General features: G+C 51.8%; 1 protein-coding gene across 1 annotated transcript; it reads right to left on the reverse strand.

Moving 5' to 3' along the window:
- Window positions 1–2,289: 2,289 nt before the first annotated feature.
- Window positions 2,290–52,287, reverse strand: PLXDC1 (plexin domain containing 1). Its single transcript, XM_084615645.1, has 14 exons — window positions 52,182–52,287; window positions 41,917–42,086; window positions 25,616–25,759; window positions 24,961–25,030; window positions 24,303–24,425; window positions 22,824–22,942; window positions 21,694–21,793; window positions 19,976–20,071; window positions 17,544–17,625; window positions 13,753–13,813; window positions 12,728–12,857; window positions 10,481–10,516; window positions 8,370–8,530; window positions 2,290–4,300 (listed from the first exon to the last, which is right to left on the reverse strand). Exons 1-14 carry the CDS (start codon window positions 52,255–52,257, stop codon window positions 4,181–4,183), a joined length of 1,488 nt encoding a protein of 495 aa, XP_084471771.1. The 5' UTR covers window positions 52,258–52,287; the 3' UTR covers window positions 2,290–4,180.
- Between the last annotated feature and the right edge of the window lie 4,553 nt (window positions 52,288–56,840).

A 56,840-nucleotide genomic window follows, 5' to 3' on the forward strand; every position in this document is an offset into this window, starting at 1 on the left:
AGAACTGTTCTATTGTGAAGCCACATGCAATGAAAACTAGAGACTATGCATGCTGAAAGGTTGATCCCTATTGATTCCACTGACCCAAAGTGGTCTTAGAGCTCCCAGAACCAGACCTCACTACCAAAGAATGCCTGGGATCACTTGTTTTCTTCTATCCCACACTCATGCTCCTATATTTTACCAATAAGCATTTAATTCTGGAATTAACGCTGCCAACTAACTCCTTTCTGTGTCTTATGGGCACATGAATCATGGGCAACGTAGGGGCTTTTACATGGACTTGGGCCAAATGGCCTCACCTGACATTAAGGGCTAGCCGATGCAGCTGTGCTGCTGTAACACATCTGGTGAAGACTCTCTATGCCGATGGGAGAGAGCAATCTCTCTGGCATAATAAAACTACCTCCACAAGAGGCGTTAGCTATGGTGGCTTCTCCCACAGACAACAGCGCTGTCCACACCAGTGCTTAGATCGGTGTAACTTATGTCCCTCACGGGGGTGGGTTTATTCACACTCCTGAGTGACATAAGTTATACCAACATAACATGTAGTGTAGAGAAGCCCAAGGTTCCAAAGAAATGCAGGGAAGCACATGCCCCTGGTAACTCACATTGTTTTAACACTTCAAGGGTTAATTCTGAGTTGTCCAGAAAAATCTTAGCTAGCTGAACTGCCTGGGTGATACCAAATATGTTGGAATAAATTGGAGTTCAGATAATTGGCAGTCAATAGACAAGGATTCAGCCTCAGGCAGACACAGAAAGGGAGGTTTGGATAACAGGAGTTCAAATCATCAGGATTCCACAGCACACTGTTTTCTCTGTGTTGGTGATTTCCTTCTTTAGCCCCTCTGCGGTCCACTCATGACTCTAGATCCAACCACAACAACTAGGTGATGTTGGCTTAGAAAGTAGAGTCTGCTCACATCTGTCTCTAGGGGATAAAGGAGAAGGCAGCTGGTACTGGAACATTGTACTGCATCTCTGCTCTCTCAGAACATTGACACAGGAGCCCACAATAGCGAGGTGAAGGGGTAAATAATGGAGAATTGCACTCCAGTCCAGTCTCCTTCTAGGAGAGAGAGCGGAAGAGGAGGTATCAGGTGCTAGCACACTGCACTACCTCTCAGCCAACCACAGAGAATGATCTCCATATGGTGAGACAGCAGATCCTCTTCTCCTCAAATGTGGGGTGAAGTATTGTACAGTCAGAGACAGGGACTGACAATTATAGGTTAAAACTTATCAAAACCTACCAAAGAAAAATTTAAAATTCAGTTTTGATAAATTCCTAGCATTTACAATTTTTGCAGTTTTGATAATTATTTATGGACACCCCAAGCATTCCAGTGTCGCTGAGAAGTCATGCTCAGCAAAGTGGAGCTCTGGAAGGGTCTGATTGTTTCCTATAGTTCAAGGAGAACCATATTTTTAACACCGAATAAAACTTTTTGCTCCTTGAAAATTAGCCATAAATTTACCTAAAAATAAACATAAAAATTGCAAATATTAAAAAGATGAAAACCAGAAAGCATGGTCATAGCATAATCAATAATGAATTTTTTCTGTTCACTGCTGGGAAATTAGGAACATTGCCTTAATAGATAATACTGATTGTTCATTTAATGATTAATCTGATATCCAGTCTATGACAGATCCCAGTATCAGATGCCTGCATGGAAGAAACCGCTTAGTGGGCTACTATGAAATAACTGCCCATAAGGAAAGTTTCTTCCTGACCACAGGCATTCAGACCACAGGCCTTTGGCTTATGCCCTGAAGCATGACAGTTTATTATATAACTTACACATTTTTATCCTACTTAACACAATTTTGCATGTTTTAATTCTCCATCTAAATGTCTAATCCTCTTTTGAACCCTACTAAGATCTTGGCTGCAATAATTTTTGTGGCAGTGAGTTACATGGGTTAATTATGCATTGTGTAAAATATATTTGCTTTACATTTGGACTCTTTCACAATCACTGGATGTCCTCTTGTATTATGAGACAAGTAAACAGAAGTACCCAACTGACCTTTTCTTTGCCAGTTAATATTCTGTATAAATCTAACAGGTAGAAAAAATGTGATTATTTTATAAAGAGATTGAAATCTCCTACCAGATTATAACCATTTTAATAAAGGCCAGATTTATGGTATACACTACATCAGTGGTTCTCAAAGCTGGTCCACCGCTTGTTCAGGGAAAGCTGGTGGGCCGGACCGGTTTGTTTACCTGCCGCGTCCGCAGGTTCGGCTGATCGCAGCTCCCACTGGCTGCGGTTCACCACTCCAGACCAATGGGGGCTGCGGGAAGTGGCGTGGGCCAAGGGACGTGCTGGCCGCCCTTCCCACAGCCCCCATTGGCCTGCAGCAGCGAACCGCAGCCAGTGGGAGCCGCAATCAGCCGAACCTGCAGACACGGCAGGTAAACAAACTGATCCGGCCTGCCAGGGGCTTTCCCTGAACAAGCAGCGGACTGGCTTTGAGAACCACTGCACTACATGACAGTGTTCCTTTAAACTTATTCGACTGAGGGCAAGAGGAGAGAAATCAACCTTCTAGCTCAAGATCCTGCTTGGAGCTAAAGTTTATCTTCTAAATATCCCTAGAGAGAGAATGTCTGGGCTGATGGCCCATAAAAACTTGGCATGGTTCTGCCTGACTTACCCTGTTTGAGCATTTTGGTGTCTTCATGACATAATCAGATGCACCAAAAGCTTCCCTAGTGGCTAAGTCTGAAGAAGTATAAGCCAGGGTCTAAATGCCACCCAGCATCCATATTTATCCTTAATGGCTATATAAATTCAGCCCATGAGACTGAAAACATTAATTAGACAGACCCTGCCTTTGGCAGTAATCACCGCCAGTGACAGCTGAACCAGCCAGTAGATAAAATATGCACCAAACATGACATCAGAATAAATAGACAAGGACCATGAAAAAACAACACAACAAACTCACCCTGTTTCTTCTGGGAATGCAAATAGCACTTCACACCAGCTTTTGGAGTTTGTTTGGGTGTCTGTCTTTCCTTAATTTTGGGCCCACTCCTGCTCCAGTTGGAGTCAATGGGAGTTATTCAACTGGGTTCAAAGGGAGCAGGATAGAGCCTTTATTTTCTGTAGATTAGTCTTTGGTTCTGACCGCAAAGGATAAGAAAAAGAAAACCTCTAGAGATCTAATGCTAAAGTCCTTACTCAGGGCCAGAATGTGATACCAGTGAAAATCCCCAGTAGAGGCCTCATCTAAAGCCAACTGAAGTAAACTGAAAGACTCCCATTGACTGCAATGGACTTTGGATCAGGCTTTAGATGCATTGATTCCAATAGAGTTACTCAGGATTTATGACAGTGCAACTGAGTTCAATCTCTAGATCTCTGTCCTCACTAAGATGAAACTTCCATTGACTTCAGTGAAAAATTTGCTTGAGTTTACTTCAGGTTTTAGCTCTGGGAGAACAACATTTTCCATAATGCTCTTTCCCCACCCTCTCCCATTGTAATCTGATCTGGTTTGGCGGCTGTGATGAGAGTAGAAGACAACCTGGGTTTGGAGGAAGGGATCTGAGGTCTCTCATCGACCATTACATCTCCCTCAGGGGCATCAGCAAAATAATGTGACTGACCAGAAAGGACAGGTGATTGGAGAAGTGCCACTGAAGGTGAATCCTTTACAGGGCATGAGCCTTAGAACGGCCAGATCTTCTTTGCTCCCTGGACAGAGGGGGAGAGCTATTAGCCTGAAGGAGAGACGGGTAGGGTTCGAAGCAGTGGGGTGGAATGATGAGTGGAGGAGGAAAGGATGCGGGCCCAGATTGGGAACTGCTCATCTTAGATGCCTGAGGGGGAAGGGAAGAAGTCAACACTACACAAAAAACCCCTAACTCAACTACAGCTTTCCCTACTGACACCCCCAGGGCTCTGGCACCAAACTGCAGGCAGACTGATGTCATAATGCACTGCCCCTGCTTCAGGCTCTGCTGTTCCCAGAGGAGTCCTGCAGAGTCGCATCTTTGCATTGCCCTGATTCGTTCTTTTTCAATGCTCCATTGGGTCTTTTGCCTCTGGTTCCTGTTCCTTTCCCGACAGAGGAGAGAGTTTGCAGTAGAATAACAGGAGACTCTAACCCTGAAGACAAGGGAGGTTGTGGGGGCGGGGAAGGAAAAGGAATGTGCTCAGCACTGTTCTGCTTCCACAAAGCCCTCCTTCTCATGGCCAGCAGGATCCACCTCAGAGTATGTTGTGTGGTTGGTGTGGTTTCGGAACTTCATGGCTGGCCAGTGGTGTGGTCTCCGCTGTGGACAAAGATACGAGTGCATTAAAAGCTAAGGAAGAGGCTTTAATTTGGGGCATGCTGGGAAGTTTGAAACCCAGACCTGAAACAACAACATTTAACCTATACAAGAACCCATCCTTATTAAAAGGCAACTTCCTGCCTTAAGAGACCACTCCATATGCCACGGAGTGCCCTCCTTCTCTAAGAGAAGTCCTATTTTCATTAACCAGCTGACTTGTGTAGATCTGCGATCACTTAGGACAGGTTTCATTGTATTCATATTCTCCAGTGCTGGAACACTATTGCAGGAAAAGCTGAGGACACGTCTATGCTACGGGAGCAATAGCAGCAGACCACAACGCTGCAGTGCTATAGCCCCGTTGCACAGATGCTTCCTACATCACAGAAAGGTTTTTCCCCATGGATGTAGGTCATCCACCTCCCTGAGAAGTGGTAGCTAGGTCAACAGAAGAACTCCTCCACTGACCTAGCCATACCTAAACTAGGGTTAGACCGGCTTAACTGCCGTGCTCAGGGGTGTGAAAACATAGCTAGGTCAACCTACTTTAAGTGTAGACCAGGCCTTAATCTAGTGTCACACCACTACAGTCCAGTAGGCTAATACTATTGCCTAAAAGGCTAACTCCAATGCATTAACCACTTAACAGGATTAAAGTGGGGAGAGAGAAGAAATGAGGACTTTGGTGAAATCAGGTCTCAGGTCCTCCAGAAAGAAAGGACTGTTCAGTGGTTAGAGAACTAGCTTGGACTTGGGAATACCCAGTTCAATTCCCTACTCTGCCATAGATTTCCTGTGTGACCTTGCACAAGTTACTTAGGCCCAGATCCAAAAAAGGTATTTAGGCTCCTATTTCCCATTGAAATCAATAGAAGTCAGAAGCCTAAATCCCTTTGAGGTTCTGGGTCTTAGCCTCTATGGCTCAGTTCCCTGTCTGTACAATGTGGATAATAGTACTGCCCTGCTTCATGGGGGGAGTTGTGAGGATAAATGCATTAAACAATTGTGAGGCACTCAGCTACTATGACAGGTTTCAGAGTAACAGCCGTGTTAGTCTGTATTCGCAAAAAGAAAAGGAGGACTTGTGGCACCTTAGAGACTAACCAATTTATTTGAGCATAAGCTTTCGTGAGCTACAGCTCACTTCATCGGATGCATACTGTGGAAACTGCAGAAGACAATATATACACAGAGACCATAAAACAATACCTCCTCCCACCCCACTCTCCTGCTGGTAATAGCTTATCTAAAGTGATCACTCTCCTTACAATGTGTATGATAATCAAGGTGGGCCATTTCCAGCACAAATCCAGGTTTTCTCACCCTCCGCCCCCCCCCCCAAACTCACTCTCCTGCTGGTAATAGCCCATCCAAAGTGACCACTCTCTTTACAAAATGTATGATAATCAAGGTGGGCCATTTCCAGCACAAATCCAGGTTTTTTCACCCCCCACTTTTTTTTCCAAAAATCACACACACAAACTCACTCTCCTGCTGGTAATAGCTTATCCAAAGTGACCACTCTCCTATTCAGGGGACACCATCACAGGGCCTAATAACATCAACCACACTAACAGAGGCTCGTTCACCTGCACATCCACCAATGTGATATATGCCATCATGTGCCAGCAATGTCCCTCTGCCATGTACATTGGTCAAACTGGACAGTCTCTACGTAAAAGAATAAATGGACACAAATCAGATGTCAAGAATTATAACATTCATAAACCAGTTGGAGAATACTTCAATCTCTCTGGTCACGCAATTACAGACATGAAGGTCCCTATCTTACAACAAAAAAACTTCAAATCCAGACTCCAGCGAGAAACTGCTGAATTGGAATTCATTTGCAAATTGGATACTATTAATTTAGGCTTAAATAGAGACTGGGAGTGGCTAAGTCATTATGCAAGGTAGCCTATTTCCCCTTGATTTTTCCTCCCTTCCCCCCCCCCCAGACGTTCTGGTTAAACTTGGATTTATGCTGGAAATGGCCCACCTTGATTATCATACACATTGTAAGGAGAAAAGGAGTACTTGTGGCACCTTAGAGACTAACCAATTTATTTGAGCATAAGCTTTCGTGAGCTACAGCTCACTTCATCAGCTGTAGCTCACGAAAGCTTATGCTCAAATAAATTGGTTAGTCTCTAAGGTGCCACAAGTACTCCTTTTCTTTTTGCGAATACAGACTAACACGGCTGTTACTCTGAAACCTGTCATTGTAAGGAGAGTGGTCAGCTATTACCAGCAGGAGAGTGAGTTTGTGTGTGTATGGGGGTGGGGGGGTGTGAGAAAACCTGGATTTGTGCTGGAAATGGCCCACCTTGATTATCATGCACATTGCAGGGAGAGTGGTCACTTTGGATAAGCTATTACCACCAGGAGAGTGAGTTTGTTTGTGTGTATTGGGGGGGGGGGTGAGAAAACCTGGATTTGTGCTAGAAATGACCAACCTTGATTTTCATACACATTGTAAGGAGAGTGGTCACTTTGGATAAGCTATTACCAGAAGGAGAGCGAGTTTGTGTGTGTGGTTTTTGAAAAAAAAAAGGGGGGGGGGTGAGGAAACCTGGATTTGTGCTGGAAATGGCCCACCTTGATTATCATACACATTGTAAGGAGAGTGATCACTTTAGATAAGCTATTACCAGCAAGAGAGTGGGGTGGGAGGAGGTATTGTTTCATGGTCTCTGTGTATATAATGTCTTCTGCAGTTTCCACAGTATGCATCCGATGAAGTGAGCTGTAGCTCACGAGAGCTTATGCTCAAATAAATTGGTTAGTCTCTAAGGTGCCACAAGTCCTCCTTTTCTTTCAGCTACTATGGTAAAAGGGTCCAGAAGACATCATAGGAAAGAGACAGACTGAGGAATAACAAGGGCTATCAGGAGAAAGGGTAGAAGCTTCCTGTTGCTCACCACCCCCAAAATAGATTCCATGCTGGAATTAACCCACTCCTGACTGCCCCAGGTGTCTGTGAAAGCCAAGGAGTCATTTGCAAACAGCAGAGAGAGAACATCAGCGCCCCTGATTATTTGGAAATGAAAAATCTGCATTTAAAACATTCACACCATCAGTTACATCTTGGAGGATGGAACAGCATCTATTATTAAAGCCCGTCAGTTTTAATTTCCCAAACCCAACTCAAAAGGTACCAATCTCACCTTTGTTACAGCTCCAGTCCAGCTGAGTGCTGGGTCTGGAATCTGCGTGTTTTGAGCATTTGTGTCAGAGAGAGTGCGAAAGAGAGAAATAAAGTGTGAGTAACTGTGGGTGAGCATGTGAAAGTCTGTGACTGTGTGTGAATGAGTGAAAGAGAAAGGTTGTGAGAGAGTGAAAGAGAAAAGCTGGGTGTGAGTGAAAGAGAAAAAACCTGGGTTTCAGACATCAACAACTGGAAGCTGAAGATTAGCTGTGACTGTAGGACCATGAAAAGAAACACATAGATTTGAACTATATCAAAGGCCCCCTGCTGCTCCTCTCTTCCTGCTTCCCTAGATGCAGTATAAGTGCAAGGCAGCAAGGTTAATTGAAACATATCTGAATCAACCCTGCTGAGAGGATTCAGACTGCAACAAAATGTAACTTTAAATGCATGGTCGGTTCCCAAGTCCTAGGTGAGAGAGACTCATACTCCCTCCCCTGCTCCAGAAGTTTAGGATTCCCTGAGGGCAGCTGTACCTGGAGGTAAACTGGCTCTTTCTTATTCATGGCTCAGTACATCCAACTGCATGGCTCAGCATGCGGTGGCTGCACAAATCAATGTGAATGCTGAGGTTAGGCACCCCCATAAGAGAAGGAAATAGATTTAGAGGTCAGATCCTCAGCTGTGTAGCACCACTGAAATCAATGGAGCCATGTTGATTTACTCCAGCTAAAGATCTGGCCCTCAGAGTCCATTTGAGTCAGTACTGAAGCCTGCTGGGGTCCCGCAAAGGACTTCATACAACAGGCCAGCAAAAGGCTGGGGGACTGGGACATGTCTCCCTCATTTCAGGTGGCTGCACCTCTGTTGACGATAGCAAAGGAAGAGAGAACCAGCCTGGGATGAGATCTGTCCACTCACCTCAATGAAGAACAAGGCAGCGTTGGAGGTGGGGTGGCTGCTGATGTAAATTACAGCAAGAATAATGGCTGCAATGAGCAGGATGGCCAGGACTATGCCCACGATGGTCCCGGTGTGAATCGGGGCTCCAGATGTCTTTGTGGGAAGGTCATTTCTCACTCCTGAAAAGGGGATTGTGACAGAAGGTGGGAATGCAGGGAGAATGGCTGGGATCAGAGAGGCAGAGAAAGCACACAGAACTGGGAACAAGGGGAGAGACTTAGGCTTTGTCCACACTACCGTTTTTGTCAGGATAATTTACGTCACTCAGGGTGTGAATAAGCCCTAAACACCGGTGTGTTGGTGGGAAAGCTTCTCCTGCTGACATAGCTACCGCCGCTCGCTGGGGGTGGATTATTTAAATGGATGGGAGAGCTCTCTCCTGTTGGCTTAGAGTGGCTATGCTAGAGAGCTTACAGCGGCGCAGCAGTGAGGAGAGAGGACTTTGCCCACACTAGTATTCATCCTCAACAATGATATGGTGATGTGCATACCAGTGCCCATTGGTGATTACATTTGTCAGGCCTACTGAATACCTTCAGTTACATGGGATACACCTCGACTGTCCTGTGCATAGTGGTGGCAGCAAGTTGGGAAGCTTGGTGGAAAGGAAAGTCAGAGACAGTTCCCCCAGTGCTGCTGTTCTTGTGAAGCCAAGCATGTGGCTGGTTCATAGAGAGCAGAAGTGAGCTACTGTGACTATCAAGGAGATCTCTGTTAGTTCAACTGGTAGAGACCCATGATTCGAGCTGAAGGATCTTCTACTACCGGCTTCCCAGTGCAGTGTGTGTGACTCACCTGCAGCCAATTAACTTATTACAGTGATGCTTGCAATACATTCCCCACATCCTGCTCTTGTGTTTTTTAACCCCAAAATAATTTAGATGAAGCAAACTGTCCCCCTGGGGAGTGGGGGAGTGGCTCCTGAATCCTACAATCCCTTTCAGAGGACGGCAGTATTTGGCTGGAGAGATGAATGAGCAAGAGCTCGCTCAGTCTATATTCCTCATGTACCAAGATGCTCATTCTGATGCAAACCCATTAGCCGTATGCTGCCTGGTGTTCTTAGCATATCGTGCCCACAGTCCCTTTCATTTCTTAGTCATGAATATTCAATTGCACAGAGGGGAGAAGCAAGCAGAGCCATGGAGGGTGATTCAGGTACAGATTAGTATTGACATTACCAGACGTTCAAGGAGCAATTTGGCTGAAATTGAGAAGGTCTCAGATTTCAAAGGCTTTTTGGTTACAGAGGGCCTAATCCTGCACCTACGATAGTCAGTGGGATTTTATTATTAACCTCTATGAGCAACTTTAGCATAAGTGGGATGGACTTATGGTTTACATATACACCTTCCACAAATGTCCAGGGATGCTGGTGCCACAGTACTGACTGTGAACTATACATCACAGCAAGAAACATTGTGACAGTCCTCAGACCCCAGTCGTAACAGCACTATGATAACCTAGACATCAGAGATGAACCATTGGCATAAAGGAAACAGAGAGAATCAGAGCTGGACTAATAGCAGTGCTGCTTTACAATATTAAGTTTTAAACATTCTCCTGAACTGTTGAGGAAACTCAAAGGCAACTCACCTGTGGGAATACATGGGGACCAGAGAGTGAAATGGATTATATAGAAAGTGAAAACTGATCAGCCTAGTTATCTGCCAGGGCTGAGAAATAGACAAATACAAACACACCGCTTCAGGGATAATCAGATTGTTCCAATTCTCTCAGTTTTTACCATCCCAAGGTAGTATTAGTAACCCAGGTGAGGATAACAGGATTCTGATCTTGCTTGCATCCCTTTAAATCTGGGGTTTTCTTGCCCTCTCCTTTGACTTACTATAACTAGCCAGAGAACAAGGTGAGTGAGGTAATATCTTTTGTTGGACCAACAGAAGCCGGTCCAATAAAAGATACTACCTCACCCACCTTTGTCTCTCTAATATCCTGGGACTGACACAACTGCAACACTTCACATAACTAACCAGTGCATTTGATTTCACATAACACATTCCCCTTAGGAAGAATCTGACTGGGTGATGAGAAGGTTAAAGACTTACCATCCCCTCCTGCAAACTGATTCAGCTTTGTGTCATCTGTAAGAGGGAAACAAAAGCAAGAAAAGGGTAGGAAAGTTAGTAGACCTTTAAGGGGCTCTTCATTTTGTACACCACTACACCCCATATATAGTTCCGCCCCTAAAACATGCCTCTTTGTATTGCCCTGTTACAGTTAAGAGTAGTTTTACCTCATTCAGTTTGGTGGGGGGAAAAACACTCAGAAAACAAGACAAGACAATAGTGAAATGTCAGGGGTTTTGTTTACAGTCCCATTCAGTGCATGTGGCAATTGAAGTTCTTAATGAATCTCTCCTTAAATAAGCACTCTCAGCATGGAAGCACTGTGCGTAGTAATGAATGTATAAAGGATCAGGCCCTATGTTTGCGTGTGATGTGCAATCACACTCTTCTGATAGGAGTGGATAGGAATGGCAAAGGTTAGTTGATTCATGAGTGTGTGTGCACATGCATAATTCCCCAAAAGTCTAGATCTGGAAAATTCAGACCCGAATGAGGTAATCACTTTTAAGATTCTCTTTATATTTAATCTATGCCATTTGCTGCAACATGTCAGTGTACATTGCTAGCTCTCTGCTGACTCATATAGGTAAGGCAAGGATGTTAACCCAGAGTCCACTCCATGGGGGGCCAGAAATCCATTTCCACTTATTCTCTGCCTGGAAGGTAACACCATACAGATTGTAGGAGGCTCCCTGTCTGACATGAGCACCTATGAGACAGTCCAGCAAAAATCCTGACCCAGATTTCTTTGCTGCTTAGCTTGGACTCTGTCTACCCCAGGCGCTGAAATAAATGACAGGACGCCAGCTAGTCAGCTGCATTCACATACGTCTCCACTGAGCAAAGCCAGGCTGGGTGGGGAAGATGCAAAGGGGTGCGTCCTGTTTTGCTTTGCTTCTCAGATAAAATTTGCTGCCTCACACAGCTGGCTGCTTGTTTCTGTCCAAGATTACAAATTAATTTCACGCTTGAATGTGTCACAAAAAGCCTCTTGTTCTTCCAAGACTCAACCGTGAGTTGGAAAATCAGCTCAGTAGTTTTGTTTTTTCCCCCTTCCCTTAATTGCTCTTTTCAAAGTTGATCCGTCAGCCACGCACTCTCTATGCCCCCCATTCTCCATTGCTCAAGGACAATTACTCATGTTCCTTTCTATTTATTCTAATTAGCGTTTTGCATGAGGAACTATTAAACAGTGAAATTGAAGTGATACCTGCCACGGATGGGAAGACACGGCCCATGTGTTAATAGGATTAATAGGGGTGTCCCAAAGGACTCTGGGCCTTTACTTGGGGCTTCTTAAACCATCCGATGAAGTGAGCTGTAGCTCACGAAAGCTTATGCTCAAATAAATTTGTTAGTCTCTAAGGTGCCACAAGTCCTCCTTTTCTTTATACCAGAGAGAATTCCATTCTTGGACCAGAAGGTAATGCACATGCCTATGGGTTTATTACCCACAATGTGATGACACCGCCAGCCATAGGTCGTCAGTGGGGATCAAACAGGGGATCTCTACTGATTGAGCTAAAGTCCAGCAGGGTCCTTAACCTTTCATGGAGCATCCATTAGAAGGAGACAAAGTTCCGCACTGTGGTCTGGTGGGTTACACCAAGGGGAGGTTTTGGAGAAGAGTTTAAATCAAAACCCCAGATCCAAACAGACCCCAAACTAGAATGCTTGGATCATGACGGTGAGGAACTCTGTGGCTCCATGTCGAGAGAAGCTGGACCATGTTCAGAGATGAGTCTAGCATAACTTGCACTTTTTTCCAACCCTATCAAACGATGTATGTTATACCAGCTTGCTGTGCCTGCATGCCCCTTCACACGGGGGTTATTCATGATAGGAGAGTTTTATGGCTGCTCTGTAGTCACGTTATGCCACCAGTGCAAGGCAGCTGCAATGCAGCTGTGAGTTCCCCTCCACGGGGAGGTCTCACCTATGCCACCTTCTAGATCATGCTGAATCTCTCCTCTCTCTATTCTCATCTTCCTTTTCTCTGCCCCACTCCTCCTCTCCTTGTGCCTACAGCTATAGGATTGGCTAGCCAGGAATGTTAACTACATTCTCTTGGATATGACTTCATCTCACTAGGCCTGGGAGGGAAAGATCTCTCCAGGGACAGACATTTGGGGCAATGTGCCTGGAGAGCACTGCTACTGCTTGCCCTTTAGCCCTCGGCTCGCTTCCCCTACCCCAGCTATTCACCCCATTCCCAGCTGCCGGTACCTTCCGTGGTGAGGCTGCCAATGAAAAGAGAGGAGGTAGTGACATCTTCATCAAATGACGTGAAGGGGCTGTTTGGGGACGGTGAGTAGTGGTCGCTCTCTGCCCAGTCCTCACAGGTCCTCTCGTCCGACTGAAAAGACAAATGGAGAAAGGCTACTATTCCCAGCAATCTTCCAGCAACAGGACCCCTTTGTGCCTAAATCAACCCAGCCAGTAAACTGGGCACAAAGCAGCGACTTTGAGGGTGTTGGGAGGGGGGAAACCAACAAGATGTATCACCAGAGCTGATCTTTCTTAGGCAAACCGATTCATTCAGGCAGTGTAGAGATAATTATACTAGCTAGGATTAAAATGGCAAGGGCTAAATATCTTCATGCTTCAGGGTGGATAATAATCATGCTCCAGAGGGTCAGGAAGAAATCTCCCCAATCGGATTGCACCTTCAGGTGCTTTATGGAGGCTTTTAGACCTTTCTCTGAAGCTCCCAGCATTGGCCAATGCCAGAGACAGGACACCAGATTAGAAGAACTACTGGTGTCTTCCAGTATAGCAAGAAGGTGGGATGCCAGATTACATGGGCCATCGATCATTCCTCTAAGGCAGGGAGGTGAGATACTTAACAAAATGGATCACTGTTTCTGGTGCAGCAGGGAGGGACGATACCAGACTAGATGGACCATTGGTCTGTTCCAGAATGGCAGTCCTTATGTTCTTATGGACCATGCAGAGCTCATAAGGAGTCTTCATCTCTGGAGGGCTGGGACATATGCCATTGTCTGAATCTCTTTTCCTTTGTTCTATGTCATAGGCAATTCAACCCTCTCTCTGTCTCAGGAGCTAAATGGCTACAAACAGGTCTGAGAACCAATTGTCTTAGTGGGAATTCCAGAGGCAGCCAAATCTCTCACCATGAGAGAGAGAGGTAGAGTAACCTGTGAGCAGAATCCACCTTTTCTGGGAAGCTGGGGGCCACTGACATCATCACACTGTCAGCCCAAGGGAAATAAGCCTTCCCTCGATCTCACCTCTTGGCCACAGCCATGTGACAGCCACTCCTCACGGTATCGGTCAAACCCACTGGAGCATCTACAGAGAGAAAGGATGTTACTCAGTGATGGGTGCATTCTCTTCTAGACACAGCTAGCAAAGGCAGCCAGGGTTTAGGCCACAATGGTCATATGACCATCTTATGTGGGTGGCATTGCTTATCTCACACGTATGGTGGTAATCAGTGTGAGAACCCCAGGTGCTACCACGACGGGCATTATGTATAGATAATTGGACAAATACATATCTGAAATTAGCCAATTGCAGAGGACTGAAAAGATCAGATAGAAGGGGGTCCCGATGGACATTGGGATTCCAACACAGCTGTGCTGGAAGGACCCAAACTTTCCTCTTTCTGGAAGACAGAGAGGGGCAGGAAAATAGGACTATATACGTATATATACAGTGACTTTGAATTTCCGTCCTCTGGACTCTGCCAGGGGAAGGCCATGAACTCCGCAGTGTTTTTTCCAGCAACATCTGCACAAGAAAAGCAACATAATAATAATATTATACAGCACCAAGAAAACACCAGCTAGAGAATTCTCTGCAAAAACAGAGGGAACTGAGCAGAACTCTGACCTTAGGAAGGTCTCAGGGGATCACTGAAGGGTGAATCAAGGACTCAGCAGTACAAGGCATCCACCCAAAGACAAGCAAGCTGAGCAGAAGGGGGCCTCTGGGGAATTCAGGTCCCACAGAGTTCCTAACCTCCACTGTGCTGAAATGTTGCTCCCATAGAAATTAGGAGCTCAGCAAGAGCAAAGATTCAATCCGTCCTAGCCAGGGAACAGACGAAGAAGAAGCATGGTCTTGTGGTTGAAGCACTACACTAGAACTTAGGGAACAGTTCAGTTCCTGGATGTGCTACCAGCTTCCTGTGTGATGGTGGACAAGTCATAGCAGGTGGGATTCTTCAAAGAGGATGAGCCCCTTTTGGAAGTCAATGAGACAGTGACTGACTAGCTTAGGTCCTCTCTACAGTCCCACCCTAAATCTCTCCATGCTGCAGCTTCCCCACATGTAAAACGGAGGAAATAATTCCCTTTCTCCCAGCCTTTGACTGTCTTGTCTATTTAGATTGTAAGCTCTTAGCGGGCCCTGGGGACAAATGCCTCTCAACCAGGGCTTCTAGGTGTTACTGTAATACAAATAATAATAGTACAACTGAGCTTCAGTGAATTGGGGGTTGGAAGACCAGAGTTGCCTGCAACAATAATTAGAGATGGACTGCAAAAGGATTGCCATGAGCATCGGGGTTTCAGACCAGCCAGGACCCAGACCTGATCTGCCTTATTTGGGATTTGTTTTTACAACCAGCTTCACCCATCTCTCTCACTGGTAATAACAGAAGATTTTCTCCTCTGAAGCCACTGACTGGGTGATGGTTATTTCAGAAGGAAACCCCATGGCTATGGGTTATGCTTCAGCCTCAGCCCAGTGGGAGGCAATGAATTGAGGATTGATGCCTGCCTAGTATGCTAGCTTGAGGAAGGGAGTCAGAGCCATTCGCTGCCCCAGCTGTGTCACACAGGTTCGCTTGAGACTGGAGATGGAGCTGTTGCACAAAGGGGAGAAAAGACACGAGCAAGAGCCCTGGAGGACTATGATAAAAGCAGAGACAGAAAGGAGGAACACAGCTTCCCCCGGAGCCCTATCCCAGTCATCCCCTCTCCGCCAGGGAGGCAGAATAGAGCCACCTCCTATCTAGAGTGCTGTTGGGAGTGGAGATGAAGAGGGCGCCAGAGGGAATGCTGTCCCTGAGCAGCCAGGCATTTCCTTGGCATGAACATCACTACACAGAAGCAGCAGATCTGTGTTACTGGGTCCCCTCCCCTGCCACCAGCTCAAAATACATCCTATTTCACTGAAACCTCATTAAACTGCTGCATACTCCTCATTGCCATGCTGGCAAAAGGAGACGGCCTATTTAAATCCTGGGGTGGCAGGCAGAGCCCAAAGACATCCCCCCATCCCCACCCCAGACGCTGACCACTCTGGAGACTGGAGACCGCTATTTACCCTCAGGACGGGCACAGCGGTGACAGGCAGGTTCCCCCATCAACATGCCTCACTCCTGACCCAAGGGGACCCTCAGCCCACAACTGTAGGGACCAGAGGGGAGTTCAGTCTCCATGACCCATTCACCCGCCACATGTCTCTCCATCTGAAACCTAAAGTCAGCCCTGGGCAGCTCCCCTCCTTCCCTCACCGGCCTCTCTCTGCTGCTTGGAATCAGAGAAATGTAGGTCTGGAAGGGAATCTGAGAGGTCATCTAGTCCAGCCCACCCCCCACGCTGAGGCAGGATCAAGCATAGCCCATCCCTGGCTGGAGTTTGTCTGGCCTGATCTTAAAAACAGGGGAGGGCCAGGAGGATGGCAGCCCCTGCCACAGAAGGCTGTCTGGGTTGCAGAGCAGCAGGACCAGCAGGCAGAACTGCCTCATGCGGTAGAGCTGGGAGCTCAGCATTTACTCCTGGTCATGCCTGCTGAAGCTGCCAGCAAGGGGCCCTGTTGGTGCCAGTTACAGTGGTGGGGTATTTTTTGTGATGGGCAGCCCCCACCCCTTCCTCCCCCAGGCTGAATTCCTTTCTCACACGTTGCTCTCAGCTAATCTGTACTGTAGATGGGCCAGAGCCACAAAGTCCCGATGGAGAGCTGGGTGGGGTTTGATCCAGGGGTCCAGTTTGGCTCTGGATCCAGGTTAGGATTCCAAGCCCATCCCAGTTGCTTCAGGGTATCAGATCCGTGGGGTTGCTTAGGCCCATGGCAGAGTTAGAGGCCAACAGTCCAGCACTGTGGAAGCCACTCTGGATTGGGATGCCACTGAAAGGAGAAGGCGCACAGCAGAAAGAGACAATATTTGACTCCAGGCTGGTATCCTCCTAATGAAGGGCAGACAGGAAAAAAAGTTGGGGCTGGCCTTTCAGTCAGCCCTCTCTGATTCCTCCACTGGCCTCCTCCCCAGTTGGTAAATGGCATGTATTTTTCCCCAACTGAGCACTACTAAGGCCAGATTTCCAGAAATGCCTAATACCCATAAATCCAACGGAAACCAATGAGAGTTGCAGGCTGTCAGGACCTCTGTACTTTGTGCTAGATTCGGTTGCTCCCATCCACACTAGCAGGACAATTGTTTGCAATACTAGTTTATGGAAGGGGGACAGAAAGAAGGGGGACTGCCCTAATTGACATCTCACATCAAATGGAGTAGTGTTTCCAGTACAGACACAGCACAAGATTAAGAGATATTCTGATCTGCTAGTCTGCCCTCCTGTATAAACCAGGCCAGAGAACCTCAACCAGGGGTTCCTGCATCCAGCTCATAACTTCTGGTTGAGCAAGAGCAGACCTTTCAGAAAGACATCCAGTCTTGATTTAAAGACTTCAAGTGATGGGGAATCAATCAGGGTCCTAGGTAAATCATCCCAATGGTTAATTACCCTCTCTGACAAAATACGCATCTTATTTCTAGTCTGAACTTGTCTAGCTTCAGCTTCTGGCCATTGGATCTCCTTTGTCTGCCAGATTAAAGAGCCTTCTACTATCCGAAACGTCAGGTACTTGTAGACTGTGATCAAGTCATCTCTTATCCTTAAGATTTGGACCACATTAGCACTTTCTTAACAAGAGCCATGTACAAACTCTAAAAAGAGGCTGACACTGTTACAGGTCTCAGTTTAGATTAGGCCCAAGGTTGCAACTTCCTCTGCCAGCTCTGGAAGCACTAGCATAACTAGGACCCAGAGAGGAAACCCATCTGAGTTACCTCTGCAGGACATGACACCAGCTACAGTTGAAAGTCAGCTCTGAGGTCACGCACACGTCACAGCTCTGATGCTGGAGACAGGCTGCAAGAAAAAGAAGAAATGCGCCAGCAACACACTATCATCAGGAGGATTGGTTACAAGGGAGCATATAGTCAAAGTTGGGAGGGGGCGTGGCCAAAGAAGACCATGGACAGATGAGCCTTTGCTCTGACTTCAGGCTGCCATGAGCTTGGAACTCAAGTCAGCAGCTTCTTAGCAGGAATGGGATGATAATATTTCAGCAAGGGACTCCCACCCAACTTAGCCTGAGATAAAACCCATCCCAGGCCTATGCTGTTTCCTATTTAGACACAGAGCTAAGGAGGGAGGGAACACAAACCGATTAAACTTCGATTGTTGACAGAGTCATTCATTTGTCATCCTCTCTGGGAAGGATCGTTTAACAGCATCCATCTTCTACCAGAAGCTAGCAAAGCATCCCAGCCTTCCCTTTGGCTGCAGAGTTTTAACAAAGCCTCCCCTGGGAGACCCACCCATCCAGCACATCATGGCACAGTCCAGAGTTTAACCTTGGTTTAATACTTTACAGCACCAAGCACACATTTGGCTCTGCATTCATCCACTTCTGAGCCCCACATACCTCTCCCAGCAAATCTCTGTCCTGACTGCCAACCCCACTGCTACTCCAGCCCTGGGCTCCCCACACTCACAGCTCTGCCAAAGTCCCTCAATTCTGACCCACAGCTCCCCTGCTATCCCAGCCCTAGGTTCCCTACCCTACATTCCTCTGATACCCCTCAATTTTGACCTCCAACCCCACCCCCACACTCTGCTATTCCAGTCCTGGTCTTCTTCTTAGCAGAGAACGTGAACTTACACTGCAGTGGGGACAAGTGTCCTCCAGGGCCTCCCAGAGGATTCAGGGGGCCTGGGGTCTTCTCACCAGGGCCTGGGGCAAATTGCTCCATTTGCCCCCCCCCTCCCCAGGAGGCCCTGGTGTCCTCTAGGGAGTAGACACAGCCCTGCCACGCTCATTCCACTTATGACCTGAATAGGGCTGAAACTCACATCTCCAGGAGGTACTTTCCCATCAGCTCTCAACTCCCCCAGCTGCCAGGGGAAAACAAAGCAGCTAGTCTTAGGATTTTTTTTTTTTTAAATCACAGAATCCTTATTTATGATCTGCTTTGCAGTAGCCATGCCTGCTGTTAAGATGGTTATAAAATACCCAGGCGATGCTGTTTAAATGCATAACCTTGGCATACTTGGGACAGGTTTATTCTCTGCCTGGTATTTATGTACTGCATGACATGTCTTCCTGTGTATGAGTGTCCTTGGTCCTTTGCCTGCCATTGTATCTATTTAACAGGATCGTTTGTGAATATCACAGGGGGAGGGCTGGTTATTTGTTCAAAGAGCACTCTCCACCTTGCTTTGAAAGGGTCTCGGGAACCAGGCTGCAATGCTTAGAATCGTTATCTGCAAGGGCGGGGGAACCATATGGCATGGAAGAGGAGTTGCTTCCCTTCTCTCCAGAGCTGGCGTTCAAATACAGATTCGCATCACAGGCACACTGAATCCATGTCTACACTACAGCATAGATGTGTTGGTCAGGGGTGAAGAGGTGGGATCCCTGACCAACAGAGCTATGCTTGCAAAGGCCCCTGATGTAGATGTAGTTATACTGGCAAAACTGAGCTTGTACCAGTTTAGCTTGCTAGGGAGGGAGCTGGAATAAGCTATACCAGCAAAAGCTGCATCCACACCAGGAGAGCAATAAGGCTGTACCCCCAGCAAAACATTCCTGCTGTAGACATGGTCTCAGCTCTTGTGAATGTCTGTCAACACAAACTGATGTGACTAGCCTGGCTGGAATGAGAACAGCAGGGGTGCTGCAAACTGAGGTGGACAGGCATCAGTGCTGACTGGCTGGCAATTGGAGTAGCGGGGGGGGGGGGGGGCGGGGGGGGAGGAGATGCTGCAGCTCAGGGTAAGATGTGAAGGTTAGGGAAGAGAAACATTGGCAAAGCTAGATGGGAGGGATGGGACTGAAGAACAAGGGGAGGGGGATTGCAGCTTAGGATCGTGGTACATAAGAGCGGGGGAAGATGGCATTGTGTCTGTTGTTCTCACTCACTTCAGGACTGCAAAACTAGTCAGAAGGTGTGTTATTGGTCCCCCTAGATTTATCCCTTCACCCATTCCCACACCACGGCAGTGTTGCTGCCATCCGCTCCCCAGCTCTGCTACAAAGCAGCCCCAATGGTGCTAGGCTCTTGGGAATTGCTATGGGGTGGGACCGAATCCAGGCAGCAATTGCAGCTCCATAAACACAGAGGTCAGCAGACATCAAATCAGGGATCTTCAACCCCAAAATATAGGCCTGTGGCTGTAACCAAATGAGTTGGGCAGCAGACAGCGTATGACTCACTGGGCAGTGGGGTGAACTCCACGGCCGACACGCTGGTGACCTTGCTGGTGTCCAGCTCCACGCGGTGGTACTCGTAGATCGTCCTGCGGCGAGACTCTGCAACAGCAAGCGGCCACATCAGACAGAGGCACAAGCCCATTTTATCCCACCTGCTCCCCGCTCCCCAACCCAGATGGACTTGGCTGCTGACCTGTGGGGTGGTGAAGTGACTCAAAGAACCTGGGCTCATCCTGGGAATCGAGTCAGGGATGGGGAAGGGTCCCCGAATCCCTGGGGTGGGGAGTGGCAAATTCCTAGCTGAAATGCTAATGTGGGCAGCTGAGGCCCAGGGCCATCACTACAGGAGCGAACCAGTGCGCAGGCGCTGGGAGGGGAGTGGGAAAAAGAGGGATGCTGGGAGGGAAGGCAGAGGAGGAGTGCTGGTGGAGGGGGAAGGGGTGTCCTCCATGTTCTCCCTGCTTCACACTAGGAGGAGTTTGGAACGGTCTGTCCTGTCTCCATCCTCCCCAACACCCACAAACTCCTGAAACCAACATGATCTGGTTCTGCATCATTCTCAGGACGCATGGGGCATGACTCCAAGCCTCCCCCACACCCATAGCTCCCCTTTGCAGGAGGCACCAGCCTCCTGTTTCCTATCCCAACATGCTTCCAGTGCTGCTTGTCCCTTGCTCCCCTCACTCTGCCTTTTTGCCTCCCCTTCAGTCTAGCAGCCAGAGCAGGGGGGTCCAGAACCCAGGACACTTGGGGGTCTCTCCCTGGCTCTGCCACTGACTGGCTGGATGACCTCGGCCAAGTCACTTTACCTCTCTGGGCTTGTGGCCCTGGAGTGCCAATGCTGACTATCCCTCCAACTGTGTGCATGCATGTGTGTGTGTGTGCGCACACATGCATGAGCCTGCCTCACATCCACCGTACATACAGAGCTTGGAGACTCTTGGATGAGCAGGGCACAGTGCTTCTCTTCCGCCTCCTCCTTCCAGCTCCACATTGCCCCTCCCATCCCTGCTAGGTTCACACCAGCCTGGGGGCCTTGCAGGCAGGTGGGAGGCAGGGGTATGGTCCCAATGTGCAGTGTGAACCCAGCTGGGGGCAGGCAGGAGAGGCATGATGCAGGCCAGGTGAGGTTTTAAACGGGTAATAAATGAGGGCCAGATTACTGGTTCCATAAATAAGCAACAGCAAAGGCAGCGGGTGCAGCACAACCTTCCCAGGGACACAGGGAGAGTATGGTCAAGTTTCTCATTACAAGAGAAAAAGATGAGAGATGGGCTGAAACAGCCCTTTCTACACACACACACACACACACACACACACACACAATTCATGACAGGTTCACACAACACACACAGCACGTGACAACATGCATGCAACATGCATATTGCAACCATATGCAGCTTGCACGATAGGTACATGCAACACAGACAGCACATAGTGACAACGTGCAGGCAACACAGACTCTGTAGTCAGCTCACATGCAATATGGCACATATAGCAGTGCAAAGCCAGTTGATTCTCTTTCTTGATCACATGAAGGAGGAAAGTTCTTCTCTTTCAGCAGTGAGGCCTTGGAGTGCTAGCATCTGAGAGTCATGTGCTGGGGGCACAGGGCCAATGGGACTCTGATGGGTAAGTGATCAGCCCCACTCCACAGCTTCCATCCTCCCTCATTGCTCACCATAGAGTCAGCAAATGCAGCCACACCAGCAGAGACTCACCTGGAACGTCAGGGGAAGGGTTGAGGAGCATGAAGGCATCGGACAGGCCGGCTTTGACAGGGTGCTGCGTGCCGCTGATCTCCAGGACCGACATGGGGATCTGGAACGGGGAGAGAGAAGGGGCCATGAAACCGTGGGGCTCCCCCTGAAGCTGTGTGCTTGGGACACGTGTCTCAGGGGGAAGCAGCAGAGTGAAGGGCGATGAAATGGCTTAGCTGATGTGCTATTGAGTCTTCTCCCCTCCTATTTCCCTTACACCGCAGAAGCAGTTTTGAGGCTGCTGTTTTAGACCAGCCTGGGCCATACCGGGGTTTGCCCGTGTGTGTTTGGAGGTGCCCTAGGCCCATCAGCCAGGCCTTCCAAGGCTCAATCAATCCCCTTCGGAATAACAAGCATAGCTGGCTCAGGCACTGCATACAGGACATTAGTGCGGAGCACATGTGACTCTGGGTTAACAACAGCAGGGTCTGAACTGGCAAACTCCTGAGCTAGATGCATGAGTCTCTAGCGTCAGTGAAAGAGCCAGGCTTTGTGGGTGGGGATGTATCAGACTCGTACCCTCTGTGGGTCAAGTCCGGGATGGGGTGTCACATAACACACACTGACCAGTGGTTTATATGTACAGACCCCCTTTCTCACAGAGGTTTGCCCTAACCTGGCCCTGCTGTGGAGAAGGAAGGCAGCCATTCTCCCTGCTACGCCTTCCCCCTCCCAGCATGTCCTTTGCTCCATCCCGTGCCTCCCACTCCAAATCCAGCCCTCCCCCATACCTCCCACTCTATTCCCAAGCCCCCACCCCCTTAATCTGCCCCATTCACTTCCCCACCAGACCCCCCTAATCCTATCCCACGTGCGCCATCTCGCCTCTGCTTGGAGATGCCCCTGGGTTGGAGAGACCTGCCCTGGGCTCGCTGAGCCCAGCATGACCTGAGGATGCAGTGAGTGTTCTCAGCATGGGGGCAGCTAAGCCATTGGAATGAGAGGGCCAGGGACTCCACAGTCACTAGCCCAGCCTCCTTTGTCTTTCCTTCATGGGGTTTAGGTTTTGGCCCCCACCCTTCCCGCCCCATCTGCCCACAGGTGTTACAGCACCTGCAATAACCACGTCCCACGCAGCAGGTCCTGCTCACCTCCTTGTACCCAAAGATGATTCTCCCTTCGCTGTGCAGAGCAGCCTGGAATGTGAAGCTGCCGATGTCCTCCTTCCCATGAAGATAGACCTTGTCCCACTGCACCACAAACACTGTCCCTGGGGGAGAGAGGAGATGACACAGTGGGGCAGGAGGCAGCAGAGGAAATTGCAGGGATCAGTTTCATTCCCTGTGCACCATCTGCAACGACCATCCCATAGGCACTTGCAGAGCCGGTGTACTCGCTGTGACAACCTGGCTGCAGTCACATACATTACACCCCACACAGCACAGCAGCTGCAACAGTCACACACCCTCCCCACTTGCACACAAAAAACCCCAGCCCACAGCCACAACCAAACCTCACACAGCCTGAATCTGTTAGCTGGCTACTTCACCTTGAATGGTCCCTTGAAATGCACGTTAACTACTTATGCTAAACAATCTGTTCCACTTTGTATTTAGCAGTGACTATTTCCCAGAGGAAAGCTCAGAAACTTGTCTCTCTCACTAACAGAAGTTGGTCCAATAAAAGATATTACCCCCCACCTTCCTTGTCCCACAACCACACCCACCAGCTCCAGCCACAGACCCTCGCCTCTCCCCCCTGCCAGTAGTGCACCCCACACATGCAGGCTCAATGTTGCACAACTAATTTGGCCACAGCCAAAAGTTCCCGGAACTAGCGTGAGTCATTTGGGATGGGACGATCCAGTTTTTACTCCCTCCCTTATCTCAATGGTATGGAGGAGCTGGCCCTTTCTTTTGCCACATGAGACACTCCAGATCCTCCTCTCCTGAAGTCTGCAGCCCATGGTTTTCAGTAGACCCAGGTCCACCCCGCACTATCAGATATACCAGCTCTGCTGCTAATCCTCTGAGCACGCACACAGGCAGAGACACACTCCCCTCAGGCCACATATAATACGTCACACACACAAGGATACATGTCACACACATTGCACATGGACACAGGCAGACACGTCGCTCAGAGGGACACACAGAGACAGACATGTCAAACAGAGGGACACATGTCAGACACAGAGATGCCCATTGACACAAAACACAGATGCACAGAGACACATCACGCACACAGGGACACACGTCTCTCTCTCTCTCACACACAAACACTTGCTATACCGCCTCAAAGCAGGGGCATAAATTCCCAAGTCCGGCCTGTTTCTGAGGTCCTCCATGCAGCACTGTTTGTGTACCCAGGACTGAGCCCAGTTGAGATGCCAGAGGCCAAAGCAGTACCAGGCCCCAAACGGTGCGTTCTCAGCACCTTGCCCCCGGACACTCCTGGCTGCTGCCTCAGCTGGTTCCTCTCCCCTGCTTTGCAGGGATGAGGGCTGCCCAGTGATCTTGGAATTCCGGGTGCAGGTGCCGAGAAGCAGCCAAGTTCCCCAGGGGGCTCTGTGCATTGTGTGTGGCAGTGGGGCTGTGCAAAGGGCCAAGCGGGCCAGGGAAGCGGCTCACCATTGTCGAAGTACTTGATGGTGGAGTTGCGGGAGTAGCTGGGGTTGAAGTTGGCCATCAGGGGCGCAATGTATTGGGTGGCTGTGAGCATGCGGTGAATGACATCCCCCATGAAGATGAAACCTGGAGCGAGAGCAAGGGAAGGCAATTTACATGCCCATCCCCTCACCCCCACCCCACTGCCCTAGGACACCCGCTACCAGCTTCTCCCCCCAGCCCCACTCTACTGCCCCAGGACACCCACTACCAGCTTCTCCCCCACCCCTTACCCCAGATGTCTCCCCACCACTGCCCCTGACTAGAGTTGGAGCTGAACTGAAGTACCCTGGAGCTGGGCAGTTTGGATCCCAGGTTCTGGCTCATGTGTCATCGTACCATTCAGCACTAATTAGAGAAGATGGACTTGACCACATAAGCCCCTGTGATGTGGCAGTGAGCTCCACTTTACAGTGGGGTAAACTGAGGCACGGAGAGCCAAAGAGACTTGCCCAAGGCCACCCCACACATCAGTGGCAAAACTGGGATTAGGATGTGCAAAGGGAGGCTGGTTAGAGACTCCCATGTCAGCCCATTAGGCAACACTGCCTCTCCAGCTGATGCTGCCTGTCAGCACACCCAGGCAAGACAAGTAAATGTGGCCTCACAATGCTTCACTCACCTCCTGTCGCTATGGTGATCTGCCGCAGGTGATGGCCATAAAAGGGAAAGTCAAAGGACAGGATGACTCTCTGTGGAGACAGACAGGGGACAGCATCAGTGTGGGAGCCACACTGGGAAGTGCCATGTCTGACCATGGGCGTCTGGGAGGGGCAGGTGGTGCTGCTCCCAGGGAGATGGGTTAAAGCAGCGGGGGACGCAGGGGCAGACAGCACTAGAGAGCAGTGTACTATCTTTCCAAGACATGCTGCGCCCGGCCCCATCTGGCATAGACTATGGGCACAGCCCTGCTGAGAGGAGAAATGCCAGAAATTGATTCATCTGCCCCTTTGGAATGGGCTCCAGGGGGGGCCCCGGGGAGGTGGAGTCCAGTTGGAGCACAGGCTGGGCCCACCCACATCTCCCCTGATACCCTGACAAGCAAAGCTGAACACTTAGCAGGTATTTGTGGAAGGCAAAGCTAGTCTCTAGCCTGTCTCTCTCCCATACAGGCACATGAGCTGTGGGGAGCTCCGGCCAAGGTACTAGTGCCCCAGGTCAGGAAATCCTGGAGAAGAGAGAAGCTGCTGGGGAAACATTCCCAGGTCACTGGCGTGGCACCATGGTGGATGCCCGATGCAGGGACGGCAGCAGCTAAGTGGAGGGAGGGAGCTCACCGAGGCCTGCCTGTGCGTGTTGGACAGGATCCCATGGACTTTCACTTGGCTTCTGTTGGCTTCTGCCATGTCGATCCAGAGCTCTTTGGTGCGCGCCTCCCCCGGCCCGTAGAACCGCGACATGTAGTAGCTATGGTTGTCTTCCTGCAGCCACAGAGCGCGGAGAGATGGGGTTAGCAGGTGAGGATGACAAGGATTGTGGAGACAGACCCCAAGGAACAAAATCTGCATTCAGATCTCCAACCAGCAGGAGCTCCCAGTGGGATGCTGGGGCAAACCAGGCTAAGGCGATCCTTGGTTGTATAAAGGGGAGTAGTGAGTATCAAGGAGCGGATTTTACCTTTGAATACAGCACTGGTGAGACCGACACTGGAATCCTGCATCCAGTTTTGGTGTCCACATTTTTAAAAGGATGTTACAAGACTGGAAGGGGTGTGGAAATGAGTTGAGAACCAGAGATGCCTCATGCTGAGAGATGTGAAGAGTTCAATTGGTTTAGTTTAGCAGAAGGCAGATTGGGAGGTCACCTGCTTACGGCATATATGTACTTTCATGGGGAGAAACTACCAGCTATTAAAAAGGCTCTCTGATCTAGTGGAGCAAGGCTGAACAAGAACTGAGGGCTGGAAGCTAAAGCCAGACAAATTCAAATTAGAAACAAGGCACAAATTTTTCACACTGCAGGTGACTGACCATCGGAACAAACTCCCAAGGGAAACGGTAGATTCTCCATTTCTTGGAGTCTTCATATCAACACTGGATGCCTTTCTTGAAGATGCTTTAATCAAACACAAGTTATTGGGCTCAATACAGGGGGAACTGGGTGAAATTTTTCTAAGTCTGACCTGTGTTACGCATGAGGTCAGACAAGATGATTTAATGGTTCCTTCTGACCTTAAAAATCTATGAACCTCACTCCCCACTCCCCAAAGCTCAGCTCCCCATATCTATTCCTCACCACAGTCCTGAGGTGTAGGTATTAATATCCCCTTGGTGCAGATGGGGAAACTGAGGCACACAGTGGCTGCAAGAGGGGAATTCGCGTGGGAAGTGGTATTAGGCCTTGGGAGTTTCTGGCTCCCAGTTCCTTGCAAAGTGCATTAGGCCACAGTGCAATCTTATTATTGATAATAGCATCAGGCAGGCAGCACTGAAGAGGATAACGAAGCATTTTTATTAATTGGACTGTAATTAGAGTGGGCCTTCTATCCAAGGTTCTCAGATAACGAACTACACTTCATAGCACTGTTGGGAAGTAGATATTGGTATTGCCATTTTACAAATGGGGAAACTGAGTCCTAACAGGTTCAGGTTTCAGAGTAGCAGCCGTGTCAGTCTGTATTTGCAAAAAGAAAAGGAGGACTTGTGGCACCTTAGAGACTCACAAATTTATTTGAGCATAAGCTTTCATGAGCTACAGCTTCACGTGACATGCTCCAGGTCACACAGCATCTCAGTGGCAGACCTGGGAACAGAACCCACAAGGGCTGGCACCCATTCCTTCTGCTCCACACTCCATCCAAAAACTGGGAACAGAACTCCCTGCTCTACTCACTCGTCCACACTTCCCCTCCACTGAATCTTTCTTCATCTCTAGACAGCTGATAACCCTGAGAGGCCTGGGGCATGCAGGAGCTCCGCCAAGAACCCTGATGTGAGAGTCTGACCTGTCTAAAACAGCTGTTCATGAATATATCAAATGAAGCACACCCATGCTGGGCTCGGTGCTTGTTGTTTTGTGGCCCCTGAAGCAACATCAGTTACCCAGAGACCTGGCTGCAGCAGGACAGTTGCCCACCCATAAAGATAATGGCACCAAAGGGCAGTGTTTTCTGGAGTGGAACGCTGCAGTCATTTAGCAGCACACAGCATGCACTGGGAGTCCAGACTCCTGGCTTCTGTTGCCAGCTTGGCCATAGCAAAGTTATGCAACCCTTCAGGGGAGCCTTTGCTACAGAAAAGATGGAATAATCCGCACCCCCAGGTGGTGTAATTAATCAGTTGCTCAACATATGACCTTTGCTGACCCATACCAGAACGGGCGGCGACAGGCCTGGCCATGCCAAGGGAGACACAGCGTTTCAGAGGTTGGCTTCCTAATTGTGCCTAATTGTGCCTGTACGGAACCTGCTGAGATGCCCAGCTGGAAGAAGTCTCTTGTCAGGGAGACTGCTTCATGCTCTGTGAAACAAGAGGTGTCTTAATTTCAACTGGGAAGATGTCACTCGCCCACTCTGAGGCCATGCCAGGAGCCTCACTGATAACAGGGCATGATGGCTGGTAATGAACTAACATTTCCCCTTTGCAATCTCTCCTCCTCCCCTCCTAGATCCCTCTTTTCCCTGTCACTCCTCCCAGCTACTTCCCCTCCCTAATGGCTCAGATGTCAGCAACCCAGTCTCTGCCACCAAGTTTGGTCTGATATTTCCTGACAGCACTGCTCATTGGGGACCCTACTACAGTCTTGCCCCAGCAGCTGCTGATTCCGGGGCCCATGCTTTTCTCCCCACTGTAGCTCAGTGGTTTGAGCATTGGCCTGTTAAACCCAGGGTTGTGAGTTCAATCCTTGAGGGGGCCATTTAGGGATCTGGGCCAAAAATTGGGGATTGGTCCTGCTTTGAGCAGGGGGTTGGACTAGATGACCTCCTGAGGTCCCTTCCAACTCTGATATTCTATGATTCTATGATTCTTGTGCCTGTGAATAGCCTCGCTATTAGGACAGTCTCCTCTGGGGGCAATGTAGCATCCCCTAGCGGCCACTGGGCTAGGAAAGAACATGCACAAAGGCCTGGGTAGTTGAGTTCCCCTGCATGACCCCTCTGGCCGGGGCCCTGTGCAGCCTGGTGTCTGGATCCCTTCATTTGGTCTGGGTTGAAGCTTAGGACAAGGTGAATTGACTTAAGGCTGCAACACTCTGCTATTCCCTACCGCACTGCTCTGCTGTCGCACATCACTCCTGCTAGCTCAGTCCTGGGCTCTCTACAGCACCTGTGCATTGAGTCGCTAGGCTACACTCACGCCTGGGGCGCTGTACCTGAGCACCTCATCCTGCAGCGCAGCCCCTCACTGCTACTCCAATCTTGTCCGCCACAGCAGTGCCAATGCACTCCAGTTCTGGCCTCCTGTTCTCCCCGCCCTGGGATTCCCCCAGCACCTGTTTCATAGGCATTTCTATGTGCTCAATGCTAAACCGTGACAGCCCCGGCTATTCTAGTTCTGTTCCCCATATAGATCTGCTGACGTCTCCTAACTCTGACCTTCAGCACCTCCAACTATCCATGCCTGTGCCCCCCATATGCCTGTAATCCTGCTATTTTGGCTGTCTTCAGCACCATTCTCTTTATCTTGTAACTGGGCACAATAGAGGACTGTGGAATTTACAAGCAGCAGAAAGGCGAAGGAAATAAAATCTGTAACTCAAAACAATTAACAGCGTCCCTGTAAATGGCAGGAGAAAACCACTCCTGACTTGAATGGTCTAGTATATTTCCCAGAGAGCCTTCTCCAGCTCTGCAAGACATGGAGAGGAACACGGCAGAAACTTGATTAAAATCCTCTAATGCAGTTTTATCGTGCTTCAGCAAAACTCCAGTGAAATGGTCTCACTTCCTTTCAAAAAAACCCCCAAACCAGCTTCATCATTATGTGACATGCTCCCCTAGCCCTTTCCTTGTGAACTGGATTAGCCCTTCGTTCCTCTCCAGTGCCTGCCACTCAGCAGCTCAAAAGTGATTTGTGAGCGTGATCAAAGCCTCGCAGCACCCACATCTCCACCTTACTGGTGGGGAAGCTGAGGCATAGAGCAGGGAAATGACTTGCCCACAGTAGGTCAGTTGCACAGCCCAGGCTTGAGTTCTAACCATCATAAAACTCAGTCTCTCTCTGTTCCGGGAACCCACTCACCTCTGCTCCTGATCCTGTTGAAGTCAATGGAAAGATAGGGGTTAGTTGGAACCCATGGTGATCTTACTGGTTTTATTACAGTAGCCCCTAGAGGCTGCTACCAAGATGAGGGCTCCACATAGTGGAAGGCAACCCCTGCCCTGAAGAGCTTACAAATAGACAAGACAGACAAAGGGTGGTAGGGGAAACTGAGGCACAGAGCAGTGGCGTGACCTGCCCAAGCTACACAGGAGAGGCATTGGCAGAGTTGGGAATAGAATCCAGGTGTCCTGCCTCTAAGCCACTGGACCACACTGCTGATCTTGCCCTGCTTTTGCTAGCAGCCAGGTTGTCTCGCAGCCTAGCACAGAACAAGAGAAATGTACAGCTCCTCCTATCTAACCCCTGCACCATTACACAATAGCAAATGAAAAGCAATGTAATTAAAAGATCCTAATCCAACATGCAGGTAACCTGTGGAACTTCCTGCTGCAGGATATTGGTGAGGTAAACAGTTGAGCAGGAGGCGTGGACGTTAATGTGAATGAGAATTGCATTGGAGCAACACTAGCAAGGAGTACAGCAACAAGAGATACAAGCTCTTGGTGGATAAGATGATTATCAGGTAGGGGAGGGCAGAATTCTCCCAGTGTAGGATATGTTGAGGTCTAAATATGACCATCACCTTCACCGAAGTAATCTTAGCACAATGGGGAGCACTGTACAATTGTGGGATGAAAAATATGGCTTCCTCTGAAGCATCCAGAGATGCTTTTGTCAGAGATGGATTGTTAGTCTGCCAGTTAACGCTTGGGATCCTAAACTTTAAAATAACCTCCACACATAGAGCCTGTTTTAGGGGCAGGCGAGCAGGACGGTTACCTTGGGTGTCATCTTCCGGGGAGGTGGCACACCGCTGGGCCTTTTGTAGGGGGGTGTTTTTTTGCTCTGCTGATTGGCTGCCTATTGTGGGGGAGTTATTTTTTGGCTCAGCCACTCCAGGCGTAGGGGTGTGTGCCGAAAACATTTTCCACCCTGGCAGGCAAAATGCCAAGGGCTGGCCCTACCTGCATATGCGCGTACACACACACACAGCTAGGTCATCAGTGAGTGTCTATCCGCGTAGCTCCCCCCCCCCCCCCCGACTTTGCTCTGAGGACCAGATCCCCAGCTGGCATGAATCAAGCTAGCCCCAGTGCACTCATCACCAATTTACGGCAGTTCAATGTCTGGCCCTCAACACGCACCAGCAGTTCACCCCAGCGTTCTGCGGCAGAGAGAAGGGAAAGCCGCTGCCTCAGGGGTGCCAACATTTGCTCAGTAACTGCACAGAGAAGCTTGCCGGGTGCATTTACTCAGAGTAACTGGAAGCAGAATCCTCTCCCCACTCACCCTCTCAGTTGGGAGACACCCTGGATTCCCCAGGCTGGATTCAGCCATTGATCCAGGACTCTGTGATCTGGTGGATGGTTTTCATCTTGACAGTGGGCCAGGAGCTAATCTTCTTGTACCAGAATAAATCCAGAGTAACCCCTACTAGCTTTAAATGCAGATTTATGCCAGTGTAAACTGGGATCCTAGCTAGCCTGACCATTCCTTTAAGAGGCAGCATTGTCAACAAGGTAGGCGGTAGAAGTGGCTTCCCTCTCCCTTTGAGTGGAGGTGGGGCGAGCTTCATGCATCTCCATCGCCAAAATCACTGGGCCAAATTTGGTCTTTCACACACCACAGCACCCAGGGGACACTGTGTTCCAAGCAAGGGTATGGAGGATGGGCGGAGGAAGTCAGGGGTGACCCTGCTCTAAAGGGTTCATTTTACCCCTGGGATGTTCGACTGCGTAAACAGGAGGAGGGAGGGGCCAAATGAGTCCTTATCGCCCCCGCTCTGCTGCCTTCATCCTTTCCAATGTGTTCCCAATAAAACTGGGGAAAAAATATAAACAGCCAACATGGGGATGGGAGCTGGCAGCCGCTACTCTGAGTTCTCAGCCATCCTCATGACCTCATCTCTGAATCATTATTATGTCCCAATCCGTCACCTTGCTTTGGTTACAGCAGGAACTAAAGAGGAGAACTTTTGGATGCACAAATAAGCAGGGGGTGAAAAAAGGATGCGAGGAGCTGGGATGTTAAATGTGAGCATAAAGAGAGGTCCTTTAAGGAGACAAGCTGCAGCTAGTAGATTTCTCCCTTATTTTGCACTGGGGTCACTGCTTTGGAAGGGGATTATCAAGATCAGAGCCATTTTCCCCCCTTGCTACTTCTCTCTGTCTGATCAAAGAGACGAAAGGATTGTTCTTATGGTTAAAGCTCAGGATGGGGAAGGAGGCATTTGGTCAGGACTTGTGGGTTCTATTCCTGGCTCTGCCACTAACTCACTGTGTGGCCTTGGGCAAGTCACTGCCCCTTCTCTGTGCCTCAGTTTCTCCCTTGTTTACAACGGGAGATAACTCAGCCCCAGACTGTGCTACAAAGCTAATCAACATTTGTAATGTAAGAGCCTTGGATGGAAGATGCTAATTTGAAAAGAAGGGGAAATCTGCAAACTTTCCAAAGCTTCCCAGGAGTTTTTGTTGCCACTATGTGGACCAGAGCCACCTGGAACTTTGCAGGGCTAGAACTCAGATCCTCCTGCTCCAAAAGCCCGGACTGAGCCAAAGGAGAATCTCTGCTAGCAGTGCAGGGCATATGACACACAGCAGGACAGTTTTTACTCTGTCCAACAGAGGGAAGTAGGGACACACACTGAGCTGGTATTGTGGGCAGAGCTTGGTTTTGTGGGTGGAGCTTGGAAGAGTGCCTCTATATTTTCACTTCTCCTAATTTGAACCTTTGGCACAGCTGTAGCCAAAACATCACAAGAATGCCCCTCCCCCAAACTCCCTCTCTGGGGCAGCTTTCTGCAGGACAACCAGGCAGTCTCTGCTGGGGGCAATGCCAAACCTGCCCCTCCTGCCAGCTAGGGTGACCAGATGTCCCGATTTTTGGGTCTTCTTCTTATATAGGCTCCTATTACCCTCACCCCTTTTTTACACTTGCTGTCTGGTCATCCTACTGCCAGCTCTGTCTGTGAGAAGGCAGCTTGCAGACCCCTCTCCCATGGACTCAGGGTCTTGTCACTTCAGCTGTGTAGCTGAGACTGACGTGAAAAACAGAACCCCGCAGAGGGGAGTTCTTAACTCCTAGGCTGCTGGCATTCTATCAGCTGCGTAGTGAATGCTGGGCTGGGACGAACCTTAGAACGGAGGGGGGGAAGGCAGGAGGGGCCTGACAGAGAGAGCGAGAGAGAGAGATAATTCATACAGAGGCAGAATATTACACACACGATTTTCAGTGAAGTTGTGGTTGCAAAAAAAGCACTTTATGGCAGCTGCATGTTCAAATAATCAATTTGCATGCTCAATCATGATAATTGCAATTGAGATCATTGCAGATGCTTTTTGTATTACTATTATTATTATATTTATTTTGCCTATGCAGTTCTGCACTTAGCCCTGGAAAGAGCAGACCTCCGGTGTGTGAGAGTAGGCAGGAGAGTGTGTGCATGCGCTCTCTCCTCTCTCTCCTGCAAGTAGAAAGCCACCACCCTGGCAGTTTAGCTCTGAGCATTGCTGAAGCGTTCAGCAGACTGAGCAATGCAAGCCCAGGGCTGCCTACTACCTGGAGCTCATAACTACAGTCAACTGAAACCAGGAACCTTGGGTTCTTCCCAAAAAGACAGAGACAGGATGGAAGGGAGTGGCAGAGAGACAGTACAGGCACGGGGGAAGACAGATGCACCAAAGCAATAGCCATACAGCAGAAGAGATGGAGAGAGGAAAAAAACAAAAACAGAAGGTGGGAGAGTTCAGAGGGGGAGGAGAAGAAAAATACATAGGAAGAGACATAGAATAAAGGAGGAAAAGGGGCCTCAGTTTCCCTGAAGGGAGCTGTAATTAGTGATTTGGGCCATGCCAAAGAGACATCCACTAGCTGCCTGCACCCCATCTTGCAGCTGGGCACTGAATGTACCCCCATACCCTGGCAAACACCAGCCTCCTTCGAGCCCAGCCACCACCGAGTTTGGAAGGCTGAGTATTCCAGCTGGCGGCGTCCACTGCGAGGTGCTGAAAGACTGCCAGGCCCAGCCCACACTACTCTGCTCAGCTCCCGACCAGGGGCCTTGGGCATGACTGCATGCCACAAAGAGACGCTGTTGAGCTCCCCAGCCCAATTGCCTACAGACACCACCCCGCAGCCCCGACCTCCCGCCCCCACAGAAATTTTTACCTGGGCCTTTATCTCCTCTGTTATTGCAGGCATTACAGATGTGCCTACGGGCCCCAACTGAAATTGGGTCCCTGTTGTGCTGCACGTAGACAGTGAGAGACTGTCCTGGCTTCAAAGAGCTTATAGCCTGAATAGACAAAAGGTGGAACAAAGGAAGCATGAATATCCTCATTCTACAGGTGGGGAAACTGAGGCCCAGAGCAATTAAGTGACTCTCAGAGGGAGCTTGCAGCAGAGATGGGAACAGACCCCAGGAGTCCTGGGTCTCAGTCTAGAACTGGGAACTGAACCCAGATCTACTATGTCTAAGCCAGTGCTTTAATCCCAAGACTATCCTTCCTCTGAAAGCCTCCCAGGAAACTGCTGCCATGTTACCCAGGAGGTACCAACAAGTGCAGTCACATCTCCCTCCATATTCAGGCACCTCCTATGGTTCCCAGTTCATTTTCAAATGTAGCTCAAAAGTTACCCTCTCCTTCTTTAAACCTTTCCATGCTGACCCTAACGATCATGCCACAAACCTTTCTGCTTCCTTCCCCACTCAACCCCTGCCCCTCCAAACCGTCCATCACCCTCTTCTGATGCAAGAGCCTTCTCCCCAACAGCTCTTGCCTATCACAATGTTTGTTTGCAGTACTTTATTCAGCCACTAGGTGTCTGTGTGTTGTAGAGATCCTAACAGGGTGTGGGGTCCCTGGTAAACCAGAGATAAGGTTGGAACTCAAGCTGTGTATGCTTCTGTCAGTAGCTGTAGCTGCTTTCTTTCCTTTCAGATTGGGAATATTTATCATTCAAGATATTAAGACCCTACTGACTGGAACAGCTTCTCTGTTCCCATTCTGACCCCATTCTCTCTTATCAATTCTCCCTGTCATTTCAAATGTTATCTCAAATATTGCCCCTCCTCCAGCTACCCCTTCCTCTTTATCAGTTGCTGTCTCCCTCTCCCCCTGCTGGAAATCTAGTTCAGTAATTGCATTACAGAATCAAATCCCATTTGTAAATTTATTTCCGTTTATTGCTTTCTGTTCCTCCAGAGTGCCTACTCCTCGCTTCGGGCGTTTTGACAATCACCCTAACACGCAGGGAAAAAAAATTAATTCCAACAAATATATAATCAGCTGCCTGTAAAGCATCACAATAGCATGCACCCATAATGACAGAAGCAATAATGAGAGCCCCTCTGATTGCCTAGAAGCATTAACCCACCTGCTCCCCAGAGGGAACTACGCCACACAGCCTGAGGAGCAATGTGCCAGGGTCCTGGCAAACTAAGGTGGGGAGAAGAAGGTTCTGAAGCTGCTCTATGCCCAACCCCCCTCCCACACCATCTGCCCCCGAAAGAACATCACATCCAGCTGTGGACATACCCTATTGCATTGATTGTAACCCACTCCCTACCTCATGCTCCCTCTGTCCCTTGCAAGGAGAAGCCCATCTCTACATGACCTCCAAGAGGAACAGAGGCTCCATGATGTAAGGTTCACATCCATCTCTGCTGCCCAAATGTCTGATCTCTTGTCAGCTCCCACCTCGAGGAGCCAGCTGTAGATGGATGTCCTAGTCCTGAGATTCTGCCCCTGGTCCTCCCAGTGGAGATGGGGAGCCATAGCAACCAAGGCATTGGGGCTGGGGATGGAGAAAAGTCCTGCCAGGGACGCATCCCAAAGCCAGGTATGAGCCCAAGTGGCAGAAGGCACATCCAGATTCCAAACCACCTGGATATTCGGTCTGGGCTTTGGGGTCAGCCCAGCATAAAGCCAGGGGGCGATTTGCAAAATCTGGATCTGGATGTTGAAGGCTGGGGTTGTTCAGCCCCCAAGTTTAGATTCAGGGCCCAATGCCGGTCTGAGTCCCAGCTCTGTCACAGACTCCTGGCATGACCCTGGGCAGATCACTTAGCCTCTCTGTGCCTCAGCTCCCCATCTATCCAATGGGGTGGATAGCCCTGCTCTGCCCCCAAGGGCCTGTGAGGGCAAATGCACTAGAGATTGGCAGGCTCGGCACTACAGCGATGGGGGGGCAGATAAGTAGGTAAGAGCAAAAGTGAAAGAAAGGCCCCTCTGGGGCTCCTCCCCTCCAGCTCATTATCTTAGCACTAGAGAACAGCCTTAGGCCAGGCTCCTCCCCTTCAGCTCATTATCTTAGCGCTACAGAACAGCCCATACCTGAACCCCAGATGCAGGTTGCCCAGCCTTTAAGGGGGTCAAAACCTGAGCCTGGATTTTCCAATCCAGCCCCCCTCTTGGCTCAGCGGGTGCAGCTGTTTCGATAGTCCCTGTCTGACCTTTTGGTTTTTTTTGCCTTTGGAAGCCATTTATGGGGCACAGCTGCACCCCATGTGTCCCTCCCCCCTTGCTGGCCCCATCAGCCATGAGGAGCCCAGCCCCTTGGCAGCACTTGCCTTGTAAAGTCCCTGGGGCTGTTGAAAAAACAAACAAGCCAGTGGAAAATATGAAGACAAATAAAGGCCTAATGCAAATTCCCTGCCCTGCGTGCGCCCCAATAACCAGGCTTGTGACAGCTCATATATATATGGGCCTCCGCCTGGCACGTGCCAGATCCGCCTTAGGGCACAGTGTGACGCGTGGGCATGGGGGAGGCTGCAGGAGGTGAGGGAGCAGGGGTGGAGCATGTGGGGGGAGGTGATAAGTGCATTCTGATGGGGCTAGAGAGGAAAGTCAAGGTTCAGTGACGGTATGCTAGTGCAAATGCAAGCCCATGTTATGTGCATCTCATGTCACCTGCATCACATGTGTAGCATGCATCTTCCATGGAGTGTGGTGCACAGCACCGGGGAGCCATACGTCCCTCACATGGTGCTCTCGTGCCATGCAGTACATGAGTCTGTGTCCTGTACAGTATGCATGGGTCTCTCAAAGAGCCAAGGTATTACAGGGCCTCTATAGGGCAGCCCCATTGAGCCTGACCCTATGAGAACCCAGTGCTCCCACTGATTTTACATCTCAGGATCAGGCCCCTAGAGAGGGACTGATAGAGCTCCCAGGGGCTGAGCACAGAAGGCAGAACAAAGCCTTTCTGCACCAGGATGGGGATCGGGGCCGTTAATGCACAGACCCAGTACTGCTGGGGAGAGGGACATTCCACAATGGGGATCAGGCCCTTGAAATACACAGGAGCTTGTGGATTTTTATTGCTCTTTAAACACAAAGCAAGACAGCCCCACACTATCCTGGCCTGGAAAGGCTGAGTCAGTGTGGACTCCACCAGCAGGGAAGAAGGCTGCTGTTGCTAGCTGTGGTGTTGGTTGGAAAACAAAATAGCCACCCAGGGCTATTTGCTGAGATAATCATCTTCAGAGATGCTGATTAATCATCAGGGGAGAGGGCTAAGATGGAGGCTAATAGGGGATGGAAGTGAGGAAAAGGGTGAGAGAGACAAGGATGGATGTCGATGCATCACAGAGAAGATCCTGATCACAGCCTCCCAGCTGCTCCCAGTCTGGAAAGTTTGACAGCAGCCATTCCTCCCTCCACGACTGGGATCTGACCTGAGAGGGGGCTCAGCAGTCAAATGCAGGTCTCCTTATCTCCCCATCCTCTTCACAGAGATCCCTTCTCCTGTCGGGATGTAGAAGGGCTATGTGTCCATCCCACATCGGCATCAGGCAACAAGCGAACCATACAGCCATCCTCTGCAACAGAGAGGGCACTGCTGGAAGGAAGTTCACCACACTGGAGTCCAACCTCAATGGAGGCAACATAGTCCAGTGCGGAGAGGGTGCTGGGCTAGGAATGAAGAGCCCTCTGGGCTAATCCCAGCCGTGTCACTGATCTAGGGGAAACCTCTGTACCTCGCCTTCCCCTCTCATCTATTACACTGTACACTCTCTGGGGCAGAAGCAATATATATATGCAGCATCTAGCACAACGATGCTCTGATCTTTGTCAAGGCCTCAAACATAATACGGTTGGGTATTATATAGGTGCTGTTAAAATAAGGTTGTTTGCCCCCCTCTTTAGAAGAGGGTTTTGGGGATCCCCCAGAACGGGACCCACAAAAGATGGCACTGTCATGAAGAAGCTCAGGCTGCTGCAGTCCCTGCTAGTGCAGGACCAGGAGGAAGCTGAGCCCAGAGCTGCAGATCTCTTTTTCACTGCTTTACATATTACATGCAGTAGCAGCCGAAATCTTCCAGCATGTCAGTTAAAGCCTTAAAATGAAGTGACCTGACAGCAGAGCCCCGGCTGAAGTGTAAACATCGTGTCGCCATTAACATGTGCAGCACATTTGCCCTATTGATTTTAATGAATTTAAATTCTGCCTCATTTCTTGGGATGCAGCTTCCACTCTAGTTACAGCTCCACCAACACCGTGCCAGGCTCGGAAATCTCCCACACAATCAAGCCTCAGAGCCCCTCCCTTCGGGGATACCCCCCCCCCGTCTCCCTAATGCCACCCCCGCCTGGAGCTAAGCCACTCCAGGCTTTGATCAGGGCATCTCTCCCCAGCCCAACAGTGTCAGCCATCGGCAGGGAGACCTCAGGGGTCTTGCAGCAGCGCTGCAACTGCTGGGGGTTCAGTAGGGGGTGCTCCTCCCTCTGAGTCCATATCAAACTGATGCCCATCATTGTTTCCTGCAGGGCAGTCAGCGATTCAGGAGGGAGGCGCTCTTCCCTTGGAGTCAGCGGTGCTAGCAGGTGCTGTGACTAGAGAGAATGCAACCATCTGTGGTGATTAACAAGCCCACAGCCCTTTTTGCAAGGGCAGGGATATTAGCCCAGGAATGCTGCTGGCCTAAATTGCCCTGAGAGGATCCTTCTTTGCCTCCTGCTCTAAATTGTACTGCAGTGCTGCTACATGGCTGTTAAGCAGCTGCCATGTCCCACCACTGAGGTGGCTGCATTTCAGTGCTGGGTGAGCGACCCCTGTATACAAGTAGCTGCCATGCCACTCCCCTCCACCTCAGAGGCAATTGCTTCTTAGGGATCTCTTTATAACAAGCTGCCATGACTCACTCCAGAGGTGGCTGCACCTCAGCACTGAGTGAGCAACCCTGTATAACCAGCTGCCCCATTGCACCCCAGAGACAGCTGCATCTCTTGCACTGAATGAGCAGTCCCTCTTTAAACAGCTGCCTCCTCTCACCCCTCAGGCGGCCGCATCTTGGCGCCAGATGAAGTGACTCGAGCGTATCTAACCTCAATTTATTCAAACGTCCTGACTATATTTGGACCCAGGAGATCTTGGGTAACAGGGAATTTTCCTCATTGCTGAGGGACCTGTGACCCCATCTCAGATAACAGGGAGCTGTGGATAATTGAAGGTCAGATAATTAAGCTTGCCCTGGATGCGAGAACCTTGTGGGATTCCTCAGGATGCAACCTGCTGTAGCTACACCCTTCATTATCAGCAGCACTCCCTGCTCCAGAACACTGGCGGGGTGCATCCAGCTGTGAGCTCAGCCTGTGCTACCTTCTCTCTACTCCAGCTGTGCTCCTGCCTCTCTCCCACTTGCTCTGAAACCATCGTTTCCGGATCCAGCCCGCCTGCAAGCTCCCCATCCATCTCCCTCCTCCTGCCAGGGCCTTTTCCAATTTGGCAGCCGCCCGCAGCACTTGTCCAGATTAAGAAAACACTGCCAGCCAGCCGTGAATTTGTTAAATAAAACTGTCAACCAAGGGGCTGCGGCTGCCTCGGGGCAGAACCAGATCAGTCCCACAAATGCGGACACAGGAGCAATTCCTTCCCCATCTGCCCCGGGTCCTCTCCTAAGGGGCAGCACGTCAGCCAGCCCGCCCACCCCGCCCCATCCGCCACTGCCCACCCCAGCCATACATGGGGCAAGCGCTTCAGACCCCAGCTGGGTCTAGGTGCATGGGGATACCTTGTGTAGTCACCCCTCTTGACACCCCACTCCTTTGTCCATTTTCTACTGAGATTGCAAGCTCTTTGGGACAGGGACCTGTCCTCTGACAGAGCCCTGTCACCTCCAGCCCTGAAAAGGTCCTTGCATGGGGGAGCAGGCTTAGAGGGGGAACCAGGGGTGCTGCTACCCTGAGCCCTCCCCAGAAATGCCAGGCCTGGGGAAACCCTTTGGTGCAGGCCCACCTGCAGCACTCACGAAAACAGGGCACGAGCACCTGTGTGCTCAGGGCTGCCCCCTGCTGGCAATGGTGGCTAGTAGGGGGATTCCATCAGCACAGCAGCATCCTTCCTACCCCCAATCCATGCAGGGGAGGTAGATGCTATCTGGGGGGTGCAGGGCAGGGGTGAGAGGAGCTGAGGTTGCAGTGTGCAGGGGCAAGGGAGAAGAACGAGACCCCGATCCTATGATCACTGCCACTCCTCTGGCTGTGATTGTAAAGGGGATGGAGGAAGAGGAGTGGATTGTTCTGAGTGGCAGGGCAGATTGATGTAGAAGCAGCTCAGGGGCACTGAATGAAAAGCTGACTCTCTAATTCCCTCCACCCCTGGCAGCTGCAGAGCTGCATTGTATCCTAATTAGTTTCTTTCTATTAAAGCTGAAACCTCCATGGAAGGGGAGGGGAAGAACGGTCAGAGCAATTGCCAGAGCAGTGAGATGTCCCCTACCCACTCCTCACACTGTGCCCACAGGGGAAAGAGAGTTAACTCTTTTAGACAGGGCTGCTCTGAGCTGGGGGGTGAGGGGTGGACTGGAAAGCAGGGAGGCTGCAGCAGTTCAGGGTGCAGGGCATCGGCAGAGCTGTGTGCGGGGAGCCCGGGGCAGAGCTAGCGAAAGACCTCCCATGTCTTTCAGCCAAACCCCAGGAGGGACATTGCAGAGGAGACACTGATGACCTGGGTAAATCCGGAGGGGCCCCTCTGGGGAGCCCAGCCTTAAAGCTTAACGGAATGAATATTTCAGACTAAAGCACAGTGACCAACCTGCAGCCTGCACAGCTGCTGCCCCCTGGCTACCTTACCTCGAGGTGTAGTTACCCTCTGGGATCTGGCACCACTTGCCTACCAGCTTCCTTCCCAAGACCGAAATAACCTACTGAGGCCAAACCGCAAGGGGAAACCACAGAGTCTTGGCCAGGCTGACGCAGCTGGTCGGGAAAAAGAGCGGGACGGTCACAGAACATGCATGTACCACAGATGTGCCTATCAGCTCAGTGCACAGGCCTGTCTGGGTGTCCCCTCTGACATTTACATGGTTCCCATCAAAGCAGGAACACAGCTGACTCATGGCAGCTAGGCCTCGTTCACCCAAACCTTTGTAGCAGGGCAGCCATTCTTTGAGCACCCCCCTGGCCTTTCTAGACCCACCCCACTCCCACCCCAGCAGGCCCCTTAAGAACTGCACAAACGGTTGGGCTGGTTGAGTCACTAAATCAGTTCTGAACAAGCCCCAGGGGCCCAAAATAAAGTCCATCACCACACAGCAGTGCATACTCAGCTCTGGGGTCTCCTCTCAAAGCCAGAACTCTTCTGTGCCAGTCTGTTCTCACAGCCCCTCAGCCCAGCTCTTCCTACCTGGAGCTTAGCCCTCTGGCACCAGCCTCTAGGCTCCCAAACTTCTAGGCCCCAACTCCATCTGGGTTTCCAAAGAGGAGCCTCCAGGGTCTTTGGGCTCAGGGTCTTCCCTGCAGGAGACCTTCATACACCCCACAGCCTCTCTTCACTTGCCTACACACACTCCTCCCCTACGTTGCAGGCTCCTGCTGCTTGTTATAGGGCAATCACCCCCTCCCCACGTGTGGCTTATTCTGCACTCAACCCTGGCCCTTAAGGGACAAGCGGCCCTGTTATAATCTTCATGGGCTGGATCACACATGTGGGTGTCGCGTGGAAGTTGCATGGCTCTGGTAACCTTTGCAGAGTCCAGTGGCTCTCATGGCAGCCTTTGAGCGACTGGATCACACGCGTGACCTTCGGACAGAGCCACACATGTTGCGTGCGGCATTTATGTGGCTCTCAGCATGACCTGCAAACCGACAGGTCGCGTGCGGCTCTCACGGAGATCCCACCATTCTCACTGCCCTCTTCCAACAGATGGCTCACTTCTGCTTCACCTGCCGCTTTTGTGGCATTTCAGAACACACACAAGCTGTGCTCATGTCATACAAACCCACAACCACCCATCTGCCATCAGGGTGAGAGAGCAGCTTAGTGCAGTACAACCCCTGCACAGCACCGGGCAGCAACACCCCATGCCGACTCACCACAATCTGTGTCTCATTGTCCGGCAGGGTGTCAATGGCCAAGCTACCTCCTACTAGGTCCTGGCTGATGCGGGTCTCGTCGGTCTCCAGCAAACTCTCCCGAATCTTCCGCCTCCAGCCCAGCAGCTTTGTCCCTGTTCCCCGCTCCAAGGAGTGGCCGTGGAGGTGTCCTGTGGAGCACACATGGGAAGGGGAATCAGCAGGCCTGTGGCAGAAGGAGCCAGCAAGGTAGAGAGTCTATGTCTGGGATCAAATGCCACGTTTTACTCCAGGGCTGCCAATTCGGATCCACCTTGGTGATGCAAAGGGACTGTCAGGTGCAGGAGAGATGAGTTTGGTGTCTCAGGCCAGACCTTAGGGGACATCACCTAAGAACACCTGGACCTGAGCTAACCCCCAGCAGGGGGGCCAGGGGCTGAATGGGCTGTGGGAGGTAAATTTAAGGGCTCAGACGCCGGTGATGACAGCAGTAGAGATGGGGCCCTGAGAGATGGGGCCCATTCGCAGGGCTTTGGGGAAAGGGGGTGGCAAACTGGGAGGCTTGCTCTGCCCTATGAAGAAAACAGAGTTTCAGCCTCCAAGGCTGTCACGCCAACTCTTTTCACCAGCTACCCTGACTACCCCCCCACCCCAGGACACAGAGTGTAGGAGAACCCCTGGGAATGCTCCAGCCCCTAAGGGGAAGGCACTGGCTATTCAAAGCAGCATTACGCTACAGCCTACAGACCACAGCCAAGATCAGGAGCCCATTATGCCAAGCACTGCCCGTTCACAGAATAAGAGACAGTCCCTGCCCCAAAGAGCTCGCAGCTAAACAGACTACAGCTGAGAAGGGAAACTGAGGCACAAAGCAGGGAAAGGACATGCCCCAGGTAACTGGCAGAGCTGGGAGGAGAACCCAGGAGTCCTGACTCTCATGCCCTAGTCACTGGGCTACAGTGATGTAACCCACAATGGACTAAGAGCTACTTGAAACTCTGCCAGGCACCTGACCTCACCCCAGGGACCTCCCCTCAGCCAGCCCTGCCCTCAAAAGCTTCTGTGCCATCCACTGCAGCCTGGACACCCAGCCTGGCACCTCCTGCCATGCCATCACTCCTGCTGCCAGCTGGCATTCAGTCATGTGGTAGAGAAGGAGGAGACGTGATGGGGTCAGCTGAGGAAGATGAACCCCATTGATCCCAGCATGTGGGGTTCAGACCCCCCCCTTTGAAACCATGACAAGGTTCCAGGTCTGTGAGATTACAGAGGGACAAGGGGTGGTGGCTGGGGGTGGGGAGGGAAGGGGTCCCTAAAGGATTAGTAAACCTGCCTTAGAGTGATAGACTCCAGGAGCTCAATCTGTTCAGTTTAACAAAGAGGTTATGGGGAGAGATCACAGCCTAGAAGTACCTCAGGATGGGGGGGACGACACAAATATTTGACAGGGGGCTCTTCAGTCTAGCAGAGGAAGGTCTAACCCGAGAGGATGGCTGGTAGTTGAAGCTGGAACAAAGGTGCAGCATTTTAACCCTGAGAGTAATTAGCCACTGGAACAACTTGCCAAGGTTTCTCCATCATGGGGAATTTTTAAATCAAGGCTGGATGTTTTTCTAACCGATCTGCTCTGGGAATTATCGGGGGATGTTCTAGGGCCTGTGCTATACAAAAGGTCAAAGGAGATGATCATAAACGTTCCTTTCCGGCCCTGGAATGGCTCTTTATGGATGACAGGGAGCAGCGAAATGCCATGCCCTGGGCCAGCACAGACGGGGAACCCTGGGGGCAGCTGCAGTCAGAGGGGTTATGGAGGAACAGTCTTAATAGCATAGTCCTCTGGTTACCTCTGGCTCCCACAACTCTCCGCTGTCATGATGGAGGCAGGTCAGGTCCAGCCCCACTCCCAGAGCAAGCAAACCCGGGGTCATTGCCAACACCAACGTCAGCTCTACGCGGCCTTTCCAGGGAGCTGCCGATATGCAAATGAGCCAACCGTGTCAGTTGCATAAAACATCCCACATGCAGCGGAACAAAAAGTGTCTCCTTTAATGGGGGTGTGTGGGAGGGGGGCAGCTCTGCCCTGGGAGGGTCTTCTCACCCCTAGCTGCTGATCCAGCTGCAGTTGAAACCAGCTGCATAGGGCATGTGATGGGGATGGCAGCAGAGCCCCTGGCTGAGTCTGGAAAGATGCCAGTTTGGCCACCTCTGCACGGGGTGATCAGGGGGCTCATGGGCCCACAGGCCACGCCCTGGATCGGCTTGCTGAGCACAGGTGCCTAGGGTTGCCATCAATGTTCCCTCTAATTTTTGACAGGCTGTGTGTGCAAAAGGTTTCTTCTGTGCAAATTTTTGACAGGTGTGTGCGAAAAATTTCTTCTGTGCAAATTTGTGTGTGTGCAGTGTTTTGCCGTGTGCGCAGGGTTTAGGATCTGTGTGCATGTACACACGCACACAGCTTAGAGGGAACAGTGGTTGCCATCTGTACGACACAGGGGACGTTCTGCCCAGAGGTCCCCTGGAAAGGTGCAGGAAGGAGGGAGCCTCCCCCGCGGTGCGTGGTTCTCTGCACTGCTCCTCCCCACACTGTGCAGTTGTTTATACTGGAAAGGCTGCCTGGGCCTCTGGCTGAGTAAGCCCTTCCCCTGTCAGCCAGGGCGTATGGACAGCGTGTACTGAGCCCTGAGACAGCGTGCCAGCTGGGCTTGGGGGTGGTGCAGGAGTGCAAAAGGCGCTTTGGGACACCGAGTCGCTGCAAAGGGCTCCAGGGGTTAGCACTCAGAGCCGGGGCATGCCGCAGCCAGACCCCCAACCCCTGCACGTTCACACCCGACGTGTGCCACAGTCAGACCCACAACAGCCACCTGCATGCTCATGCACTTCTACACCCCGTGCAGAAACTCACAATCACGTTAATGATACAGCCAACCCAGTCCTTCGGCAAGTCCACTGCCAAAAACAATGCAAAGACAGCTGACATGCACGTGCAAACCTACATGGGACTCTGGTGCACAGGCACACAAAGCACACACAAAGACTGACGCAGGCAAAACAACCCGATACATGTATATCTTTAACTCTGTTAAAAAAAACTGACATGCAAAATACATACACCCAACAGCAACACACAAGACAAGACATACACATGCACACCCCCTACCAAAAGCCCACAAAAACCACCTCCCCAAAACACTGAATTCCACACAAACCACAGACATTCACACCCACTCCTGCCCATGCAGACTTTACAGCACAGTGTATGTCGGCGTGACGTGTCTTGCACAAAAGCACCCGGGGAAGGCTGCGCGAGCAGGGTGTGTTGGCAATTTCCCATTGGTTTCACTGGGCGCAGGGTCCTTCGTGAGTGACACCCTTCTGGATAGTCCATGCCAGCCAGCCATGGTCTCTCTCGGAGCCTCCGGGCCTGGGAAGGCGTTCCAGGCCTAGCAGCCCTGCTCCTGTCCCTCTGCCTCCATGGGGCAGGGATGCTGTAGGGCGGTGAGAGAGTGAGGTCAGCCAGCCAACGGACTCACTAAGAGCTCCCTGAGTCCAGGCCCTGTGGCCAGGCTGGGACACTGCCCTGGCCTTTTGGACGATGGCCCAAGCCGCAGCCTGTTATTCCGGGATGTGCTGCTCCCATGGGCTGGCGCAGCCTGGCTTCACTGCAAAGCCTGCACGTAGCCAGCCACGCGGGCTCTGGAGAGAGATGGATTGAGGGCCCGGGAGCCCAGAGCTGGGTCCCATATGCTGGGGGCCCCAAGAAGTCAATAAGGCCCCATGGGGGGCTGTCCCAGTGGTGCACAACACCCCCTTCAGTCTAAGCCATGGTGGGTTGGCTCTGCCCTGCTCCACTGCTAAAAGGGGACCTCCCCCGCCACCCGGCAAACTGGATGGAAGGGCTCACATCACAATCCCAACTCCTCCCTTCCCTCTCCAATGCAGGGAGTTCCTACAGCCACCAGGAGGTGCTCCATCCACAGTCCTAGTGACACGAGACCCCTTCCCCCCTTATCCCCACCTGCCTGGGCAGCTAGCTCTCCTCTTTGTGCTACTGTCCCCACACCCTCTGCTTCTCCAACTCCAGGCCTGTCCTGATGCCACTGGAGAATTTAGGATTCACTCGGACAGGCTCTGTCAGTGCAGACGGCAGCAACTGCTGGACTCCCAAGTTCCTCTTCCCATGCCCCTTGATGGGCTCCCCATGCAACCCGCTCTGTTAGTGCCCCTCACTCCTGACCTGCAGCCCCCCTTCACTATCCCAGCCTGGGCTCTCTTCCCCCCACCCCACTGCTCTGCTGATGCCTCTCAGGGTAATTTGCACAGAAAAGCGGCGGGCGCTGAGGGTTGTGATCAGACACCGCGGGATTAGGACCCGGCTGCGGAAGTGTCTTGCACAAGGGCTTCTACCCCAGCCCTCGCACCCTGGAAGCCTCAAGCCCACACACCGGCCTTGGGTTCTGCAGAGGGTGTCGCTCCAACTCGCAAATAGCTGCAAGCATTTTGTAGCTCCCAGCTGCTCAACTCCCCCTGCACAGGGCTGTTCACAAAAAGCAGCTTCCTCCTCGCACGGGGGCCTTGGCTCCTCAGGTAGCTGGGGGCTACTCCACCCAGCTTACTTGCGAGTGTGTGTGTGGGGAGGGGACCTCAGCAGCGGCCCCTGCTGGCGAGGGAGTTTCCCCTCAGGATGAGCCTGAGCAGTGAAATTCAGATCCAGTTGCTGATCTGGACTTCCTCCGACGTGGAGAGAGTTTGGGTCAGTTCTGGCTCAGATCCATGGTATGGAGATGGGCCAGAGCCAGGAAGTTCTGATCCAGATCCAATCTTCACCCAGACATCGAGAGAGACTGGGTCAAGGGGTTTTCGCTCAGATGTGTTGCCCGGAAGTCACACAAATAGTCCATGGCAGAGGCTTTTAATCAACTAGTCTGACCTCTGACGTGACACATGCCAGACAGCCTCACCCTTCTGCACTGAGATTTAATCACAAGCTCATCCTTCTCCTGCTAACAGCCCCAGCCACAGATTCTGACTCTGCCACCAAGCCCCCTACGAGACAGAGCTGACCAGCAGAACTCCTCAAGCCCCCCTTGTCCCTGACCACTGACAGGCCACAGTCTCGTCTGCAAACATATAACAATAATACATAGCTCTTGTGTAGCGCTTTTCAACCACAGGTGTCAAAGCACTGCACATATTACAGATGGGGAAACTGAGTCACAGAGCAGGGACATGACTGGCCTATGGCCACACTGCTGGTGTTATGCTAGAAGCAGCTGTGCTTTCAACTGGCACGTGGAGGGCAGGGCTCAAATCCTTCCCCTGAAGTCGAGGTGGCCTCTATGGAGACCCAGCTTTGAATCCTGCTTCCCCTCTATGGGCTGCCTTCTCAAGCCCAAGGTTCAAATCCCCAACTCCCTTCCCACAGACAGAGGCCCGACATGTTTGCATAAAGCAGAGCCTTCCCCACACTTTGCTTTCAATTAATCAAGGCTTGTTAGAGCTGGTCCTAACCATCACATATGAGCAAGCAGCCCACAGAGGCTCCAATTTCCTCCACAAACCTTTTCCGACTGCGGTAAGCTCTGTTCCTTCCGCGCCTAGATCTGTAAATGTCAGCAGCAGCCTGAGATGCAACTAGTATAATGTGACTCCATATTGAGAGAGACACTCAGCCTCTCCCAGCTCTAGGATGGGTCATAGAGATGGGAGCCAAGAGTAGCCTGAAAATACCCCAGCATCTTATGCAACAGGCCCAAGGTAGCCACCAGAACCCATTGCTCCCAGCTCAGCCAGGGATCTCCCACCCCACGCCCCTTCTTGCAGCCAGGCTATGTGCTGGGAAGTAATTTGCCTCCACACGGCACCTCTTATTCCAAGCCTCAGCTTCACTTGCCACTGAAATGTGGCCAGCTCAGGGGTGGGACGTGCCAGCTGCTAAACAGGGCATGGTGGAAAGTGAAGGGAGGACCCCACCATAGGGGGATGGGAATGTCTAGGCTCACACAATGGGAATCTGGCCAGCATACCAGGCTTTCACTGCTCCCAGGAAATGCCTCTGACCATTGAGCTTCGGCCCCCGAACCCTTAACCAAGATGCTGCACACAATCCCATGCCACGTAGCAGTGGGCACCCCCTGCCTCCATCAGGGCCCCTCTGGGACCTGGCTGTGGTGCACAGTCTGTCCCACATGGCAAAGGGCGGTACCTGACTCCCCCACCAAACCTTCCCCCTGGATCATGCTCCCCACGCTGCACCATGTTTACTCTTCAGCATCCAGCTCTGGATTCCTTCAAACAGCTTCCCCATCCGTCAAACTGACACCTCCACCACAGACCCGCAGGGGCTTGCCCAGCCCCCCTCTCCCCCCAGCTCCTGATGCATGGGGAAGCAGGGGGGCCTCAGGATATTAGACTGACAACTGTGTGCGCAGCTCCCCCTCCAGACACAGCCCTGCTGTTGCCCCTTAGCGCTGACCGGCTTCTTCTGCTCTGACCGGAGAACTCTCAGAGCGAGACAAGAGCGTGACCTGGGAGAGTCCCCAGCCTCGGATGTCATCAATCAGCGCTGCTCCATCCACTTCAAATGGGGTGGTGCCTGTTCACACCAGCAGAGGAGCTGGCCCAGCCCCCAGGAGCTGGGGTGGGCCGGGGGCAGTGGTGTCCTGTGACTCTTCCAGTTGGTCAGCAGTGTGGGGGTCTGATCCTCCCCCCACCCCTGTGCGTATGCAATTCACCTCTGAGCCTGCCGTCTGGAGCCATGCCACCTGCCAGGCTGACACCCCAGTGGGCCGACCCACGGCCGGATTTCCCCCAAATTTACCACTTACATCCAGTGCTTAATTTGTGCTGGGGCTGAGCCCTGGCACCTCACGGCTTGGCAGTTCATAGCCCCGGCACCTCTGGGCTTCCTGCATCAGTTATGAATGTAAAAAAATGGCTTGTGCCCTGGCACCTCTTTCATTACAAATTAAGCATGGCTTACATTTCCTTCATGCCAAGATTCCACCCTGGGAAGGAGTGGGCTCTGTCTGCTTTTGCCAGCTGGAGTGTCTGTGCCCTTCCCCAAGGGAGGTGGTGGGCAAGCAGCAGCCCTTGGGAACACAGATGTGTTTATGGAGGGTCCCTAACTATCAGCCTGTCAGGACATGTCTTATTGACTGTCTCTAACTGGGCTGAAGGTCTGTGGGGATGAGGTAGGTCTATCCACCGCGACGCTGCCTGAATGCTGGGTCAGGTGTCTACGTCCCAGCCTCCTGGCTGATGCCTGAGAGATGCTGGCAGTTAACCAGGTCCCCCATGCAGCAGGGCCCTGGGTCTTAGCTGCTACCAGTGAGGGAGGAGGAGATGCTCTGGGTCGGATCCCAAGCTTCACTCACACACTGCTGGCTCCCCCAACCCTACGAGCTGGTGATCGACCCCATGTCTCCCTGGGCCGGCCACCCCCACGGAGATAAAGCCAGCCCCTGAGCTGCTGTAAACAGATGCAGCCCTGGTGACTTACATCAGTGAGGACCTGGCCCCTAGACCCTGTCCTGTAGAGAAGTTACACTGAATACATCCAGTGTCTCTGGGCACATTCCTGTATGCCCATCACCGTGGTATTCAGCCACTTTTTCTGTTCCTTCAGTCATGGGTGGGATCTTGTCTGTCCATTCACCCCGCTTCTCCTCTCCGTGTTCCCTCACTTTGACCCACAATTTTGCCCTCTCTGAGTGCAGAGGGCCCTTCCTGCTGCGATCAACCATGATCTCCTTGCTGCCCTCCTTCCAGCACGTTACTCCTTACCTGTGCGCTCTGGAACCCGTGCTCTAGAACCTGCACCATGTCTCACAAGATCCATGCTACACCGTCTGATACCCCACTCCCATTCCCACAATTCCTGTCAGCCCTTGGAGCCTATGAGCCGTTCTCCAGCATGGAGCATGATCTAGAACCCAACCGATCACAGTGTCTGCTCGAGAACCCACGGCCACCTGTTTCCTATGCTTGGACTCAAGCCGAGATCATCTCCCCAGCCCTTTGGCTCTCTCTCACTGTGGAAACACCATGCAAAACCAGGGTGTCTACTGTCCAAGTTGCTGGTCACGCCATCCCCCCCTACATCCCTCCCTCCCCAATTCCAGTTCTCTCCCAGCCTAAGAATGGTCCCTCTGTATAAACAGGAAAAGCCGGCACTGTCGAGACCACAGCACAGATTCTGTCAGTGCTGCCTCTTTCATAACCAGTCTCTGCTAATAACTTCATGCCAGGAAGTGGTGGGAGGCTGGGCCAAGACACAGAGCTGTCTGAGCCAAACATCCAAAGCTGGCTTGATGCAGCGTATTCCTCCATGCTGCCCGGCACTCTGAGACCACACTTAAAGGGCCAGACAAGGATCAGGATTCTCCAACTTCCCTAGGTCACCTGATCCTGTGCTTCACTATCGAGTTAGAAAGTTGTCCTGATATCTAACCTGAATCTCCCTGGTTGCAAACTAAGCAGATTCCTTTCTGTCCTGCCCTTGGTGGCCATGGAGAACAAATGATCACCGTCCTCTTTGTAACAATATTTTACTTACTAGAAGACTTATCAGGTCCCTTCTCAGCCTTCTCTCCTAGACTAAATAAACATCCTATTCCAGGTAACAGCCGGGCAAGCTTCCCGTCAAACCGACCCTGGAGAGACCACCTGCCTTGAAACCTCCCCAATCCCTCCAGGTCTTTTCAGTGAGGGAGCCAACTGTTCTATGGGGACCTGCCTGCTAAGAACTGGCCTGAGACCTGCCAAACTCATCTCCTGCTACCTCCAGCAGGTGCAATTCTTTTAGCTTGTTGGGCTGGCTTCAGACCTGCAGCCTAGAGGGGAAATGTTCTCTCTCTCCATTTGCAACTCCCGCCCCCCCAGCCACCCATCCAGCATCCCCCAAAATGCCCTCAGTCCCTCTAGGGGCAGCCCAAGGAAATCCAAGGCCCAGCCAACAGAGTACCCCTTCCCCCCACCAGGCTTTCTGAGACCCCCTCACTCCACAGCTGGAGGAATGAAAGGAACTGGGAAGAGTTTGGTGTTCGAAACATAAACCCAAGCCAAGGTTGCTGGGCTGAGCTGGCCAGCAGGAAGGGATCCCAAGCGCCCCAGGGGTGGGGGGGAGGAGAAGGCCTGGCCCCAAATTCCAAAGCAGGAGCATTAACAGGTTACACACCTGCTGACAGCTGTTTTGCACCCTTTGGGCTGCTTGGTCCCTTTGAACCCAGCATCCCCCACCCATCCCTCTGTACTAACAATGGCAGAGCTTTATAGACTGCTGCCTTCTAACTCAGGGCACTTGGCACGCCATCAACAGGTTAGACAGACAGGGCCCACGGAAATGCAGCCACCTCTGGGGTGGAATCCAAGCAGTGCACAGCAGAACAGCAGGCAAGCTCTGAGCGAAGCTTGAGACAGCAGGCAGTCTGGTCACTTCACACCTGAGACTGTGCCCACTTAGCCATCCCCTCCAGCCCTAGTACAGCTCAGTGGAGTGCGGGGGGGGGGGGGGGGAGGTCGTGCCAGCACAGGAATGCAGCTGCTTTCCAGGTCAAGAGGCGGGAGTAGGATCTGCTCAGGGGGAGACTCCAGCCCCCTAGACTTACACATCCCAAGGCAAATTGCAGTCACTCCTGGGTCCCTCTCTGCAACCTTCCATGCACCCTACATCAGACAGCTGGCTTCTCTCTAGTTTACAGCAGGCTGCTCCGGGGGCTGCGTGGGAACCCCCAAGGCAGCCAGCAGCCTCCTCTCTCGCCCTGAGCTGGGGGCCTCTGCGGACGCCCGGAGCTGCAAGCCCTGCCTCAAGTGGCCCAGCAGGGGCGGATGCCCGCCTCCACAGCGGCCAGTGCACTGCAGACCCCCGGCTGGCTCGGGGGAGCGCTGGGGAGCGTGTCCAAAGGGAGCCGTGGAGATGCCACAGGGGGAAATGCACAAACGTGCCCACGATTGTGCATGCACCCTCCCTGCCACGCGCGGGGCACCTGTACCCCCAGCCCCGCCGCCACGCGCGGGGCACCTGTACCCCCGCCATTTGCGCACAGCGACCCTTGTGTGCACACCCCGCCTGCCAAGTCCCACGCGGGCACATTCGCCTCCACCCACGCTCAGGGGCACCCGTGGCGGCGCTCTCCCTTCCCTGCACCCCTCGCCCCCGGGTAGCTCGCGCTCAGCCACACACGCCTTCCCTCGTGTGCCCGCTCACGCGCATTTGCACAGGCACTCACTCGTGCCCTGCCCGTCCACTTCCACGCAGGCCGGGGCACTCTGCCCCTTCCACGCCGTACCTGCCTCCAGCCTGCCGCGAGCTTCCCCCTCGGCCTCGCGCAGCAGGGCGAGCAGCAGGAGGACCCCCCATCGCATCTTGGGGGGCAGGCGCGGGCTCCGGGGCGCCTCTTCCCCCCCAGCCCCAGCCCCAGCCCCGGCTCCTCTCCGGCCGCCCAGACTCGGCAGCGCTGGGATCGGGCGAGCAGCGACCAGTCCTGCGGCTCAGCAGCGCAGCGCCCCCGCGGACCACCCCAAGGCGGGGAGTGGGGACGGGACGCAGGCTGGGTTCGCCCAGCGTGGGGACACGAGCCGCCCGGCGCTGCAGCTCGTGTGAGAGACACTGAGCCGGGGAGACCGAGCGCTCGTGCCCCCTGCTGGCGTGTGGGTGCCATGGCTCGGGGGGGGGTAGAGAGCCAGAGATGGGGTCAGACCCCTCCTGCCCCAGCTCCCCCCGTCTCTGCCCCGCATCCCTGTGCAGCCTCTGGCAATTCTCTGCCCCTCCCTTTCCTCAGCAGGGCGCCTGGGTTCTGTTCCCAGGGCTGAACAGGGCAGGGGCTCTAGTGGTTGGGGGACAGGCTGGGAGCCAGGACTCCTGGCTTCTATCCCTGGCTCAAGGAGGGGAGTGGGGTCTAATGGGTGTGGGGTGCTGGGAGTCAGGACTCCAGAGATTTGTCTCCAGCTCTGGTCAGGGCATGGGGTCTAGTGGGTTAGAGCGGGAGCTAGGAGCCAGGACTCCTGGGTTCTCTGCTGGCTCTGGCAGGGGAGTAGGATCTATTGGGTTAGAGCAAGGGGGGGCCTGTGAGTCAGGACTATTGGGGTCTAGTCCCAGTACTACCACTAAGTCCCTGCCTCTCCTCTCCCTGCCTCAGCTTCCCCAGTTGTATAACAAGTGATAGGTAACAAGCCAACTTCCCACTGCTGGGGGGGTGGGCTGTCATTGGAAGCAATGGTGTTTGATATTTCCCTCAGCTGGAGAACAAACCAGACACCAGGGTGCTTTTACACTGGCAGGGATGGTGAAAACAAAGCAGTTGCCTGCTCCTTTCCCACCGGGGAGATTTGCAGGCAGGAGGGAGCGCTCTGGGGAGACAGTCAGACCCTTTGTGGGCAAGTTGGATGCTTCTGATCCAGACAGAGGGTTTCAGAGCAGCACCAGCAGGCACAAAGCACTGGCTGATAATGTGACAGACTGTCGTGCTGCCCCTTGGGAGCCAGGCAGCGGAAAACCCCCCCACCCCTAGCAAACATCTGTGATCTGTTCCATCAGCTGGACGCTCCTGCACAGAACATGGGGAGAACCAGGTTCAGCTACAAACCCTGCCTGGCTCCAAAGGGAAAGGAAAGGTAGTAGGGACACTGCTCCTCCCTGCCCACTCTCGTTCAAGCTGGGCAGGGTCAGAAGGCCTCTGTTAACCTGAATTCAGGCAGAGGTGGGGATCAGCTGTGTCAGACAGACACCCCCTCATTGCGCTAGATGAATCATCTGCTGACCCTGCCCAGCTTGAACGGCTGATCCCCCCTGCCCCCTACCCTGCAGCCCCCATCCCTGAGACCACCTCTCCATTCAGGGCTTGGCACCATGCACAGGCATGTGCAAATGGCTCACTGGGGGGGGCCCCCTGGGTAGGTTAGGATGGGATCTCTCTCCTGGTCCCCAGGGACAGCAACCCCCCCATCACATCTTGGAGCAGAGTCATGGCTGAGATCTCCAGAGCTCTGAGGACAAGCCCCAGTTTGGAATGGTGGGTCACTGCTAATGGGGAGGTCAGTTCCATTCAGCGCAGAGGCTTTTCCTTTCCAAGGGCTGGCACTACTTGCTACCCAGCTCTTATACCCCAGCCCTCTCCTCCTGCAGGGAGCTCTCACTCAGGAAAGCTCCTGGGAATTTCCTCCAGAGCCTGGAATGGAATTTACAAGTGGCAACATGACCCCATGAGTGGCAGGCAGAATATGCCCCTGGGGGATCTGATCTGAAAAAGATCATAGAATCATAGAATATCAGGGTTGGAAGAGACCTCAGGAGGTCATCTAGTCCAACCCCCTGCTCAAAGCAGAACCAATCCCCAACTAAATCATCCCAGCCAGGGCTTTGTCAAGCCTGACCTTAAAAACCTCTAAGGATGGAGATTCCACCACCTCCCTAGGTAACCCATTCCAGTGCTTCACCACATTCCTAGTGAAATAGTTTTTCCTAATATCCAACCTAGATCTCCCACACTGCAACTTGAGACCATTGCTCCTTGTTCTGTCATTTGCCACCACTGAGAACACCCTCGCTCCATCCTCTTTGGAACCCCGCCTTCAGGTAGTTGAAGGCTGCTATCAAATCCCTGCTTACTCTTCTCCTCTGCAGACTAAATAACCTCAGTTCCCTCAGCCTCTCCTCGTAAGTCATGTGCCCCAGCCCCCTAATCATTTTTGTGGTCCTTGTTGAACCTCATCAGATTTCTTTTGGCCCAATCCTCCAATTTGTCCAGGTCACTCTGGACCCTATCCCTATCCTCCAGTGTATCTACCTCTCCCCCCAGTTTAGTGTCGTCCGCAAACTTGCTGAGGGTGCAATCCATCCCATCATCCAGATCATTCATGAAGATGTTGAACAAAACTGGCCCCAGGACAGACCCCTGGGGCACTCTAGCTTGTCCCAGCTAGACATTGAGCCGTTGATCACTACCTGTTGAGCCCAATGATCTAGCCAGCTTTCTATCCACCTTACAGTCCATTCATCCAATCCATACTTTTTTAACTTGCTGGCAGAATACTGACGGAGACCGTATCAAAAGCTTTGCTAAAGTCAAGATATATCATGTCCACCACTTTCCCCATATCCACAGAGCCAGTTATCTCATCATAGAAGGCAAACAGGTTGGTCAGGCATGACTTGCCCTTGGTGAACCATGTTGACTGTTCCTGATCACCTTCCTCTCCTCCAAGTGCTTCAAAATGGATTCCTTAAGGACCTGCTCCATGATTTTTCCAGGGACTGAGGTGAGGCTGACTGGTCAGCACCCCTTGGGGCACCCGAGCAGGGCCCAGCCATCCAGATTCCCCAGAGCACACCACACCCTGAAGATTGAGGCCCAGACTGTGACACTGAGGCAGCCTGACGCCCCAACCCATAGCGCCAGCTCTGTGGGACAGGCAGCAAACCCAGCAGCGCGAAAGCTTGGGGAGAGAGAGACTCTGACAGGCTAAAGAAAGAAGATGAATGGGTAGAGCCACATGGCAGATGAGCAACCTCAGAACCAGTGCAGCAACTGATGAGGATAATTAATAACCCGGCCCTGTCTCAGGTGGATTGGGCCAAGCCCAAACTCCCAGTGCCTTGATCAAAAGAAGTAATGATCCAGTCCAGCTGACACCCTCCACCCATGCCTGCCCCCTTCCCCCAGGAGAGGATTCCAGCTCTGGAGGGAATTAAGTCTCTTTCAGCCAAGCCAGCAGCAGGGTGGAAGCCCCTGGTTCAGAGGTGGGGTGAATTTATACTCACCTGTGGAACACCAAAGGCTAAGGGAGCTGGGTGGAGTTGGGCAGAGCATGGCCAGAGGCCAGCAAGCTGCCCCCCTCTCCCCAGACACACCTACTGCTTCAGCAGCTCCACCTGCAGTTCCCCCCTATTCCAGCCCTGGGCTCCCTGGCCCTCCACCCCCCTCCTGATGCTCCTCAGTCCCAACCCACAGCCTTTTCTGCTTTCGGCCATGACTGGGGAAACTGAGGCACCAAGGCACAGTGACTTGCTCCAGATCTGGCTGTTTATGGAGTGACCTCAGGCGTTCACTACTCCTGGTTCAATGGGCATGTTCAGACAACCCCCACTGAAAGTGGAATTGGAGCTCCCTGGATCTGGGACATACTGACAGGAAGCAAACCTGGGTATCCACAAGTCTAATGCTCCCATCAGCCCATCCTCCTCCTCCCAGATGACTCCCTAGAGGGTCTGAGAGGCTCCCTACCCATCCCTGGCTGCTCTTCCATGCATGGGGCTCTGATGACAGAGCTGGATTACCTGGAACTAACTCTGACCCAGGCAAGGACTTCCCCAGAAATTGAAACTAGAGGTGGTTCAAATTTACAGAGGGGTTGGAAAATGACTAAAGTAGCAACACTGTGTAACTAACTGACCATGGGGGGTAATTCAGGAGGGTTGTACAGCCCCCCAGGAGAGGTGCAGGGAAATCCCTGACTCAGCCAGCGCGTGCCTGCCATTAGCTCCCCCCTGACCCAGAAACCTGTCTGGTCTGCAGTCAGCAAGAGGGCACATGCAAGCCATTTGCACCATCAGACGCTCCCTTTTAATTTGCTTTGGCCATAAATCAATTCCTTTTTTAAAAGGCAGATGAAGAATACCTTCAATCTGAGCCATTCTGTCATGTCACCGGCAAGGGGGCTTGCTAGTATCCGCAACTGAAAGGGCGGGCAGGCAAGGCTGGACCTGGGTTCAGTTCAGGAGGGCATCGCCAGGAGGTTGAGATCCAGATCCGACCCCTCTCTCCCTAGGCTTCAGAAGCATTTGGAACTGGAGTTCTGGTTCTTCTTGTTAGTTTTGGGGACACAGCGGTGCCAATCCACCCACCAGATGCTCCCTAGAGGCTCTAGGGAAAACTTTTGCCCCCTTGTTTCCCTCTCCCATCCTTGCCATTATTTTAGTTCTTGAGCAGTTAAACTTGTGAGCCCAGGAT

The sequence above is a fragment of the Lepidochelys olivacea genome (genome assembly GCF_965140295.1).
Source record: "Lepidochelys olivacea isolate rLepOli2 genome assembly, chromosome: 27".
Classification (NCBI taxonomy): Eukaryota; Metazoa; Chordata; order Testudines; family Cheloniidae; genus Lepidochelys; species Lepidochelys olivacea.

Excerpts from the sequence above, each read along its gene's own strand:
- PLXDC1 (XM_084615645.1), bottom strand. The coding sequence starts at position 52,257 with ATGCGATGGGGGGTCCTCCTGCTGCTCGCCCTGCTGCGCGAGGCCGAG. Across the intron at positions 13,814-17,543 it reads TGGTGTCATGTCCTGCAGAG|ATGCTCCAGTGGGTTTGACC; the intron begins GTAACTCAGATG and ends TTCTCTCTGTAG. Across the intron at positions 4,301-8,369 it reads CTGCCTTGTTCTTCATTGAG|CGGAGACCACACCACTGGCC; the intron begins GTGAGTGGACAG and ends CTTTGTCCACAG.